This window comes from Physeter macrocephalus, chromosome 11, assembly GCF_002837175.3.
Source record: "Physeter macrocephalus isolate SW-GA chromosome 11, ASM283717v5, whole genome shotgun sequence".
Lineage (NCBI taxonomy): Eukaryota > Metazoa > Chordata > Mammalia > Artiodactyla > Physeteridae > Physeter > Physeter macrocephalus.
This window is the reverse complement of record NC_041224.1, coordinates 21,857,462-21,929,550: the sequence shown is the minus strand read 5'-3', so window position 1 is coordinate 21,929,550 and position 72,089 is coordinate 21,857,462. Positions and strand designations below refer to the sequence as shown.

At 37.3% G+C, this 72,089-nt stretch overlaps 1 protein-coding gene and 1 pseudogene across 5 annotated transcripts in view; one reads left to right on the top strand and one right to left on the bottom strand.

The window, feature by feature from the left end:
* ITGB1 (integrin subunit beta 1) overlaps positions 1-18,823 on the top strand; it is an 81,302-nt gene extending 62,479 nt beyond the window's left edge. For 4 of the 5 annotated variants that reach the window (XM_055087798.1, XM_028495660.2, XM_028495659.2 and 1 more), the window contains exons 6-17: positions 1-232; positions 2,569-2,724; positions 3,504-3,599; positions 3,909-3,998; positions 5,460-5,600; positions 5,765-5,964; positions 7,419-7,657; positions 7,882-8,104; positions 8,775-9,007; positions 11,475-11,641; positions 12,582-12,662; positions 17,605-17,707. The exon at positions 1-232 is cut by the window's left edge and continues 7 nt beyond it. In XM_055087798.1, the coding sequence (XP_054943773.1) occupies positions 1-232; positions 2,569-2,724; positions 3,504-3,599; positions 3,909-3,998; positions 5,460-5,600; positions 5,765-5,964; positions 7,419-7,657; positions 7,882-8,104; positions 8,775-9,007; positions 11,475-11,641; positions 12,582-12,656 (1,852 nt within the window). In that variant the 3' untranslated portion in view covers positions 12,657-12,662; positions 17,605-17,707. Of the gene's footprint in view, positions 233-2,568; positions 2,725-3,503; positions 3,600-3,908; positions 3,999-5,459; positions 5,601-5,764; positions 5,965-7,418; positions 7,658-7,881; positions 8,105-8,774; positions 9,008-11,474; positions 11,642-12,581; positions 12,663-17,604 lie in introns of all 5 variants that reach the window. The other variant, XM_024129627.2, reaches the window with a different exon arrangement.
* A 16,833-nt stretch (positions 18,824-35,656) lies between these two features.
* LOC102984414 (tetratricopeptide repeat protein 9C-like) lies at positions 35,657-66,920 on the bottom strand (annotated as a pseudogene).
* Between the last annotated feature and the right edge of the window lie 5,169 nt (positions 66,921-72,089).

The window sequence follows — 72,089 nt, the reverse complement described above, 5'->3', positions numbered from 1 at the left end:
CTCATTTGTGGAGAAAACCGTGATGCCTTACATTAGCACAACACCAGCTAAACTCAGGAACCCTTGCACAAGTGAACAGAACTGCACCAGCCCATTTAGCTATAAAAATGTGCTCAGCCTTACTGATAAAGGGGAGGTATTTAATGAACTGGTTGGTAAACAGCGCATATCTGGAAATTTGGATTCTCCAGAAGGTGGCTTTGATGCAATCATGCAAGTTGCAGTTTGTGGAGTGAGTGCATTCATTTTCTACAAAAGGATATTTGTGTGAATTTTGAGTGTGATTTTGCTGTCAGAAGAAATTACCTTAATTACTGTAGCATGCTTGACGAATCCCTTAAGTTCCCTCCAACTACAAATGCTTTATGAAAGCATAGTTAATCATTGTGCCCCTATTTAAACCAGGCAGTTAGTTTATTTACACAGGGTTTTAAAAGCCAGAATGCTCACCATTTGAAACAGTGGGGCAGTTTAGCTTTAGCTGGTGCTCTAGGTTTTTAGAAGAGGCCCAGGAACCCTAGCTTTCCGGCTTTGTGCCTGAGATGGAATTGGGGTTATCTGGGACGTCTCCAGGAGCATTAAAAGTGCTCAAATGGACTGTGTCTCAGACACCATTTTCCTCTGGTCAGTTTTCTGCTGCTTATCACCTTTGAGAGGTATCTTCCCCATGTCTTAGTCATTCAAAAAGAAAGAACTTTTTTTTTTTTTTTGGTATGCGGGCCTCCCTCTGTTGTGGCCTCTCCCGTTGCGGAGCACAGGCTCCGGACGCGCAGGCTCAGCGGCCATGGCTCACGGGCCCAGCCACTCCGCCGCATGTGGGATCCTCCCAGACCGGGTCGCGAACCCGGTTCCCCTGCATCGGCAGGCGGACGCACAACCACTGCGCCACCAGGGAAGCCCAAAGAAAGAACTTTTTAAGTCTTAGTTTGAAAGCTATATGAGAACAGGTATTTTGAGAAGTCATATAATTGTAATTTTAATTGCAAGATTTTCAGTAGTAGTAAGCTGATCTCCATTGGACTAGTGGTTAGAATTTTATGACCCATTTACCAGGTGATGATTTTGACGTGACCTTTTAATGATTCAGCTGAAGCTGAAACTAGAAAACATTGTGAGGTAGATAAAGTTTAAGTACCTGACTGTCTCATTCCCCCCTGCCCCTTTTTCCTTAGAGTACCCCTGTGCTCTAGAAGACCTTCCTTGATTCCAGATGCTTCTTAATGGTTATTTTCCAACCAATTTTTAATGTGTAACTTGATACCCAAGATGATAATATGGTATAGTGTTGAAGAGAACAGTCCTTAGACTGTTAGGAAATGGCTTCAAATGTTCCCATCACTGCTCATCCACTAGGCAATTTCCTTGCCATTCTAGAGGGCTGTTTCCTTCTCCTTAAGAAGGGATAATAACAGATAAACCTCATAGGGTTGTTATGAAGTTTAAATACGGTAATCCATATACAGTGCCACTAAGCACCCAGCAAACATTAACTACTAGATTATTGTTACTCTTGACTTCTCACTGGGGTAGTTGCAATTTAAGGATAGTCTCTGCTTTTAAAGGGGAAGAGAGTGATATTCCAGGTAGTGCCCAGCCTGATGCCTGTTTTCTTTCCAGCCATTCATTTGTGATCCTGTTAGCAGCTCACTGTAGAGAGTGCATTCTCTGGGCTGCCTCTGCCTGTGCCTTAGCCTTGGGATTAAAACAGGCCATAGCATCTGTGGCCGCTACTCTCGGTTTTCCTCATGCTGACTGAGAGTAACTGTTCCACTTACTTCTCTACATGAAAAAGAGACAGACATTCCACTTGGACTGCCGGCATTAATAAACTTAATTCCTGCCTTCAAGGATTTTAGAGTCTTATGAGGATATATACAGATATAATTGAGTATTTAGACAGATGTGATTGTAAAATTACCATAGAAGAGGATTTTACTGCTACTTTAAATTCTTTGCTGAATAAGGTGGAAAATAAAATAAATGAACAAATAAGCAGTACTGATGGATTAGAATGGGTGGAGTTAAAGCAGGGCAAGTTTTTGGAGAAGGTACTTTTTGTCTATAATTAAAAAAGGAAGGCCTAATGTGGTGGCTGATAAAGGAAGTATACGCTACAGAAGGTGGAGCAAGGATGGATGGGAATGAGAGAGTGATATTCGGGCCAAGATGGGAGTGGGCTGAGACATTTGCATTTACTCATTAAGCGCCTACTATGTGCCAAGCACTGTGCTGACTGCTGAAGATAAGATGATGCACAAAACCCGATGTGGTCTCTGCCTTGCACAGAGCGAGCATACTTTCTAGTGGGGAGAGAGACATGGACTTTAAAAGATACAGTTTTTAAAAAAGAGCTGAGAGAGATGGACAGCCAGGCAAGGTGGAGTTTTACAGTGGGGTGGAGGAGTTTTATTCAGTGGTCTCTGTGCCTTCATCAGCAAGGATATTGGCATTGTGAAAAGAGAAGATGCGGAATTAGGTTGAGAGTACAGTGGTAGCCTACATAAAGATGAAAAGATTTATGCTGAATTGTGGGTAGTATTTTAAAACTGAAATACTTTTCTTTTCGAGTCATTGATTGGCTGGAGGAATGTGACACGGCTGCTGGTGTTTTCCACGGATGCTGGGTTTCACTTTGCCGGAGATGGGAAACTTGGTGGCATTGTTTTACCAAATGATGGACAGTGTCACCTGGAAAATGATGTGTACACAATGAGCCATTATTATGTAAGTGCTTAGCCCCTTACATATTGAATGGATTCAGATTGAGTTTAGTGTCTAATACTAAGAGTATTGTGGGTGACTGGCTTGCGGGTTTTTCAGGGTTTGGGGTTCTGTTATTTTGGTAAGTTGGGCCCTGACCTAATGTGCAGGAAAGCTCGTGGTGCTGTTTTGAGGCTCTGTCTCTGTGCTTGCTTCCTTCCGTGTAGATGAGGGCCTGGGGGTGAAGGGAGCCGCCAACTCCGGACTCCGCGCCTCAGCCCAAAGCTCTGTCTCCTCTCACTCGCGTATGTCAAGGGGTAGCGAGCTTGATATTACGTCTAAACAAATCATTTGTATAGTCTTAACACTCCTTGTCTTATTTATACATGATTTAAGAAAGCAGGCACCCTGCCTCTACTGAAAATAAAGATTGGCAAATTATTCAAGGTCTGAAAGAAATCTAAACCTTGCTGAATCTTGGTCTTTTTCTTAAGTGATACGTAGATAATATAACCTTTAATTACTAGCAGTTCTTAACTTTCATTGTTCTGACATTTAATATACACAGATAATCTTGCTCTTTAAAGTCTTTTTATTATGGAAATTTAAAATTTACATATAAAGATAGAAGAGGATTAGAAACCCACTAGACAGCACCCACTTAAGCAGTAATTTGTGTTGTTTCAAGCAGTCTTTTGTAAGTAATCCAGTTGATATCTGCAAATCATTATTTTCAGCAACTATTGAAAACCTGGAGTAGATTGGATGTAATTACACCCTAATCTTATGATTTAATTTCTTAGGATTATCCTTCTATTGCTCACCTTGTCCAGAAACTAAGCGAAAATAACATTCAGACGATTTTTGCAGTTACTGAAGAATTTCAGCCCGTTTACAAGGTAAATATATACATGTGAGATCAAAAGAGGAACACATTTCTAGACCCTTTTTGTTTAGTCATTAGAGGCAAAATGATATGTCTGAATTGAAATGCAGGAAAATGTCACCAGCTAGACTGGATTTTACGAAAGTGGTGTATATTAATTTTAGTTACATTGTAAAGCTAGTTGTTTTTAGGTCTGACTCCTTAAGTTTATTTAGGAAATGTAGCGAGAACTGTTATTTAAAAATAAATAGTGAGTACTCAGTAGATGCTAATTAGTTGAATGAGTAGTACTTGTATTTTATGTTTTTTCTTTTAATTGCAGGAACTGAAAAATTTGATCCCTAAGTCAGCAGTAGGAACATTATCTGCAAATTCCAGCAATGTAATTCAGTTGATCATCGATGCATACAATGTGAGTGCATTTTAAATAAGATCTGTTTTGGGCAATACCCTGTGGAGAATACTTTTCTCAAAAAAAGTAAAACTCCTTTCATACACAATTTAGCAAGCCCCAGAAGACAACATAAAACTTAAATTCTGCATCTGGAGGAGAAACTCATATTCCCTTACAAATACATAATTATCTGCAAAGCAAAATGTAACAAAGGCATGTGGGGAAAATTTCTAAATTCTGTTTTAATGTTGTTAAGTAATAGGTCTCCTTGTTGGAAAGCAAGTGTGAAACAACTTATATTTAGATTTATAGGATGACCTCAGTCTTCTTTTTCCACCCCTTCTTTTTATAGATTCATCTATTTTGATGATTGTGCCAGAAAATTTTTTTTTTTTGCCAGTTCTTCTCTTGATATATATTCAGGGTATATAGTTCTCTGTTTTCAAGAGGTACACAGTCATATATGCATGTACCATAAAGTATATATGAATGTATTTACATATATTTGACTTACCATTTTAATAAGATTTGTAAGATTTTTTTTCCCCCCAGATTGGAAGGAAGTTGAAATCAAAGAGGAATTTTCTCCATTTTGAGCTTCAGTTCAGAGTACTTTAGTGATACTCATTCAGCATTGGTCAATAACTGTTGTAAGTCATCTGGAGGCCTTTGTAATATAACAGTAACCATCCTGTACTGTGTACACCACCCCAGCCTTTTGATGGGTTGAATTTTAGATATTTTCTACCTCATGCTAGGAGTTCCCAGAATGTTTTGGAAAGACCCTACTCGAAGAGAGAGAGGTTTTTACAAAGACTTTATAGATTCTGGTTGTTCCCTGTCTCTCCCATAGTTGTTTTGTTCTCTGTCTTTACAGCATATCTTAATGCTTTCCCAACTCCATCCATGCAGGAGTGTGACCAGGAGAGAGCTTGCTGCTGCAGCCTTCTCCGTCGGTCCTGAGCAGTCTGCTGTTCTAAAAACGCAGTGGCTTGAATCCTCCCACTTGGGGTTTTCTTTTTTTGGGGGGGTGAGGGCGCAGGGCTGCAACTGCGCCTGAGCAAATTTGTTCCCAGACTGTGTAGTAGATCATTTACTTTAGTCCCTAGTGAGCTGGAAGTTGGTAGGGCCAGAGGAGAGCTGTGTTGCCACTGGGGGAGGAAAGTGTTATGAGTTCTTAGGACTCCTCATAATTAATATCAGCCCTCTGTGCTGTATCATCATTAAAATTTTAACTCAGTAATTAAACCATAAATACTTTTTTCAGTCATGTACATTATTTTGAAGAATTGATCCTTATTTATTAGAGCCCGTTTCTCTGGGTTTTGTGTTTTCTGGTCACTCAAGATTTGGCTTCAGATATTTTACTTAAATGATACTGTTTCTTAACAGTTCATTTTACCCATTGGATTTATGCATTCAACTTATTTTATAGTAGCATTTGTTTGCCTTTCCTCTGTTTAATAGTCTTTCTTTTAGTCCCTGTCTTCAGAAGTCATTTTGGAAAACAGCAAATTACCAGAAGGAGTAACAATAAATTACAAGTCTTACTGCAAGAATGGGGTGAATGGAACAGGGGAAAATGGGAGAAAATGCTCTAATATTTCCATTGGGGATGAGGTATGTTATATAAACATTTTCTGAAGAAAAGAAAAAACTGCTTGTTTACAGGCAATGTAGTTTATAATTTGAGAAACAGTTAAATATAATTTGGAGTGGCTTTTTGCAATTTTTTTAGTAGATTTAAATTGCTTAGTTAACTTCTCTTCTTGTTTTCCCTTAAGGTTCAATTTGAAATCAGCGTAACTTCAAATAAATGTCCAAATAAGAATTCTGAAACCATTAAAATTAAGCCTCTGGGCTTCACTGAAGAAGTAGAGATTATTCTTCAGTTCATCTGTGAATGTGAATGCCAGAGTGAAGGCATCCCTGGCAGTCCCAAGTGCCATGATGGCAATGGGACCTTTGAGTGTGGCGCGTGCAGGTGAGCTGGGGCTGTGGAGAGTGACGGGGCGCGGGGCACTGCGGCTGCAGGTCAGGCTCTGTCTGGGCGTCCAGAGAGATTCTGTCTATTGGAGCAAATAAATGATTGTTCCAGCCACTGTTGCTCACCACAAGATCAATTTGATGATCTTGTGTGTGCTGTTTATGGAAAGCTCTTCCCTGCCTTTTTTTTTCCTTAGGCAGACTGTCCTTTACTGTAAAATAAAAGCTTTTATAGCCATCCAAGATGTATATTTAACAAATGGTTAACGTAGCATTTGGGTTTTTCTCTCATTGTAGCAGTCTGAATTCTCTAGAGCTAAATAAGCTTATATAAAATAATAGTGATCGTATCTGGGAAATGGAATTAGGAAGCAATAAAGGATGTTCACCGTGTATTACATGTACTTCTGAATCGTTGGAATAATTTTTAAAAAACCAATATACTTTGTAAAATTAAAAAGAAAACAGTATTTTCAGAACAGAATCTACTACTAACAAAACTATAGTCAGATTATTTAAAATTTTATTTTCATACTGTGATTACTTTTCAATTAAAAATTAAAATTGAATGTACTCTGAATAATCTTTCTCCTTAAAAAAATAGGAGGAGGGAAGAATATTTTGATGCAGATGTCAGCCCCAAAAGACTATGCTTTGAAGGGTTTTTAATCATGAGAAAAATAGATGGCTGTATTTTGCCATGTTATTAGCTTTCTATTCTAGATAACAATTAAAATGTTATGTTTTTTAAATTTTCCATGTCATACATACCCTGACTGAATTGTGTAGATCCATTTTTAGTAAAATATTACTTAACTGAAAGAGCATCTTGAAAATATTTTGCCTGCCTTCTTTTTGTGTATTTACCAGATACAGAACTAGTGTCTTCAGTGTCTGAACACTAGTTCAGTGTGGCTGAAAAGTCTGGATCCATAGGATAAATTTATTTTTAAACAGTGTGTTAGTTATATTTTCAAATGATAGGCTCACTATGTTTTTCTTCAACTTCCATGCACCTTTTGGGGTGTGTTTATTGTATTTTTTTAATATTAACAGTTGGACGGTTGCTTCACCTATAATAGCAAATGTAAAAAATAGCATATCATTTGAAAACATAGCACACTTTTAAAAATAAGTTTATCCTATGTTTCTAAATGTTTTGTTCACCTGTTCATTGCTAGATTGTATTTTCATCTTGATCAAAATGGTTACTTTCCTGAAGAGGGATTTTTTTTCCTAGGCCCCTGTGTAGATTCCATATGGATTTGAAACGGCTCTGTGTGTGTGCATATGTACACTTTTGTGCACATCTGTGACGTGTGGCATGACATGTAATAAAATTGTAGTTTGAAGATAATGTTCATAGTCTTACTTCCTCTCCCAGTCTTTCTCTCAGCATGATTTGTTACTTTCACTTTATTTTATGTGATTGAAATTTTGGACTCTGTTTAGGTGCAATGAGGGCCGTGTTGGGAGACATTGTGAATGTAGCACAGATGAGGTGAACAGTGAAGATATGGACGCTTACTGCAGGAAAGAAAACAGTTCAGAAATATGTAGCAACAACGGAGAATGTGTCTGTGGACAGTGTGTGTGTCGGAAGAGGGATAATACAAACGAAATTTATTCTGGCAAATTCTGCGAGTGTGATAATTTCAACTGTGATAGATCCAATGGCTTAATTTGTGGAGGTGAGAAGGGGTCTGAAAATGGTTATAAAATGTGGTCCTATCTAATACAATAAAAAATCCTGAGTGTTTGCTTAGTGAATAAATAGAAAAAGGGCAGCATTGAGGGTCACTCCATCCCACAGACAGCCTTTCTTACATGTTATTGCTTGTTTTCACTTTTCGGTCAATGCTCTGATTTTATACATTTTTACCATTGTTAGGAGAAATGATATTTTTTATTGCAGGAAATGGTGTCTGCAAGTGTCGTGTGTGTGAATGCAACCCTAACTACACTGGCAGTGCCTGTGACTGTTCTCTGGACACTACCTCCTGCACGGCTGTGAATGGGCAGATCTGCAATGGCCGGGGCGTCTGTGAGTGTGGCGCCTGTAAGTGTACAGATCCCAAGTTCCAAGGGCCGACCTGTGAGATGTGCCAGACCTGCCTTGGAGTCTGTGCTGAGCATAAGTGAGTATTTCCGAATTGCTTGAAATGGGTGATAACTCACTGTCTGGTGGCCTCTGGATCAGCACACAATACAGAGAACAGCACTAACATCAGGTTACGCTGTAAATAAACTGTCACATTGAAGCCCACTTTTTAAATCTTAAAAATTATTTCTCAGTAGCTGGTGTTTGTCACATGATTTTGAAATGTGTTGTATGAGAGTGATGGTACAATTATATTTCAATCCGAGTTTGCTATGTAAGTGAATCCATGTGGTAACCGTTGTTAAATTAGCATTACCAATTGCTTAATTAACTGTCTTTTGACCAAACTAAATAAAATTGAAAGATTTGTCCCTTGAAGAAAGAACTACTATTGTACCAGCAACACATTTCAAAAGTTATTTTGACTTTAAATTGTGTATTTAATATCGATAGGACCAGTTTTATTTTCCTACTGTTTTATTCCTTTTGAAGGATTTTACTTTGAGCTGTAATAAATCTATACTATCACTTGGGAAACTAGCATCTTTATGTTTAGTTTTCCCATCTAGAAATATGTTTCTTCATTTATTTATATCTTCTTCTATTGCTCTTGGCTTAATTTGGTTAAATTTTGAGTCTAGCACACAAAATTATTTTTAAGCAAATATTATTTTAAAAAATAAATGTAATCATTTGCATTTTAACAGAGAATGTGTTCAGTGCCGAGCCTTCAACAAAGGAGAAAAGAAAGACACGTGCGCCCAGGAATGTTCCCATTTCAACATTACCAAGGTTGAAAATCGGGACAAATTGCCCCAGCCAGGCCAGGTTGATCCCCTGTCCCATTGTAAGGAGAAGGACGTTGACGATTGCTGGTTCTACTTCACATATTCAGTGAACGGGAACAATGAGGCCACTGTTCATGTTGTAGAGACTCCAGGTAGAAATCTGATCATTTCAAAATTCTTTGCATTTTCTTTTATGTCTTTTTACTGCTTAGGGCTATTGGCAGTTTCCCTAATATCTAGGAACAACTGCCAGCTGGACTATTATATGTCCAAGTTGGGACACTTTTAATCTCTCAAAGCTTAAACTAGTATTTAATTAATAAATAAGGGAAAGAGAAAGCAGATTTTAAGTTTTCTGGATGGAGAGTCTGAGGGGTGAACGCAGTAGTCCACACAGAGCCCTCAGCACAGCGCCTGACAGCAGGTTCTTGGTAAGAGTACCGTCATTATCAGTGATATTTAAATAGCTTGATTTTAGGCTTGGACACTGGGAAAGATAATTTGTTAAAGGATATTATACAGCATGAATTTGTTCAGCTTCTCAAAAGATGAAACATTTTTAGCTTGGTTTTTCTGAGTGCTTTTAATATACTTTGGAATTTTCTACATTTGTGGTCAGATTTTTATGGGAATGTAAGTTTTAATTTCTCCTGGATAAATATTAGGAATAGATTTTGGAGGCATATATTTAACTTCAGAAGAAACAGCCAAACTTTTTTTAAAGTCTCTGTATTGTTTTTCATATGTAGTTTTCAAATATTGTCTCACAGTCTGTGCCTCCTTGTCTTTTCATTTTCTTAAGTGTTTTTTGAAGACCAGAAGCTTAAATTTTTTTTTTTTTTTTTTTTTTTGGCGGTATGCGGGCCTCCCTCTGTTGCGGCCTCTCCCGTTGCGGGGCACAGGCTCGAACCCGGTTCCCCTGCATCGGCAGGCGGACGCGCAACCACTGCGCCACCAGGGAAGCCCATAGAAGCTTAAATTTTGATGAACTACGATTTACCAAGTTTTCCTTTTATAGGTCTTGCTCTTTACTATTATGTCTTAGAACTCTTTGCCTAATTCAGGTTCATAAGGATTTTTCTCCTGTGTTTTCTTCTAAAAGTTTTATAGTTCCTGGTTTTCCATTTAGGTCCGTAACCCACTGTGAGCTGATCTTAGTATATGGAGTGAGGTCCAGTTTCTTATATGTAGATTTCCAGTCGTTCTTGCACCATTTGTTGAAAAGGTTGACCTTTCTCCACCTTGGTTGAAAATGAGATGACCTTATATATGTGGGCCTGTTTCTGACTCTTGATTGTTTTCCATTAATCCAGGCATCTGTCCTTTAGCCAATACCACACTGTCTCAGTTAGTGTTACTTCATAGCTAGTTGTGAAATCTGGTAATACAAGTTGTCCAACTTTGTTCTTTTCTGAAAGTGCTTTTGAAACACTTTCCTAGTTCTCCTAGTTCTCCTACTTCTTTGTCAATTTTAGAATAAACTTGCTTGATATCTACACGTCCTGCCAGGATTTTGATTGGGATAGCATTCAGTTTATAGATCAAATTGGGGGAGGGATTCCCTGGTGGCACAGTGGTTAAGAATCCGCCTTGGGCTTCCCTGGTGGCGCAGTGGTTGCGCGTCCGCCTGCCGATGCAGGGGAACCGGGTTCGCGCCCCGGTCTGGGAGGATCCCATATGCCGCGGAGCGGCTGGGCCCGTGAGCCATGGCCGCTGAGCCTGCGCGTCCGGGGCCTGTGCTCCGCAACGGGAGAGACCGCAGCAGAGGGAGGCCCGCATACCACAAAAAAAAAAAAAAAAAAAAAAAAGAATCCGCCTGCCAGTGCAGGGGACATGGGTTCGAGCCCTGGTCCAGGAAGATCCCACATGCCACAGAGCGACTAAGCCCGTGCGCCACAACTACTGAGCCTGCGCTCTAGAGCCCACGTGCCACAAGTACTGAGCCTGCGCACCACAACTACTGAGCCTGCGCGCCACAACTACTGAGCCTGCGTGCCTAGAGCCCATGCTCTGCAACAAGAGAAGCCAGTGCAGTGAGAAGCCCGTGCACTGCAACGAAGAGTAGCCCCCGCTTGCCACAACTAGAGAAAGCCCACGCGCAACAACGAAGACCCAGTGCGGCCAAAAATAAAAATAAATTAATTAATAAAAAAAAAAATGGGAGAATTGACATTTTAACAATGTTGAGTCTTCTAATCCATGATCATGGAATCTCTCTCCATTTATTCAGGTCTTTTTTTCATCAGTGTTTAGTAATTTTTAGCATGTAAATCTTGCACATATTTTCTTAGATTTATATATAGGTATATCATGATTTTTGGTGCTATTGTAGAAAATACTATTTTCAAAATATTAATTTCCAAATTGTAGAAATCAATTTCTATATAATACATAGAAATACATGACTTTTCTTTATTGATCATGTATGCTGGGGTCTTGTAAACCCATGTTACTTCTAGTATCTTTTTTATAGATTCTTTGGGATAGTGTACATTCACTTACCTTGGGATTTTAATTCCTGTGTGTTTTTTTTATGAGATTGCCCAGCTCTTTGTAATTTTGGCTGTACCTTCACATTCTAATCCCTTATGTGCTCATCCTTTGCTTCTTACTTTACAGAGTGCCCCACTGGTCCAGACATTATTCCAATTGTAGCAGGTGTGGTTGCTGGAATTGTTCTTATTGGCCTTGCATTGCTGCTGATTTGGAAGCTTTTAATGATCATTCATGACAGAAGGGAATTTGCCAAATTTGAAAAGGAAAAAATGAATGCCAAATGGGACACGGTAAGTTGGAAATCATCTAAAAGGAGGGTGATTCATAAAGCAAATGTAACACTTCTAAGACTTATTAGCTCTAAAGCTGATTATTAAAGTCCTTTAAATATTTTATTCCCCCCAAAATTTATTATTCAGAAAACTTGCATTTAGTGAAAAATAGAAAAAACATCTTAAGTATATCCCATTAAAACAAAACAGTTATAAGAATGTTTCTTCCGGTTACTGTGGTCAATGTTTTTATTTCCTTAATAATTTTAATCTTAAATCTGCTCTTCTGCCGTTTTTTTTCTCATGTAAAATAGAATCCTAAATAATAGCAAGCTATTCAGTAGAAAGCTTTTTCTGTTTTTCTTTTCCCCCAACAAAGAAACCTAAGTAGAAAGCAGCCAGACTCAAAAGGCTACATACTGTATGATTCCACTTATATGACAGTCTGGAAAAGGTAAAACCCTAGAGGCAGGAATGAGATCCAGTGGTTTGCAGGGGCTGGAGCTGGGGGAAGGGGCCCGAGGGATCTTGGGATGATCTTCATTGTGGGTGTGTTTATACATTTGACAATTCATGGAACTATGTACTTAAAAAGGGTATTTTTATTCTCTGCAGTTTTACAACTTAATAAACCTGGCTTTATAAAAATTTAGAAGCTGTAAGTGATGAAAGTTGATGCCAGCATTTAGTGCTTTGAAGTGTGGGGTGGGAGGCCGCGGTGGCTAAGCGTCGGCCTTCGTGTATTCATCTTGATACAAGAAAGCAGTGACAATCTTCAGTATTGTTAAATTGTAAATGAATTTTAGTCATTTGCGTTTTACTACAATTTGCTTGGGCTTTTAAAAAAATTAATTTTGGAAGTGTAAAAATAGTAAAAATTCTCTTTTATAGTGTTTAAACACTATACATGTCAGCTTTTTTCTGATGAAATCATTAGAAACTATTTCTTTTACTTTAGCAAGAAAATCCGATTTACAAGAGTCCTATTAATAATTTCAAGAATCCAAACTATGGACGTAAAGCTGGTCTCTAAGTTGCCGTTCGTATTTTCTTTCATTTTCTGTCTTTGCATGTGAAATTTATCCTTTCTACTGCACTGTGTGTCCTTTATCACTATTGCTGCCTTTTTTTTTTTTTTAAGTCTGGCTTTATTTATATGGCTATACTATGGCTTTTCTTTTTGTGTGTTAATATAGTTAGTGTTTGGAGGGGCTTTGGATTAAGCTTTATGGTATAGAAGCAGCAGCTGTGTAAAAGAGAATGTGCTTTGTGATCAGAGAGACCTGGGTTGAGTCCCAGCTCTTGCACTTAGCAAGTAGAATGGCATTGGGTCACTTCCCAGAGCTTTAACATGGAGTCAGTAGCGATGTTGTTTGGTGTGGTTCTTGGCTAATGACTATAGTGTATGGTAGCGGCCTGTCAGTTATAATCCTTACTAGAGTCCTTTGCTTTAGGTAGTATTATTATCCTTATAATAATATAACAAATTAGTATATGTAAGTTTTGGGGTGAAACAATGAAAAGTGAACATGAAAACTGAAGTTCAAAATAGGACAATAAATGTAACCTGGTATAACATTTGTATAATATATAACTACAGTGTCATCGTTATTCATTCTAGAAATATTTTGAAAATCTTTAGTTCTTGACTGTAACTTAAAATTCCTTTAAAAATCAGAACCTTTTATTTATATGTATTTCTTCTTCTTAGTTATTGAATAATTCTAATTTTCAGAGCTAACGCTGAACTTTTTTTGAAAGGTAACAAAGACTTGAAAGAGAAAAATCCTATTATAGTTTTAAATAAAAACTTAGTTGAAAATTTCATAGTGGTAATAAAGCTTGGTTAACGTATTCTCTAAGCTAGGGTAAGTTATTTTGGTGAGTGTATGCTTTACCTGGATGACAAATTTATCATTTTCTCTTTTAGCAGTAGTGGACAGGCTTCTTCCTTGTAAGTGAGTCTTCATGAAGTGCTTCTAGCATGTTTTAATATAATTATGTAAGCCCCTAAAACTCTCCCATAAAAAGATTGTGATTAGAACCAATTCTCCTGACTGGTGATCCAGAACTCTTCTTTCCTTTCCTAACTACTTTTATTCTTATTTCACATATTGGAAAACTGAGGCACAGAAGGGTTCAGTAACTTGGCTAAGTTCACAGGGCTAGTTAGTGGAAGAGCTGAGATTCAAACCCAGGCCCCTGGGCTCCAGGGTCCAGGTTCTTAACCACTACCTTGTATTAGTAGCAGTCAGTGTCTTCGGGAGACGCTGTTACCTGGTTAGGAAGAGGGAGATCACTCTTTACAGAAAATGACAGTTTTTGGTATTTCTGGTTAACTTAATGGTGTTAGTGTTACTCTAGCACTACTGTGTTGGGCAGACATTGTAACTGGGAGATCACTTTGTTACCTAGAAACCAACACTGCAGATTTGCTTATTTACTCTGCTGAGAAGTGTACTTATAAAATAATAACAAGATCTTAAAGTACAGGAATGTTTAATATTTTTAAGAGATACAGGAAGTACCGATAACATTAGAAAGCATTCCTTGTCAGATTTTTCTTTTATTTCTAAGCAGATTTTAAGACTTTTGAAATGGCAAAGTTAAATTTGATGGCAGAAAATTGTTAGGTTCATATATGGGTAGTTTGGTACGTTTTCCTGTTAGTATGAGATTTGATACATTCTTTTCTTTCTCACTTCATGCTTTACAGAAAGTCATTTTTAGAAGGAAACTGATTTGCTGGGATCCCTTTCCCTCCCTCCCTGTCAAAAACAATCAAATATTGACACTTTCTTATGGTTACTTCTTCTTTTTTTTTTCTGGTACGCGGGCCTCTCACTGTTGTGGCCTCTCCCGTTGCAGAGCACAGGCTCCGGACGCGCAGGCTCAGCGGCCATGGGCCACGGGCCCAGCCGCTCCGTGGCACGTGGGATCTTCCCAGACCGGGGCACGAACCCGTGTCCCCTGCATCGGCAGGCGGACTCTCAACCAGTGTGCCACCAGGGAAGCCCAGTTACTTCTTATATGAGAAAAGTTTCTATATCTCCTATTGAAAGGTGAAATTTTCACCTTTGCTGTATGTTAAATTGTGCTTTGAAGGAAGTTATCAATAATTAATAGTGAAACTTAATGTTTTCATTGTTAAGTCAATTTTTGGCTACAGTATTACTTCTTCAGCCAAAATAAGCATTTTGAGCAATTCAAGATGTGAAAGTTTTGTAAAAATTTCTTTATTCATTAGTGAAATCCAGGCAGATTAATGGCTACAGGTTATTTTGAGATGTTTTCTCAAGAAAAAGTAGAAATAATAGAAATTAATGAATGAGCATTAAGAAATTAAAACAATCATGGCTTGTAAAGCACTTTTCCAATATGGGACCAAGGTTGCCAGTCAGTTAATTATATCATTAACATATTTCAGATAATATGTGCTCATATATTGTAATATAATAATATATGCTATGCTCTGTTCACATAAGACTGCTCATGTAGGTACATTTGAAAAGTCAGATTATCAGCTTTGTAATTGTTAAAGCTGTTAAGCACATTCCTTGTGGGCTGCTAATCCCCACGGTTGTGCACTGCATTTTTAACGCACCACAGAAATGATGCCGTCACCACCATGTCCGCCCTTGCAGAGGGAGCACGGGATGACATGTGCTGAGAACAGAGGACGTCACTGCTGAGCGTAACCCTGCTCTCTTGATTTAAATAGGCTTTGCTTTTTGTTGGGGAGGGGTTGCACTCTGAACATGGGAACTAATCTGCATTATTTCAGCTTACCTTCATTTAAGGTGATGCCCAATGCAGATCATTTAATTTTACCTCTAACCTTGCATGTTAAAATTTTGTTTGGATGGACTTTGAAATAAGTATAAATGTGTATATGAAAAGGCAAACTTTTCTCCAAAGGTAAGTTCTGCCATATAAATCGTACTTTGGATTCATCTATAACTTAGGTGTTTTTTTCTTTCTTTCTTTTTTTTTGTTCTCCATTTTTTGTTGTTGTTGTTACTTCCCTTACAATTTTTAAGTATTAAACATTAGATTTATCTAATGCATTAGTTTAAAGAAACAATTAAATGGTAATTTATTTTCCTAGCATATTTGAAAGAATGGGCAGTCCTAGCCTCATATAATAGGAAGGTGGAAATAAAGAATGTAACTTACTTGTACTGATCACTCATTAGCAATATAGTTGCCGGCATCCAGACTCCGGTCTCCATCATGAAATGTCTGCTACAACGTCTGTATAATCATATTTTAGCTCCCGTTGGGATTAGAGCTCAGAGTTTGATATTCTATGTGACTTTTTATCATCCAGATTATATGATGTTTGTCTCTGAGGGATCCCGAGTTCCTCCACGTTTCATAAATGACTGGTCAAATTGTGTTTTGTGGGGTGGGGCTAAGGCACATTGTCACGTTTCAGTCGGTATCCGGGCTCACTGCTAAGCTGAAGTCATAGTGGTTTATTTGGTGTCTCTTAAAGACCCAGCCCTTATATGTTTCATTTTCCCTCAGTGATTTCCTGCCTGCAAGATAAATTCAGTATTTTTAGCATGGCACACAGGACCTTTCGTGATCTGGCACTGTCTTCTTTCTTGTCTCCTTTCCCTTCCCCGCTCCTCAAAACATACACATGCACCCTTAAAAACTCCTGAACTATGTATATTTCTACCTAACTGTGCCATTCTTTTCCCAGCACCTTGACTGCATGTGTCTGTGTGTCTATATACCTTTCAATGTTTTATCTAGTCAGTTTCATTTTGACAATATCCCTGATCTTCTCAGAGTCAATCCCTTTTTTCTTATACTGTTCCCTTTTTATGTACATAATTCTCTCTTGTACTATTTCAGAGCACCTTAATTTATCTTCATGTTTGTCATCCACCAAACTGTACCCTCCTAGGAGGCAGAAATTGTGGCAATGAAAACTATATCCAAATATAACCTGCAGTGAAGTGTGAATAAAATTTAAAAGCAAAAATTACTGTTTAGATGCTTTCTATATTTTTTGAAATCACCTCAAATGGTTCTATAGTAAGATATAAAACTAAACAGCATTTCAAAATCTTAATTTTTGCCTAAAATTTAAATGTTTTGTTTTCTTTAATATTTGTTTCATTTGTACTCACTGTTATTTCCTCTGAGATAGGAATATTTGGCCATATTTCTCACTTTCAAGCAGGAGAAAGAGTGCTGTAGCAGATACTTAAATGTATCACTTAGCATAAGCTAATTTTTAAAGAAAATGATAGCATGGGGATGTATGTTATTTTCCTGTTTTAAAACATCAGTGTCAGTAAAGTTTTGGATATTGAAAAATCTCTTGTGTTTATGGCTTGGAGTCATTTACTGGGCTTGATTTCAGTACTCTTTAGTAAAATACAGTATTAACAATAAAATAAAACATTTCATCAGTACGATGTGAAGAATAGCAATTATTTCATGAAGAATGGAAATTATTTTTGTCTAAGCAAATGCGGCAATGTGATGCCTTGGTGGAGGTACTGTGCCTGCAGTGACACTGTGACAGTCTTACCCCAGAACTCTCCACAACTTTTGTGGCAGAGCCTCAGAAGAATATCTCCCTCACAGAGATGAAAGCCAAGGAGTCTGTTCATTATCAAGCACCTTTGTGCAGTTGATGGCAGAAGAATTCCTTAAGTTCAAAATTAGTTTCAAGACGGGCATTCAAAACCAGTTTAAAAGAGAGAAGCCGTTAACAGCACGTCCCCCAGTGGAGGAATGGCTCAGAAGGGAAATAATGCCAGATGACAGGGGTACCTTTAGACTTGTAGGGCAAAGCTTTCATTTTCAATTTTTGTGTAAACTTTTTAACGCCTTTTAAAAAATTCAGTGTGATACATGGACAGATGAAATGACTTCTGAAAACGATCTTTACTTTTAATATTTCTTATAAATAATGTTACATGACTTCAGTAGAGTGATAACTTTTCTCTTTTTTTTAGGGTGAAAATCCTATTTATAAGAGTGCTGTGACAACTGTTGTCAATCCGAAGTATGAGGGAAAATGAGCGCTGCCAGTGCGTATCCACAACACTGAGTGCAAAGTAGTAATTCGACAGCCACAGTAAGGTAGTTTCAGGGCAGTGTTGCTGTGGTTCTCTCATGGGCAGGTTCTGAAAATGTACAATATGTATAATTTGAAAATTTTTTTATTATTTTGAAAATAATGTTATAATCAATGTCAGGGACTGACAGAAGACTTGAGACAGGATGGTTATCCTTATCATCTAAGGTTGCATTGTGACTTTTTGACCTTTTCCTCCTGGACTGTTGAAATCCAGCTCTTAGTGGATTAAGCGATATTTCTAGAGTGATTGAAAGGGCAGTAGTTAAAGTAATGAGTATGATGAGAGTTTCTGTTAATCAAGTATTAAAACTGATTTCTCACTTTGCAGGTATGTCACTTTTCAGTTATACAGAATCCAAAGTGAATGTCCTTCTAGCTAGTTTAGAATTGTTTTAAATTTATTATTTTGTTATTTTCCTTATTAGACATGACTGATGACATGATATATCTGAAAGATGAGTATGTTGGGAGTTACTCGTGTAAAATAATGAAATATTTGATCTACAAAGGCTGTGGAGTTAGGAAGGGAAAACATAGCTTTAAAACCTGTGTGCCATTTTAAGAGTTACTTAATCTTGGTAACTTTTATGCCTTCTTTTTTTAAATTCAAGCCTTGGATAAAAGTATTGGGGAATTTTCTGCAAAAAAAAGTCCTTGATTTATATAAAGGCCTTAATTTACATAGTATTTGCTGAATTGGGGACCTCTGGGTGAATTTATTTTATTCATTTTGTTTAAAGCCTGGTGCTTTCTATCACCTCTTCTAATCATTTAATGTATTTGTTTGCAGTTTTGGGTAAGACTTCTTTTTTATCAGTATTTTTTCATTGATGTTTTAGCTGTACATTTGCCTTTTTAATGACCATGTGAAATTGTACTATGGCTTATGCAACAGCCATCAGTTAAGCAATTCTTAATTTCAATTAGTGCTGTAACAGACCACTGTATATTTACTTCTCACTGTTTGAATTTCCTGTTTGGTTTCATACTCGTCACATTCTTATTTTAAGTGCCTTTTAATTTTAACAGTTCACTTTTTACAGTGCTATTTACTGAAGTTATTTATTAAATAAAAATGCCTAAAATATTTAAATTGGATGTTTGGGTTTTATATATTTTGTCAGTTTGTGTGCCTAAAATTTTTATAGCTTAAAGAGATTGACAGAAAATTCCTGGTCACTGGGTATTTTACTTAGACTAAAAGAGAGAAGGAAAGAAGGAAGGGAAGGAAGGAGGAGAGAGATGGTAAAATAAAATTTCAGACTGTCTTTGGGCTCCCTAAATAATACTGGATAAATCCCCTTCACTCCCTTCTCTTCCCTCCCTAGGAGATAGGTTTCATCCCTATATTAAGCAGAATTTAACTCTTGATGAACATCCTCTTATAGCTATTAACTAGAAGCTGGAAAATATATCATTTTATTTAAGATATAGACAGGGAATTGTTACATTTCTGATAAGTAAGTTTTAATTTTCATTTGGCTTTGGTTTATTTATGTTAGAAAGTATATGTATCCATAAAAAATACTTGTGTGAAGCTTATTGAAAGAAATATATCCCTTCCTGGAACAATACAATAAGTGTCAGAGATTTGGGGAGAGGACTGTGGTACAAGTTTCAACTTTACCAGCCTCATATTTGCAGTGCCCCTCCCATTTTAAAAAATTGGTATCTTTTTTACCTGTTCCACTTAAATGTATTTCCTAGCTTAGACTAAATCATCTTTCAGTTGAGAATTATACATCTTTATGAGAAAAATTACCTCTTTCATGAACTATCGATTTCACCTGTTTCATTTTCCATTCCCACCACCCACACTGCCGCTTGGTTCAACGCATTTCCTTATGCCCGAAGCATAACCAGGTGAATGAATTCCATATTTCTGCTCCACAAGTTTGCTTTTATAATGAGACTTTTTTATAAATAGGAACAGAGCCTATATTCAATACATGATTCTTTTTCCTGGCATGTTTTTGATGCTGAAATATGGTGAATTTTTAATTTTATATTATAATTTATAAACATTTTCTGACTATAGAAATCCTTTTATTTGGAAGCTGGAGGAATTGTATAGAATTTATTTCTCATGCTGACCATAACAGCATTGGCATTTGAATAATTTTAGGCTTAAAACTGGCAGTTTCAAAACATAGTCTAAGAGATTGCTAATTAGCTTTGAAACCACATAGAACTTTGTCACTAAAATATTTTTTATTTTCCTAGCAAATAGTACATTTTGACCTCCAGTGAAGTGCTTTCCAAAAATTGATGAGTCCTGAAAGAAAATAACAGTTGTAAATTTTTTTTTCATTCAAACTCTTTATTTTGAAAATTTATGAAATGTTAGGTATCATGCCTAAGTGTCGACAGTGGCATATTTTGCAGTGATTCTCTGACATTTTACAAAGTTTTCTTACTCTTTTGCAGAGGATAACTTTATAAATTCTTTGATAAACATGCCCAGATAAGACCTTGAGCCACAAGAACAGTTCATCATACTAGTTAAAAAGCACTGTGGTCAACTTTTGATTTTGGAATTGTCTTTTTCCCGCTCCTCTGTTGCTTATTAGAATTTGAGAGGTAACCTTATTGAATAGAGGCCATTTGCTTTGTGTTTTTGCCTGTGTCCTTGAAAACTTAAGTTATTTCTGACCTAATAAGTTCATAGGAGTTCAGAAACAGCAGGTATCTCCAGGACTCTTCTGGAGCCTATAGAGACAGTTCACTGGCTCTCTGGATAGCTCTCGTGTCCCAGGATTCTCCTGAGAATTTAGGCAGATGTGGAAGTGGCTTCTGAGTGAGGGATCCATGGGAGCAGATTTTGAGGCTAGATTAGATTAGATAGCCCATTAAGCCTCCACCACTGTGAGGGTGGTAAGTTGTCATATATATCAAAATGTACAAAATGCTAGGGTGAATCACAAGACAAATATTAGTTAAATCCACAGGTAGTAACTATCTTTTAATTTAATCTCCTTCTACAATCTCTCTAAGTCTTCACTGGATTTTAACTATGTTAAGATCTTACATGAATTTTTCAAGGGTATAGAGTTTCCACGAAAGGTATTTAGTGGTATTTCATTTAATTTTACTTGTATTCTACCTACTCTGGGTTTTTGGTCTCAGGACTAATTCTAAAATAGACTGGTATATTAAACAAGAGTTAAGGATCACTTTGTGAGAGGAAACACTATTCTGAATATTTAAATCCCATAATTTTATTCATTACAGTAATAGTTTATAGAACTGTTACAAGACGGCATTGTCTTCAATTTAATGTATAGTAGGTGATATGTTGTTGATGTTACCTATTGATAACAATGTTATGTTAATGTTGCTTACTGATCAGTTATTCCTGGGCGATAGACCAACATTCAGGTCTCCTTCAGTAGTTAAGTAACTGGCCCCTCGGCAACCATTTTAAAACATGGATTTGATTATATTGTCCCAATGCCCCCATTTCCAGCTCCACTTTCACATCCTCAATCCTACCACACGTCCTTTGTAGTTGATGTTTCTGTCTTATCCCTAGATTCGATAGCTCCAAGAATATAGGACCCTGTGTGTTTTGATTCATCATTGAATCCCTAGAACAATGTCTGTCATGAAGTAAGTAGGTGACCGTAAGTATTTGTTGAATAGGTGGGATTCATTTCCCTAAGTTACCACTGCCTACCTAGCAGCATTTGCAGTGATACACTCCGCCTTCCTGCCAGTTCTTATAAACTCTGTACAAGGTCAGTCCTTCCACGTATATCTTCAGTACCATCCCCTCTTGACTATTAAAACAAGCAGTGTGCTTCCCCTTTCCTGCATTATTGATTTTCCACTCTCTTCTAGATCATTCCCATCACTAACAAACATGTGAGTTATCATCTGTTCTCTATTCCGTTTTACATCTCAAAAGAGTTGTCTAACGCATACATGCATGGGCAGTTGATTTTTAACAAGGGTGCTAATAAGCCTATTCAATGAAGAAAAAAGTGTCTTCAACAGATGATTCTGGCTAACTGGATTTTCACATGCAAAAGAATGAAATTGGACCACCCCATCTCATACCACATACAAAAATTAGCTCAAAATGGATCGATGACCCAAGAGCTAATACCATAAGATTCTTAGAAGGAATCATGGTAAATCTTCATGACCTTGGGTTTGGCCACAGATTCTTAAACGTGATACCACAAGCATGAGCAACAAAAGAAAAGTATGAATTGGGCTTCATCAAAATTTACAACTTGTGCATTAAAGGACACTTTATTAAGAAAGTGATAAAATGTACAGAATGGGAGCAAATATTTGTAAATTAAATATCTGATAAATTAATATATATAGAAAATATAAAGAACTACAACTCAACAACAAAAAGACAAACTAAATTATAAATGGGCAAAGGACTTGAGTAGATATTTCTCCAAAGAAGATACACAAATGCCCAACAAGCACATGAAAAGATATGCTACATAATTAGCCATCAGGGAAATGCAAATGAAAACTACAGTGAAATACCACTTCACACCTACTAGGATGGCAGTAATTTAAAAAAAGCGGAAAGTAACAAGTGCTGGTGAGAATGTAGAAAATTTAGAAGTCTTGTACATTGCTTGTGGAACAGATACTTACACAACAATACTTATTGCAGCATTATTCACAATAGCCAAAAGGTAGAAACAACCCAAGTGTCCATCAACAGATAAATGGGTACCCCAAATGTGGCATATACAAACAATGGAATATTATTTAGCCATAGAAAGGAAGGAAGCTCTAATACATGCTGTGACAGGGATGAACCTTGAAAACATTATGTTAAGTGAAATAAAAAGGACATAAAAGGACAAATATTGTATGACTAATTATAGGAAATGACTAGGCAAATTCATACATACAGAATAGGTGAGAAGTTACCTGGGGCTGGAAGGGATTGGAAAGGGGGAGCTATTGCTAATGGTTACAGAGTTTCTGTTTGGGGTGATGAAAAATTTTAGAAATAGTGGTGATGGTTGCACAACATTGCAAATGTAATTTTTTTCTTTGTAACTTTTAAAAAACTTTTTTTCCTAACTTTATTGAGATATAATTGATATGACATCATGTAAGTTTAAGGAGTACAACAATGATTTTATCCATTCATATGCTGTAAAATGACCACCAGAATAAGGGTATTTAACACATACATCACCTCACATAGTTAAAATTTCATATGTAATTTGGTGAGAACTTCTAAAACCTACTCTCTTAGCATCTTTGAAATATACAATACAGTGTTGTTAACCACAGTCAACAGGCTGTACATCACTAGAACTTCATCTTACAACTGTAAAGTTTGTGCCCTTTCACCATCTTCACCCATTTACCCCACCCCCAGGCTATGGCAACCAGTCTGTTCTCTGTTGCTATGGGTTCAGTTTTCTTAGATTCCATATGAGTGAGATCATAGAGTATTTGTCTTTGACTTATTTAACTTAGTATAATGCCCTCCAGGTTGATTTATTTTGTGGCAAGATTTATTTTTTCATGGCTGAATAATATCCCATCATATATATATGCCACGTTTTCTTTATCCATTCATCTGTTGGTGGATGCTTAGGTTATTTCAATGTCTTAGCTATTGGTAAATAATGCTGCAATGAAAATAGGGGTGCACATATCTTTTCATATTAATATTTTAGTATCCTTTGGACACATAACCAGAAGTGAAATTGCTGAATCATATGATAGTTCTATTCTTAATTTTTTGAGGAAGCTCCATACTGTTTTCCATAGTAGCTGAACCAATTTACATTTCCACTAGCATTGCGCAAAGATTCCCTTTTCTGCACATCCTTTCTGACACTTATCTTTTGCCTTTTTCATAATAGTCATTCTTAACAGTGAAAGGTATTGTGACTTTTTTGAAATTTATTTTTGGCTGCGTTGGGTCTTTGTTGCTGTGCGCAGGCTTCCTCTAGTTGTGGCGAGCAGGGGCTACCCTTCGTTGTGGTGCACGGGCTTCTCATTGTGGTGGCTTCTCTTGTCGCGGAGCACAGGCTCTAGGTGCGTGGGCTTCCGTAGTTGCAGCATGCAGGCCCTAGAGCGTGCAGGCTTCAGTAGTTGTGGCTCATGGGCTCTAGAGAGCAGGCTCAGTAGTTGTGGTGCATGGGCTTAGTTGCTCCATGGCATGTGGGATCTTCCCAGACCAGGGATCGAACCTGTGTCCCCTGCACTGGCAGGCGGATTCTTAACCACTGTACCACCAGGGAAGTCCCTCGTTATGATTTTTTGTTTCTGTTTTTGTTTTTTGCTCTTCTTATCGAAGTGTAGTTGATTTATAATATTAGTTTTAGGTGTACTGCATAGTGATTCAATATTTTTATAGATTATACTTCATTTAAAGTTACTATAAAATGTTGGCTCTATTCCCTGTGCTGTACGTTACATCCTTGTAGTTTACTTATTTTATACATACTAGTTTATACCTCTTAATCCCCTTCCCCTATGTTGCCACTCCCCCAACCCCTTTCCCCAGTGGTAACCACTGGTTTGTTCACTGTATCTGTGAGTCTGTTTTGTTATATTCTTTCATTTGTTCTACTTTTTAGATTCCACATAGGGAAAACATACAGTATTTGTCTTTCTCTATCAGACTGACTTCACTAAACATAATACCCTCTTTCTGCCCAGCAACACAGATGGACGTGGACCTGTTTTGTGGCTTAGCATGTGATCTATCCTGGGAAACATTCCACGTACATTTGAAAAGAATGTACACATTCTTTTTCTATTTTTTCACTTTTTTTCCCCCTATTTTTGGAGATATCTATTCCAACGGTCTGATGTGTCATTAAAGGCCCCTGTTTCCTTATTGATTTTCTGTCTGGATGACCTGTCCATTGATGTATTTGGGGTGTTAAAGTTCCCTACTATAACTGTATTGTTGTCAGTTTCTACCTTTATGTCTGTTAATATTTGCTTTATATATTTAGGTAGTCCTATGTTAGGTGTATATATGTTTAAGAATGTTATATCCTCTTCTTGGATTGACCCCTTTATCATATAGTACCCTTGTTTGTTTTTAGTTATAAACTTTGTTTGGAAGTCCATTATGTCTGAATGTGTATTGTTTCCATTTGCATGAAATATCTTTTTCCATGCCCTCACTTTCAATCTCTGTGTGTCTTTAGCTCTGAAGTGAGTCTCTTATAGGCAGCATATGGGTGAGTCTTGTTTTTTTATCCAATCAGCCATCCTATGTCTTTTCATGGAGCATTTAGTCCATTGACATTTAAAGTGATTATATGCACTAATTGCTACTTCGTTATGTTTTCTGGTTGTTTTTATAGTTCTTTGTTCTTTTATTCTTGTCCTTTATAGTTAGATGATTTTCTTTAGTATCATGTTTGTGTTTCTTTCTCTCTAGTTTTTGTAAATGTGTTGTAGGCTTTTTTAAAAAAAATTATTTATTTTTATTTTTAGCTGCGTTGGGTCTTCATTGCTGCACGCGGTCTTTCTCTAGTTGCGGTGAGCGGGGGCTACCGTTCCTTGGGTGTGGGCTTCTCATCACGGTGGCTTCTCTTGTTGCAGAGCACAGGCTCTAGGCACGTGGGCTTCAGTAGTTCTGACACTCGGCTCAGTAGCTGTGGCACATGGGCTTAGTTGCTCTGCGGCATGTGGTATCTTCCCAGACGAGGGCTCAAACCTGTGTTCCCTGCATTGGCAGGCGGATTCTTAACCACTGTGCCACCAGGGAAGTCCGTTATAGGTTTTTTTTTTTTTTTGGCGGTATGCGGGCCTCTCACTGTTGTGGCCTCTCCCGTGGCGGAGCACAGGCTCCGGACGCGCAGGCTCAGTGGCCATGGCTCACGGGCCTAGCCGCTCCGCGGCATGTGGGATCTTCCTGGACCGGGGCACGAACCCGTGTCCCCTGCATCGGCAGGCAGACTCTCAACCACTGCGCCACCAGGGAAGCCCCTGTTGTAGGTTTTTGATTTGTGGTTAACATGGGGTTCATATATGCTGACCTATAACTATACTAGTTTTAATCCAATAATAAGTTCAAACACATTCTAAAAGATATACGTTTTTTACTCCCCTCTCCACTTTTTTAAAGAAAATTTTATTTATTTTTCTTTATTTTTGGCTGTGTTGGGTCTTCATTTCTGTGCGTGGGCTTTCTCCAGTTGTGGCAAGCAGGGGCCACTCTTCATCGCGGCGCGCGGGCCTCTCACTGCCGTGGCCTCTTGTTGTGGAGCACAAGCTCCCGATGCGCAGGCTCAGTAGTTGTGGCTCACGGGCTTAGTTGCTCCGCGGCATGTGGGATCTTCCCAGACCAGGGCTCAAACCCGTGTCCCCTGCATTGGCAGGCAGATTCTCAACCACTGTGCCACCAGAAAAGCCCCCCACTTTTTGTTTTTGACGTCATACTTTACATCTTCATGTCTACTGTTTATTGTAGTTATGTTTGTTTTATAATTTCTGTCTTTTAACCTTTATACTAGTTTATTTAAGTGATTGATCCACAGCCTTTACTATATATTTGCCTCTATCCATTGGAATTTTTCCTTTCCTATAATTTCTTGTCTTGTAGCCTTTTTTTTTTTCCACTTAAAGAAGACCCTTTAATACTTGTCAGATCAGTTTAGTATTGATGAACTCTCTTAGTTTTTGCTTGTCTGAGAAGCTCTTTATCTCCTTCAATTCTGAATGATAACCTTGATGGGTAGAGTATCCTAGGTTGTGGTTTTTCTCTTTCAGCACTTGAAATGTTTCTGCAGAAAAATGTGATAGTTTTATGTCATTCCCTTCTCTTGCTGCCTTTAAAATTATCTCTAACTTTTGCCATTTTAATTATGTCTTGGTGTGGGTCTCTTTGGGTTCACCTTGTTTGAGATTCTCTGTGCTTCCTGTATTTGGAAATCTGTTTCCTCCTTCAGGTTTGGGAAGTTTTCAGCTTATAATATCCAATACATTTTCAACCCCTTTCTCTCTTTTCCTTCTGGGACCTCTATAATGTGAATGGTAGTACACTTGAAGCTGTCTCAGAGGCCCCTTAAACTATCTTTTTTTTTTTTTTTTTCCCCAGTACACGGGCCTCTCACTGTTGTGGCTTCTCCCGTTGCAGAGCACAGGCTCTGGACGTGCAGGCTCAGCGGCCATGGCTCACGGGCCCAGCCGCTCCGTGGCATGTGGGATCTTCCCGGACCGGGGCACGAACCCGTGTCCCCTGCATCGGCAGGCGGGCTCTCAACCACTGTGCCACCAGGGAAGCCCTATCCTTATTTTTTTAATTTGTTTTTCTTTTTGCTTTTCTGATTGGGTGATTTCCATTAGTCTGTGTTCCAGATTGCTTATGCATTCTTCTGTATCCCCTAATCTGCTGTTAATTCCTACTAGTGTACTCTTCAGCTCTTACAGGTTCTTTTTTATATTTTCTAGGTCTTTGTTAAAATTCTTTGTTCATCTATTCTTTTCTCAAGTTCAGTTAGCATGCTTTTACTATTGCTTTGAACTCTTTTTCAGGTAAATTATTTATCTTTGTTTAATTAGGGTTTTTTTCAAGGGCTTTTTTTCATTCTTTCATTTGAAACATATTCCTCTGTCTTTTCATTTTAATTTTTCTGTCTCTATGAAATTAAGTGAAACCATTACCTATCCTGGTCTTGAAGGTGTGTCCTTCTGTGATGTCCCTATGTAGTCTGCATGTACCCAGCGGATTTGGTGCGAACTGGATCTAAAGTGAACATGGGCTGCGTCTTCCCTAGGGGTGTGCTGGCAGCCACCATCCTGGTGGAAGGTGGGGCTGGAGTTGGAGGGGCTAGAGCTAGAGCCAGGTGCAAGCTGGGCTTCTCTGCTCAATGGCTGTTACAGCCCTATTGGATGGGGGCCCAAGAGTCTGGAGCAGAACCCCTGATGGAGTTGGGTTTCTCCTGGTATGATGGTAATCGCCTCCTTGGTTAGGGTTGTGGCCAGGGCCTGAGGGCTTGGGACTTCACTTCTGTGCTGGTTTGACTTTTTCACCCAGGATACATGCCTTGGTTAGAGGCTGGGTTGGTGCCCACCTCTGAGCTGGCCCTAACCCCCTCCCAAGTGTGCATAGGGACTGGTGCTAGCCTCACTTCCTCCTGAGTGTATGCACCAAAGCACAGGCTGGCAGTGACTGTCTCCAACCTGTTCAGAGGCAGGGCTGGCATCTCTCCAAGTGTGCACACTCTTACTGGCAATGGCAGTCTCCACCTTAGTGGGGAGCAGCGCTGGGGAAAGAGGGGCTGGAACAGCAGCCTGGTACAGGCTGGGGGACATGCTGGAGGGGTCCTTGCAAGCTGGCCAGGGCCCCAGGCAGTCTTCAATCTGCTGCCTTTGTGCTGTGACTGAGAGTAAGTGGGTCTGTGCATGTACTCTTCAAAAGCAGAGCCTCGGTTTCTTACACCCCAGAAGTGCCACTGATTTTCAAACCAGCTAAGGGGGTTCCTCTTCCCAGAACTGTACCCCAGGGTTGGGGTGCCTAATATGTGGCTCACAACCCTCCCCAGGGAGGATCCCAGTGCTGGTGATAGCCCCCTCCTCTTCTGGGTCCCCTGCCAAGGATGCATGTCCTGACCAGATCACTTCTCACCCCCACCCCCCAGACTCTGTGTAGATCTTTCTTTACATCCTTGGTTGTAGAAGAGCTGTTCTGCCAGTCTCCAGGTCATTTTCAGCAAGAGTTGCTCCACATGTAGTTGTATTTTTGATTTGTTTATGAAGGGGAGGTAGGCCTGACGTCCTGCTCTGCCGTCTTGATCCCTATCTCACTGTGGCTTTGATTTGCATTTCCCTGATGATTAGTGATAATGACCACATTTCATGTACCTTTGGCAATTTGAATCTCTTTTTGAAAAAACGTCTATTCAGGTCTTCTGCCCATTTTTAAATGGATTAGTTTATTTTTACCTATACATTTTTTGCCATTGAGTTACATGTGTTCTTTATGTAGTCTGGATATTAACTGCTTATCAGATATGTGGTTTACAGATTTTTCTCCCATTCTGTTGGTTGCCTTTTCATATTGTTGATTGTTTCTTTCACTGTGTAGAAGCTTTACAGTTTGTTGTAGTCCCACTTATTATGTTTTTGTTTTTGTTGGTTATACTGTAGTTGTCATTAAAGTATAATCCATAAAATTATTGCCAAGACCAGTGTCAAGGAACTTTTCCCCTTTGTTTTCTCCTAGGAATTTTATGGTTTAAGGTCTTACATTTAAGTTGTTAATCCACTTCAAGTTTTTTTTTTTTTTTTTTTTTTTTTTGCGGTACGCGGGCCTCTCACTGTTGGGGCCCCTCCTGTTGCAGAGCACAGGTTCCGGACGCGCACGCTCAACGGCCATGGCTCACGGGCCCAGCCACTCCGCGGCATGTGGGATCTTCCCGGACCGGGGCACGAACCCGTGTCCCCTGCATTGGCAGACGGACTCTCAACCACTGCGCCATCAGGGAAGCCCTCAAGTTCATGTTTGAGTGGTGGAAGATAGGAGTCCAGTTTCACTCTTTTGCCTGTAAATATCCAGTATTTCCACCACCATTTATCGGAGAGACTATCTTTTCTCCATTGAGTATTCTTGGTGCTTTTGTCAAATATTACTTGACAGTATATGTGATGACTTCTTTCTGGGCTCTTGATTCTGTTCCATTGGTCTTTCTATGCCAGTACCATTCTACTTGGAATACTGTAGTATTTGTAGTATACTTTGAAATCAGGAAGTGTGATGCTTCCAGCTTTATTCTTCTTTCTCAGGTTTGCTTTCAGTCTTTTGTGGTTCCATAAGAATTTGAGATTTTTTTTTTTTCTTTTCTGTAGAAAATACTACTGGAATCTTGGTAGAGATGCACTGAATCTATAGATTGCTTTGGGTTGTTCTGGATATTTTAACAATATTAATCCAGTTCATGAACACAGTATATCTTTTCATTTATTTGTGTTGTTTTTAATTTCTTTCACCAGTGTATTACAGTTTGCAGTGTACAGATCTTTCACCTCCTTGGTTAAATTTATTCCAAATTATTTTATTGTTTTCAATGTTATTATAAATGAGTTTGTTTTATTTAATTTTTGGATAATTTGTTGTTAATGAATAGAAATGCCACTGATTTTTTTATGTTGATTTTGTATACTGTAACTTTCCTGAATTCACTTACTAGTTTGGTGGAGTCTTTAGGATTTTCTATATATAAGATCATGTCATCTCTAAGTAGACAGTTTTACTTCCTCCTTTCTGATTTGCATGCCATCTATTTTAATTTCTTACCTGATTCCTCTGGCTAGGTCTTTCAGTACTGTGTTAAATAAGAGTGGTGAGAGTGGGCATTCTTGTCTTATTCTTGATCTCAGATAAGAAAGCTTTAAACTTTTCACCACTGAGTATATGTTAGCCGTGGGTTTGTCACATATGGCTTTAGTTATGTCAAGATATATTCCTTATAAATGCAGTTTGTTGAGTATCTTTATCATGAAAGGATGTTGAATTTTGTCAGATGCTTTTTCTACATCTATTGAGATGATCATGTGGTTTTTGTCCATTTTGTTAATATGGTGTATTACATTGATTGATGTTCATGTGCTGAAACATCCTTGCATCCCAGGAATAAGTTTTAATTGGTCCTAATATATAATTCTTTTAATATGTTATTGAATTCATTTTGCTAGCATTTTGTTGAGTACTTTTACAGCAGTATTCATCGGGGATACTGGTCTTCATAGTCACATAATTAGTTAAGATGCATTACCTCTTTACTTTTTTTGAAGAATTTGAGGAGGATTTGTGTTAATTCTTCATTAAATGTTTGGTAGAATTCACAAGTGAAGCTGTCTGGTCCTGGAGTTTTCTTTGTTGGGTAGTTTTTGATTACTGCTTCAATCTCCTTATTAGTTATAGTTTTGTTTAGATTTTTTATTTTTTCAGATTCTTTGTGGACAGGTTGTATGTTTCTAGGAGTTTTTCCATTTTCTAGATTACCCAATTTGTTGCCATATAATTGTTCATAGTATTCTCTTAAATTCCTTTTTATTTCTGTGTCATCAGTTGTAGTGTCCCCTCTTCATGTTTAATTTTAGTAATTTGGGTCTTCTCTGTTTTCTTCTTAGCCTATCTAGCTAATAAAGTTTTGTCAATTTTGTTGATCTTCTCCAACAACCAATCTTCGTTTTATTGATTTTCTCTACTGTTTTACTATTCTCTGTTTATCTCTGCCCTAATCTATATTATTTCTTTCCTTCTGCTAGCTTTGGGTTAATTTGTTCTTTTACTAGTTTCTTAATATATAAAGTTAGGTTGTTGATTTTGTAATCTTCTTCAACGTAAGAATTTGCAGCTGTATTTCCCTCTTAAACACTATTTTAACTGCATTCCATAATTTTTGCAATGTTGTGTTTTCATTTGTTTCTAGATATTTTCTAATTTTCCTGTGATATCTCCTTTAAAGAGTGAAATATAATTGACATACAACATTGTATAAGTTTAAGGTATACAATGTGTTGATTTATGTATTGCAATATGATTACCACTGCAGTGTTAGCTACCACCACTGTCACACCACATAATTATCATTTCTTTTTGAAGTGAGGACAATTAAGATCTGGTCTCTTAGCAACTTAGAAGTTTATAATATAGTATTATTGAGTATAATCACTATAGTGCATTAGATCTCCAAAATTTATTCATCTACTAGTTGCAAGTTTATACCCTCAAACAACATCTCCCCAATTCCCCTACCCTCAGTCCCTGGTAAACACCATTGTACTTTCTATTTCTATGAGTTAGGCTTTTTAAATTCCAAATATAAGTGAGATCGTATGGTATTTCTCTTTCTCTGACTTGGCTTACTTGGCATAATGCCCTTACAGTTTGTCTGTGTTATCACAAATAGCAGGACTTCATTCTTTCTCATGGCTGAATAATATTTTGTTGTGTGTGTGTGTGTGTGTGTACACACACACACACATACACACCCCACATCTTCTTTATCCATTCATCTGTTGATGGAGACTTAGGTTGTTTCCATATTTTGTCTATTGTGAATAATGCTGCAGTGAACATGGTACTGTTCTATCTCTTGGATATCCTGTTTTTATTTCCTTTGGATATATACCCAGAAGTAGGATTGCCAGGTCATACAGTAATTATATTTTTAATTTTTTGAGGAACCTCCATACCGTTTTCCATAGTGTATGTACCAATTTACATTTCCACCAACAGTACACTAAGGTTGAAGGTGTCCCCTTGTATGTAGCTAGTCTGCAAAGATTGGGAGAGCTGGATGTTCTTTCAAATGCCTACATTTCAACAGAAGGCATAAAAACTAACAAGGAAACATGTGCAAAGGAAAAAAAATAATCTCCAGAAAATGGAAACAGAGATCTGTGACATATAATTCAAAATAAAAGTCTTATAGATGCTCAAATAGAAAAGTAAATGCAATGAGGTAATCAATGAATAAACAAAATGAGACAATCACACAGAGACAGAAACTATAAAAAGGAATCAAATTCTGGAGCTGAAGAATACTTTTAACTGAATTAAAAATTCATGAGATGGTTCAACAGCACACTGGGACCAGGAAGAAGAATGAATGGATCAGTGAACTGGAAGATAGGCCATTTCAAGTGACCAACTCTGGGACAAAAAGAAAAAAGAATGAAGAAAAATGAAGGGATTTATGGGGCACCATCAAGTGGACATATGCTTTGTAGGAGTCCTGAAATGAGAAGAGAGAAGGCAGAGGATCTGTCGTGGACTGACTTGTGCCCCGTACCCCTGGCCCCCGAAAATTCCTGTTTGAAGCCCTAACCCCCAATGTGACTGTATTTGAAGGTGGGGCCTTTAAGAAGGTAATTATGATTAAATGAGGTCATGAGGATAGAGCACTAATCTTTTAGAACTGATGTTCTTATAAGAAGAAGAAACAGAGTTTTCTCTCTTTGTATGAGCCCTGAGGAAAGGCCATGTGAGGACACAGTGAGAAGACAGCTCCTTGCAAGCCAGGAATAGAGGCCAGAAACCAACCCTGATGGCACCTTGATCTTGGACGTTTTGCCTCTAGAACTGTGAGAAAATGCATTTTTGTTGTTTAAGCAACCCAGTCTGTGGTATTTTGTTATGGCAGCCCTAGCAGACTAATACTGATTTTGGTACCAAGATGTGGGGTGCTGTTATTACAAATACCTAAAAATCTGCAAGTGGCTTTAGAATGAGGTGATGGGTCAAAGCTGGAAGGGTTTTGAGGTGCGCTAGAAAAAGTCTAGATTGATTTGAAGGGAACTATAAGCAAAAATGAATCAAAAGTTGAAGATTTAAAAATTCTCAACCTGTCAGTATTGCAAAAAATGAGAAAGTATGTTCTGGAGAGAACCCCAAGGGTGTGGCTGGACAGTCACTCCATAGAGATTACTCATGAATTTAATCAGCCATCTCAACTGAAGCCAGGAATAGAGGTGGGATTATACCAGCAGAAAAGGAGATGAAAGAAAGCAAGGCTTTCAGACTTCTTTGTTTCAGTATCAGCAGACCATAAAGCTATTTAGCTGCATACAACTTTATCCTTCAAGAAAAGGGAAGAATGATCCCAAAGGCAATTCAGAGATCAACAGGGCTGCCACACCTACCACAAATCCAGTGCATACAGGCCCAGTGAACAAGGCTGTTTCCTCCTCAGTTTCAGAGAGTGGAGCCACTTCCTCAGTTTCTACAAATCAGGCTGCTGCTGCAAAGAGCCACAGGCATGGGGCTACTGCTTAGGGGTGTGGAGGTAATTTTGCCTTCCCAGTGGGCCTGGAGGATAGAACATCCAGCAAAAGAGGATTATCTTTGAGCCTTAAGGTCTAGTGGAATATGCATTGCTAGGTTTTTGTCCTGGGGACACAGCACCATTTTCTGTTTCCCAGTTTCCTCCTTTTGGAATGGGAATGCCTGTCCCATCACTGTATTTTGTAAGCAGATAACCTGTCTAGTTTAACAGGTTTAAAGCTGGAGAGAAATTTTGTCTCCAGATGAATTGTTCCTAAAATCTCTCCCATACCTGTTGAGGTGATATTTAGATAAGACTTTGGACTTGGAATTGATACTGGAATGGGTTAAAACTTTAGGGCTGTTGGGATGTGGTGTATGTATTTTTCATGTGAGAAGAACATGAACTTTTGGGGGTCAGAAGGCAGAATGTTATGAACCAAACTGTACCACCCCATTCATATTTCAAGCCCTAATCTCTTGATGTCACTGTGTTTGGAGATGGGGCCTTTAAGGAGATAATTAAGGTTAAATGAGGTCATAAGGTGGTGTCCTTATACAAAGAGGAAAAAACTCCAGTGAGCTCTGCTGTACACAGAGGAAAGACCATGTGAGGACACAGTACGAAAGCAGCTGTCTACAAGCCAAGAAGAGAGGGCTCACTAGAAACCAACCTTGACAACACCTTAATCTTGGACTTAGTGCCTCTAGAACTGTGAGAAAATAAATTTGTTTAAGACACCTACTCTGTGATATTTTGTTATGGCAGAAATAGCAGACTGATAAGCCTATCTGGAGAAATTATGGCTGAAAACATCACCAATTTGAGGAAAGAAATGGACATAGAAATGCAAGAAATTTAACAAGTTCCAAATAGGATAAAACCAAAGAGAGTCACATTGAGACATAATCAAACTCAGAGACAAAGAGTGGATCTTGAAAGCAGCATGAGAAAAGTGACTTGTAAAAGGGAGCTGCTGTAAGATGATCAGATTTCTCAGCAGAAACCTTAGTGGTCAGAAGGGAGTGCGATGAGATTTTCAAAGCATTGAATGAAAAAACACCAAGAATATTATATTGCAAAGCTGTTGTTCAAATAGGAAGGAGAAAACAAAGCTTTCCTAGATAGATAAAAGCTGAAGGATTTCCTCACCACTGGACTTTCCCTGTAAGAAATGCTAAAGGAAGTGCTTTGAGTTGAAATGAAAGGATGCCGGACAACAGCATGGGACCATATGAAAATATAAAGCTCTCTGGTAAAGGTGAGTGTATAGACAAATAGAGGATACTGTGTTATTATTGTAGTGTTGGTACATAAATCACTTTTAATTATGGTATAGAGTTCAAAAGATGAATGTATTATAGCAAATCTATGTTATGGGCACACTATAAAATTAGGTAACTTGTGACATCAATAACTGGAAAAGTGGAGACATGAAACAGTTTTTATATGCGGTTGAATTTAAGTTGTTCATTTAAAATAGATTATTTTAACTTTAAGATTTAAAAATTTTTATTTTATATTGAAGTATAGTTGATTAACAATGTTGTGTTAATTTCAGGTGTACAGCAAAGTGATTGTTATATATATACATGCATTTATTCTTTTTCAGATTCTTTTCCCATTTAGGTTATTACAGAATACTGGGCAGAGTTCCCTGTGCTATACAGTAGGTCCTTGTTGGGTTATCTATTTGAAATATAGCAGTGTGTACATGTCAATCCCAAATTCCCAATCTGTCCCTCCCCCCCACCCTTCTACTCCCTGGTAGCCATAAATTTGTCCTCTAGGTCTGTGAGTCTGTTTCTGTTTTGTAAATAAGTTCATTTGTATCTTTCTTTTTCTCTTTTAAGATTCCGCATGTAAGTGCTATTGTCTTTCTCTGTCTGACTTACTTCACTTAGTATGATAATCTCCATGTCCATCCCTGTTGCTGCAAATGGCATTATTTCATTCTTTTTAATGTCTGAGTAATATGTACCACATCTTCTTTATCCATTCAGCTGTCGATGGACATTCAGGTTGCTTCCATTTCCTGGCTATTGTAAACAGTGCTGCAGTGAACACTGGGGAGCATCTATCCTTTTGAACTATGTTTTTCTCCAGATATATGCCCAGGAGTGGGATCACTGGATCCTATGGTAGCTCTATTTTTAGTTTTATAAAGAACCTCCATACAGTTCTCCATAGTGGCTGTATCAATTTACATTCCCACCAGCAGTGCAGGAGGGTTCCCTTTTCTCCACACCCTCTTCAGCATTTATTGTTTGTAGATTTTTTGATGATGGCCATTCTGACTGGTGTGATGTGATATCTCATTGTAGTTTTGATTCGCATGTCTCTAATAATTAGTGGTGTTGAGCATCTTTTCATCTGCCTCTTGACCACCTGTAAGTCTTCTTTGGAGAAATGTCTATTTAGGTCTTCTGCCCATTATTTGATTGGGTTGTTTGTTTTTTTGACACTGCTGTTTGTAAATTTTGGAGACTAATCTCTTGATGGTAGCATCTTTTGCAAACATTTTGTACCATTCTGTGGGTTGTTTTTTCATTTAATTTATGGTTTGCTTTGCTGTGCAAAAGCTTTTGAGTTTAATTAGGTCCCATCTGTTTATTTTTGTTTTTAGTTCCATTACTCTAGTAGACAGATCAAAAAAGATGGCTGCAATTTATGTCAAAAAGTGTTCTGCCTTTTTCCTCTGAGAGTTTTATAGTACCTGGTCTTACATTTAAGTCTTTAATCCATTTTGAGTTTATTTTTGTGTATCATGTTAAGAATGTTCTAATTTCATTCCTTTAGGTGTAGCTGTCCTGTTTTCCCAGAAGCATTTATTGAAGAGACTGTCTTTTCTCCATTCTATAGTCTTGCTTCCTTTGTCATAGATTAATTGACCATAGGTGTGTGGGTTTATTTCTGGGCCTTCTATCCTGTTCCATGGATCTACATTTGTTTTTGTGCCAGTACCATACTATTTTGATGACTGTAGCTTTGTAGTATAGTCTGAAGTCAGGGAGCCTGGTTCTTCCAGCACCGTTTTTCTTTCTCACTATTGCTTTGGCTATGCAGGGTCTTTTGTGTGTCTCCAGAGTTTTAGATTTTTTTGTTCTAGTTCTGTGAAAAATGCCACTGGTAATTTGATAGCGATTGCATTGAATCTGTAGATTGCTTCAGGCAGTATAGTCATTTTGACAGTATTGATTCCTCCAATCCAAGAACATGGTATATCTTTCCATCTCTTTGTGCCATCTTCGATTTCTTTCATCAGTGTCTTATAGTTTTCGGAGTACAAGTCTTTTGTTTCCTTAGGTAGGTTATTTATAGATATTTTATTCTTTTTGATGAAATGGTAAATGGGATTGTTTCTTTAACTTCTCGTTTTGATCTTTCATTGTTAGTGCAACAGATTTCTGCTTATTAATTTTTTATCCTGAAACTTTACTGAATTTATTGATGAGCTCTAGTAGTTTTCTGGTAGCATCTTTAGGATTTTCTGTTTATAGTTTCATGGCATCTGCAAACAGTGATAGTTTTACTTCTTTTCCAATTTGGATTCCTTTTATTTTTCTTCTCTGATTGCCTTGACTGGGACTTCCAAACCTGTGTTCAGTAAAAGTGGTGAGAGAGGACACCTTGTCTTGTTCCTGATCTTAGAGGAAATGCTTTCAGCTTTTTCACTGCTGAGTATGATGTTAGCTGTAGGTTTGTCATACATGGTCTTAATTATGTTGAGGTATGTTCCCTCTATGCCCACTTGCTGGAGAGTTTTTATCATAAATCGGTGTTGAACTTTTTCAAAAGCTTTCTCTGCATATATTGAGATGGTCATGTGGCTTTTATTCTTTGATTTGTTGATGTGGTGTATCATACCAATTGATTTGTGGATATTGAAAAATCCTTGAATCCCTGGGATAATTCCCACTTGATCATGGTGTATGATCCTTTTAATGTATTGTTGGATTCAGATTGCTAGTATTTTGTTGAGGATTTTTGCGTCTGTGTTCATCAGTGATAACTGGCCTGTAACTTTCTTTTTTTATGGTATCTTTAACTTGTTTTGGTATCAGGGTGATGGTGGCCTCATAAAATGAGTTTGGGAGTATTCCTTCCTCTGTGATTTTTTTGGATAGTTTCAGAAGGATAGGTGTAACTCTTCTCTAAATGTTTGATAGAATTTGACTGTGAAGCCATCTGATCCTGGACTTTTGTTTGTTAAAATCAGTTTCAATTTCAGTACTTGCGATTGGTCTGTTCATATTTTTTATTTCTTCTGGTTCAGCCTTGGGAGATGGTACCTTTCTAAGAACTTGTCCATTTCTTCCAGGTTGTCCATTTGATTGGCTTATACTTGCTTATAATAGTCTCTTATGATCCTTTGTATTTCTGTGGTGTCCACTGTAACTTCTTTTTCAATTCTAATTTTATTGATTGGGGCCCTCTCCTATTTTTTCTTGACGAATCTTTCTAAAGGTTTATCAATTTCATATATCTTTTCAAAGAACCAGCTTTTAGTTTCATTGATATTTTCTTTTTTTCTTTTTTTTTTTTTTTTTTGCTGTACGCAGGCCTCTCACTGTTGTGGCCTCTCCCGTTGCGGAGCACAGGCTCCGGACGTGCAGGCTCAGTGGCCATGGCTCACAGGCCCAGCCGCTCTGCGGCATGTGGGATCTTCCCGGACCGGGGCACGAACCCGTGTCCCCTGCATCGGCAGGCGGATTCTCAACCACTGCGCCACCAGGGAAGCCCTCATTGATATTTTCTATTCTTCATTTCTGTTTCATTTATTTCTGCTCTGATCTTTATGATTTTTTTTCTTCTACTAACTTTGGATTTTGTTTGTTCTTCTTTCACTAGTTGCTTTAGGTGTGACATTAGGTTTCTTGTGAGCTTTCTTGTTTCTGGAGGTAAGATTATATTGCTATAAACATAGGTTTTGGATTTGTCATGCTTTCATTTTGATTGTCTCTAGATATTTTTTGGTTTCCTGTTTGATTTCTTCAGTGAGCCATTGGTTGTTTAGTAGCACATTGTTTAGCCTCCATGTGTCTGTGTTTTTTATAGTTTTTTTCTTTTTCTTGTAGTTGATTTCTAATCTCATGGCATTGTGATATAAAAAGATGCTTGATATGATTTAAGTTTTCTTAAATTTACTGGGGCTCGATTTGTGGCCCAGCATGTGATCACTCCTGGAGAATGTTCTATGTGCACATGAGAAGAATGTGTATTCTGCTGCTTTTGGATGGAATGCTCTATAAATATCAGTTAAGTCCATCTGGTCTAATGTGTCATCTAGGCCTGTGTTTCCTTTTTGATTTTCTTTCTGGATGACCTGTCTATTGATGAAAGTGGGGTGTTAAAGTCCCCCACTGTTACTGTGTTACTGTCAATTTCTCCCTTTATGGATGTTAGTATTGGGTTGGCTAAAAAGTTCATTCAGGTTTTTCCATAAGATATTACAGAAAAATGTGAATGAACTTTTTTTTTTGCCCAACTCAATATTTGCCATATATATTGAGGTGCTCCTATGTTTGGTGCATATATATTTATAATTGTTATATCTTTTTGGATTGATGCCTTGATCATTATGTAGTGTCCTTCTTTGTCTCTTATAAGTCTTTACTTTAAAGCCTATTTTGTCTAATAGGAGTATTGCTACTCCAGCTTTCTTTTGATTTCTATTTGCGTGGAATACCGTTTTCCATCCCCTCACTTTCAGTCTGTATGTGTCCCTAGATCAGAAGCGGGTCTCTTGTAGACATCATATATATGGGTCTCGTTTTTGTATCCATTCAGCTAGTTTATGTCTTTTGCTCAGAGCATTTAATTCATTTACATTTAAGGTATTTATCAGTGTGTATGTTCTTATTGCCATTTTGTTAATTGTTTTGGATTTGTTCTTGTAGGTCTTTCTTCCCTTCCTCTTTCGTTCTCTTGTGATTTGATGACTAATTTTAGTGTTATGTTTGGATAACTTTTTCTTTTGTGTGTGTGTTTATCTATTGTAGATATTTGGTTTGCAGTTACCATGAGGTTTGGATATAGCCATCTATATATAATCAAGATTGTTGTAAGTCGCTGGTCTTTTAATTTTAGATGCATTTTCAATATCCTGCATTTGTGCTCTCCTCTTCTCACAATTGCTGGTTTTGATATCATATTTGTGTGCAGATGATTTCCTACCTTTACTATATATTTGCCTTTAGCTGTGAGCTTTTCCAGTCGTAACTTTCTTGTTTCTAGTTGTGGCCTTTTCTGCTTAGAGAATTTCCTTTATCATTTGTTGCAAAGCTGGTCTGGTGGTGCTGAATTCTCTTAGCTTTTGCTTGTCTGTAAAGCTTTTTGATTTTTCCTTTGAATCGAATGAGAAACTTGCTGGGTGGACTATTCCTGGTTGTAGGTTCTTCCCTTTCATCACTTTAAATATATTGTGCTGCTCCCTTTTGCCCTGTGGAGTTTCTGCTGAGAAATCAGCTGATAACCTTATGGGAGTTCCTTGTATGTTATTTGTTGATTTTTCCCTTGTTGCTTTTAATATTTTTTCTTTGTCTTTAATTTTTGTCAACTTGATTACTATGTGTCTTGGCGTGTTCCTCCTTGGGACTCTGCACTTCCTGGACTTGGGTGACTGCTTCCTTTCCTATATTAGGGAGGTTTTCAGCTATTATCTCTTCAAATATTTTCTCAGGTCCTTTCTCTCTTCCCTTCCTGGGACCCCCTAGAATACAAATGTTGGTGTTTTAATGTTGTCCCAGAGGTCTCTAATACTGTCTCCATTTCTTTTCTTCTTTTTTCTTTATTCTGTTCTGCAGCAGTAATTTCCACCATTATGTCTTCCAGCTCACTTATCAGTTTTTCTGCCTCAGTTATTCTGCTATCGATTCCTTCTAGTGTATTTTTCATTTAAGTTATTGTATTGTTAATCTGTTTGTTCCTTAGTTCTGCTAGGTCTTTGTTTAACATTTCTTGTATCCTCTCAATCTGTGCCTCCATTCTTTTTCTGAGATCTTGGATCATCTTCACTATCATTACTCTGAATTATTTTTCCAGTAGATTGGCTATATCCAGTTCACTTAGTTGTTCTTCTGGGGTTTTGTTACTTCACCTGGGACATATTCCTCTGCCATGTCATTTTGTGTAACTTTGATTGAGGGTTCTCTTCTGCAGGCTCCAGAATTGTAGTTCTTTTTCCTTCTGCTGTCTGCCCTCTGGTGGTTGAGGCTGTTTAAGAGGCTTGTGCAGGCTTCCCAGTGGGAAGGACTGATTCCTGCCCACTGGTGGGTGGAGCTGGATCTTGTTCCTTGGTTGTTTGGCCTAAGGTGTCCCAGCACTGGAGCCTACAGGCTGTTGGCTGGAGCTAGGTCTTTGGGAGAAAATGGTGGCCTCCAGGAGTGCTAATGCCAGTGGGTACTCCCAAGAACTACCGCTGCCAGCGTCTTGTCCCTGCAGTGGGCCACAGCCACCCCCGGCTCTGCTGGAGACCCTCCAATACTAGTAGGTGGGTTTGGCCCAGTCTCTTATGAAGTCACTGTTTTTTTCCCTGGGTCATGGTGTGCAGGAGACCTTGAGTGTGCCCTCCAAAAGTAGAGTTTTTGTTTCCCCCAGTCCTGTGGAATTCCTGTGATCAAACCTCACCGGTCTTCAAAGCCAGATCCTCTGGAGTCTCCTCCTGTTGCCAGACCTCAAGGCTGGGAAGCCTGCTGTGGGCCTCAGGACTTTCATTCCGGTGGGAGAACTTCTGTGGTATAATTATTTTTCACTTTATGCGTGCCCTCCCGGCAAGTATGGGAGTTGATTTTATCACCCTCCTACTGTCTCATTGTGGTTTCTTCTTTCTTTGTGAATGTAGGTTATCTTTTTTGTTAAGTTCCAGCATTTTTTTTGTAAGTGGTTATTTAGAAGTTAGTTGTGATTTTGGTGTTTTTGTAAGAAGGGGTGAGCTTATGTCTTTCTATGCTGCCATTTTGACACTTTCTCCTGACCATTACTATTTCAGACTTTAAGATGTTTGATGTAATCCCTGATACCATAAAGAAAATAGCTATAGAGTGGCCAAGATGGCAGAATAGAAGTACCCTAAGCTCACCCCCACTCAGGAGCACACCAAAATCCAACTTTCTGCAGAACGATCATTGTTAAAAAAGACTGAAACCTACCAGAAAGATCCCCTACAATTAAAGACATAAAGACATAAAGAAAACAAGACACATAGGAGGGGCTGATTCGTGATATAATCAAATCCCATGTCCCCCAGGTGGGTGACCCACCAACTGGAGCATAATTGTATTAGAGAGATTCTCCCACAGGAGTGAGAGTTCTGAGTCCCACATCAGGCCCCCTAGCTTGGGGGGTCTGGCACTGGGAAAGGGAGCCTCCAGAGCATTTGGATATGAAGGCCAGCAGGGCTTGAGTGCAGAAGCTACACAGGATTGGGGAAAACAGACTTCACTCTTAAAAGAGTACACATAAAACCTCATGCGCACTGGGACCAAGGGCAAAAGCAGTTGTTTGATAGGAGCCTGGGCCAGACATACCTGATGGTCTTAGAGGGTCTCCTGGGGAGTCGGGGTGCAGCTGTGGCCCACCCTGGGGACTTAGACACTGGTGGCAGGTATATCAGCGTTCATCTGCATGAGTTCTCCTGTAAACAATGCCACCCATCAGACAGGCTGCCTAAAGACTTCATGAGCACACAGCCACGTCTAGACACACCGCTAGACATCGCCTTGCCCCCCAGAGGACCAAGACTCATCTCCATCCACCAGGGTGCAGGCACCAGTCCTTCCCACCAGGAATCCTGCAGAAGTCTCTAGACTAGCCTCACCCAACAGTGAGCAGAAACCAGAAGCAAGAAAACTATATAGTCCAGCAGCCTTCAGACTGAGTCCACAAATGCATGCCAGGGACCACCCTGGGACCAGCTAGCCCCCTGCCCTTGGGTGAAGAGAGGAGAGTGCACTTCTGGGACGCATAGGTTTTCTCCTATAGAGGGCCATTTCTCCAAGGTCAAACATAACCAACGTACCACATAAAAATACAAGTAACTGTTTAGACAAAATGAGGTGACAAAGGAATATGTTTCAGAGAAAGGAACAAGATAAAACTGCAGAAGAACAACTAAGTGATGTAGAGATAGATAGGCAATCTACACAAGAAACAATTTGGAGTAATGATCATAAAGATGATCAAAGAACTCGTGAGGAGAATGGATGCACAGAGTGAGAAATTAGAAGTTTTAAAAAAATAATTAGAAAATATAACAATCAAACAGAATTAAAGAATACAATAACTGAAATGAAAAATACACTACATGGTATCAATAACAGACTAAATGAGGCAGAGGACCAGATCAATGAGCTGGAAGACAAAGTAGTGGAAATCACTGCTGCTGAAAAAAGAAAAAAGAATGAAGAGAAATGAGGACAGTTTAAGAGACCTCTGGGACAACATAAAGCACGCTAATATTTGCATGATCAGGGTCCCAAAAGGAGAAGAGAAAGGCTTGAGAAAATATTTGAAGAAACAATAGATGAAAACTTCTCTAATCTGCGGGAAGGAAACTGTCACCCAAGTCCAGGAATTGTGGAGAGTTTCATACAGGATTAACCCACAGAGGAACACAGCAGACACAGCGTAATCAATTAAAATGACTAAAAGAATACTAAGAGTAACAACATACAAGGGAACTCCCATAAGGCTATCAGCTGATTTTTCAGCAGAAACCTTGCAGGCCAGAAGGGAGTGGCAATGATATACTTAAAGTAATGAAAGAGAAAAACCTACAACCAAGAACACTCTACTCTGTAAGGCTCCTGTTCAGATTTGATGGAGAAATCAAAGCTTTACAGAGAAGCAAAAGCTAAAAGAGTTCACCACCAAACAAGCTTTACAAAAAATGCCAAAGGAAATTCTCCAGGCAGAAAAGGCCACAGCTAGAAACAAGAAAATTATGAAATGGAAAAGCTCACTAGTAAGGCAAACATACAGTAAAGGTAGTAAATCATCCACACACAAAGCTAGTGGAGTTAAAAGACAAAAGTAGTACAATTATTTGTATGCAAACTAAGTAGTTAAGGCCTACACACTGAAAAGATAGACTTAAAATATAATATCAAAAAGTAATTTTGAGGGGAGAAGAGTACAAATGCAGAGTATCTAAAATGTATTTGAAATTAAGAGGTCAGCAACTTAAAACAAGCATGTATCAATATAGACTGCTATAGAAAAACCTCATGGTAACTGCAAAACAAAAATCTATGATATAGACACAAAAAAGAAAAAGGGATCTAAACATAACACTAAAGATAGTCATCAAATCACAAGAGGAGAACACAAGAAGAAAGGGGAAAAAAAGCTACAAAAACAAATCCAAAACAACAAAATTGCAGTAAGAAGATACGTATGGATAGTTACGTTAAATGTAAAGGGTCTAAATGTTCCAAAACCAAAGACACAGGCTGGCTGAATGGATACAAAAACAATACCCAAATATTTGCTGCCTACAAGAGACTCACTTCAAACCTAGATACACAGATGGAGAGCGAGGGGATGGAAAAAGGTATACCATGCAAATGGAAATCAAAAGAAAACCAGAGTAGCAATACTCAGATAAAATAGACTTTAAAATAAAGACTGTTACAAGAGACAAAGAAGGACACTACATTATGATCAATGGATCAATCCAAGAAGATACAATTGTAAGTATATACATATGCACCCACCATAGGAGCACCTCAACATATAAGACGAATGTTAAAGACATAAAAGGAGAAATTGACAGTAACACAATAATAGTGAGGGACTGTAACACCCCACTTACATCAATGACAGATCATCCCAACAAAATCAATAAACACAGGCCTTAAGTGACACTTTAGACCAGATGGGCTTAATATTTATAGAGCATTCCATCCAAAAGCAGAAGAATACATTCTTTTCAAGTGCACATGGAACATTCTCCAGGATAGATCACATGCTCGGCCTCAAAGCAAACCTCGGTAAATTTAAGAAAACTTAAATCATCAGCATCTTTTCTGACCCCAACACTATGAGGCTAGAAATCAACTACAAGAAAAAAAAAAAAAACTGGGGAATTACCTGGTGGTCCAGTGGTTAGGACTCTTGAGTTTTCACTGCCAAGAGCATGGTTTCGGTTCCTGGTTGGGGAACTAAGATCCCACAAGCCATGTGGCACAGCAAACAGAAAAAAAAAAAAAAAAACTGCAAAAAACCCCACAAAACACGTGGAGGCTTAACAATATGTTAATAAACAACGAATGGGTCACTGAAGAAATCAAAGAGAAAGTTAAAGAAAATACCCAGAAACAAATGAAAATGAAAACACAACTATCCAAAACTTATGAGATGCACGGAAAGCAGTTCTACAGAGGGAAGTTCATAGCAGTACAAACTTACCTCTGGACACAAGAAAAAAAATTGCAAAACAACCTAATCTTACACCTAAAGCAACTAGAAAAAAAAGAACAAACAAAACCCAAAGTTGGTAGAAGGAACGAAATCAGAAAGAAAGATCAAACCAGAAATAAATGAAACAGATTTAAAAAACAGTAGAAAAGATCAATGAAACTAAAAGCTGGTTCTTTGAAAAGATAACCCAAATTGATAAACCTTTAGCCAGGGTCATCAAGGAAAAAAAGGGAAAGGGCCAAAATCAATGAAATCAGAAATGAAAAAGAAGTTACAGTGGACACCACAGAAATTCCAAGGATCATAACAGACTACTACAAGCAACTATACGCCAATAAAAATGGAGAACCTAGAAGAAATGGACAAATTCTTGAACCAAGAAGAAATAGAAAATGTGAATTACCAGAATTGAAATTGACAGTAATTTGAAAACTGTCAACAAGCAAAAGTCCAGGACCAGACAGCTTCATAGGTAAATTCTACCAAACATTTAGAGAAGAGAGGTAACGCCTATCCTTCTTAAACTATTCCAAAAAATTTGCAGAGGAACACTTCCGAACTCATTCTGTGAGGCCATTATCCTGATACCAAAACCAGACAAAGCTGTCACAAAAAATAAAATTACAGGCCAATATCACTGATGAACATAGATGCAGAAATCATCAACAAAATATTAGCAAACTGATTCTAACAATACATTGGATTATATACCATCATCAAGGGGGATTTATCCCAGGGATGCAAGGATTTTTCAATACCTGCAAATCAATCAGAGTGATACACTACATTAACAAATTGAAGAATAAAAACCATATGATCATCTCAATAGATGCAGGAAAAGCTTTTGATAAAATTCAACATCCACTTATAATAAAACTCTGCAGAAAGTGGGCATAGGGGGAAACATACCTCAACATAATAAAGGCCGTATATGACAAACCCACAGCTAACATACTCAACAGTGAAAAGCTGAAAGCATTTCCTCTAAGATCAGGAACAAAACACGGATGCCTGCTCTTGCCACTTTTATTCAACATAGTTTTGGAAGCCTTAGCCACAGCAATCAGAGAGGAAGAAGAAAAAAGGAATCCAAATTGGAAAAGAAGTAAAACTAACTGCAGATGACATGATGCTATCAGAAAACTAGTAGAGCTCATCAATGAATTCAGTAAACTTGCTGGATACAAAATTAATATACAGAAATATGTTTCATTTCTATACACTAACAACAAAGTATCAGAGAAATTAAAGAAACAATCTCATTTGCCATCGCATCAAAAAGAATAAATTTTTAGGAATAAACCTCCCTAAGGAGGCAAAAAGACCTGTACTCCAAAAACTACAACACACTGATGCAAGAAATCGAAGATGACACAAACAGATGAAAAGATATACTGTGTTCTTGGATTGGAAGAATCAATATTGTCAAAATGACTATACTACCAAAGGCAATCTAAAACTTCAGTGCAATTCCTATGAAATTAGCAATGGCATTTTTCACAGAACTAGAACAAAGTATTTTTTAATTTGTGTGGAAACACCAAAGAAAGACCCTGAATAGCCACAACAATCTAGAGAACCAAGAACGGAGCTGGAGGAATCCTGCTCCCTGAGTTCAGACTATACTAACAAAGCTACAGTAATCAAAAGAGTATGGTACTGGCACAAAGAGACATATAGATCAATGGAACAGGATAGAAAGCCCAGAAATAAATATATGCACTTATGGTCAATTAATCTATGACAAAGGATGCAAGAATATACAATAGAGAAAAGACAGTCTCTTCAATAAGTGGTGCTGGGAAAATGACATTTACATGTAAAAGAATGAAATTAGAACATTCTCTAACACCATATAGAAAAATAAACTCATAATGGATTAAAGACCTAAATGTAAGACTGGATACTGTAAAATTCCTAGAGGAAAACATAGAACACGCTTTGACACAAATTGCAGCAATAACTTTTTTGGATCCATCTCCTAGAGTAGTGGAAATAAAAGCAAAAATAAATAGATGGGATTAATTAAACTTAAAAAGTTTTGCACAGCAAAGGAATCCATAAAGAAAATGAAAAGACAACCTATGGACTGGGAGAAAATATTTGCAAATGATCCTACTGATAAGGGATTATTTTCAAAAATACAGAAATGTCTCATACAGCTTATAAAAAAACAAAAAACCCAATCAAAAAATGGGCAGAAGAACTACATAGATATCTCTCCAGAGAAGACATTCAGATAGCCAACAGGCACATGAAAAAATTTTCAACATAAGTAATTATTAAGAGAAATGCAAATGAAAACTACAATGAGGTATCACCTCACTGTGGTCAGAGTGGCCATCATTAAAAAGTCTACAAAGAATAAATGCTGGAGAGGACGTGGAGAAAAGGGAATCCTCCTACACTGTTAGTGTGAATGTAAATTGGTGCAGCCACTAGAAAAACAGTATAGACGTTCCTTAAGAAACTAAAAATAGAGTTACCATATGATCCAGTAATTCCACACCTGTGCATATATTCGGAGAAAACTCTAATTCGAAAAGATAAACACACCCATATACACAGTGGAATACTACTCAGTCATAAAAAAGAATGAAATAATGCCATTTGCATCAACATGGATGGAACTAGACATTATCATACTAAGTGAAGTAAGTCAGACAAAGACAAATATATGATATCCCTTATACCTGGATTGTAAAAAAATTATACAAATGAACTTATTTACAAAAGAGAAATAGACCCATAGACACAGAAAACAAATTTACAGTTACCAAAGGGGTTTGGAGGAGTTTGGGATTAACATATACACACTACTACATATAAAATCGGTAAACAACAAAGACTTACTGTATAGCACCTACTGTATTCAATATCTTATAATAAGCTATAGTGGAAAATAATATATATGTAAAACTGAATCACTCTGCTGTACAAATGAAACTAAGACAATATTGTAAATTAACTATACTTCAATTTAAAAAATACCTATAGAAGATACACACAAGACATTAAAGGAATCAAAGCACGTACATACCAAAAAAAAAAAAATCAATGAAACATCAATTAAGGCAGCAAGAGAAGGAAAGAGGGACAAAAATGCTCTAAGTCATATAGAAAAGAATTAACAAAATGGAAACAGTAAGCGCTGCTCTATCAGTAATTACTTTAAATGTAAAGAGTTTAAATGTACCAATCAAAAGATATAGATTAGCTGAATGGAGAAAAGAACAAAATTCAACTATATGCCATGTACGAGAGACTCACTTTTGATCTTAGGACATACATATGCTGCAAGTAAAAGGATGGAAAAAGATACTCCATGTAAATGCAACTAAAAAAGAACAAGAGTGGCCGTACTTATGTCAGACAAAATAGACTTTAAGACCAAAACAAGAAAAACATTACATAAAGATAAGGTCAGAAAGATACAGCAACTATAAGTATACAGGTACCTAACAAAGTAATCATTTCATGATGTGTACATATGTAAAACATGTTGTGCACCTTAAATATATTAAAGTTCTATCAATTATACCTCAATGTGACAGAATAGAAAACCAATAGAAAAAAAATGAAACTAAAAGTTGGTTTTTTGAATAGGTCAATAAAATTGACAAACCCTTAGCTACATTAACTAAGATAAAAAATGGAAGACAAATAAAATTAGATATTACAACAGAAAGCACATTATTTTAGAATTAAATGACTCAATTATCAGAGGGCCCAGTAAAGCAGATTATTTGGGTGTGGGCTCTGGATTGGTTACTTTGTATTTGAATAGCACTCTCAGGTGAGTTGTTTATCAACTCTAGGAATTGGTTAGCTCTGGGAGGGCCCCAGATGTCAAAGCATCAAAAATACAGAAAATAAAAAAGCATGATTAATATACTTCTTTAATAATATCATATTAGTAAGGTACACTTGTCCTAATTAATGAACCAATATTGACATGTTATTAATAACCACAGTTCATCCTAGATATTATGGACTGAATGTTTGTGTCCTCCAAACCCTATGTGACTGTATTCAGGGATTGGGCATTTATGGAAATAACTAAGGTTAAATGAGGTCATACAGATAGGACCCTGATCTGATAAGATTAGTGTCCACATGAGGAGAGACCTGAGCTCTCTCACTGTTTGTCCACATGCCCTAAGGAAAGGCCATGTGAGAAGGCATCCAGAAAGAGAGCTCTCACCAGAAAAGGGCCAGAGAGAAATGTGTTTATGGGAAAACGGTCAGAAAGATACATTTTTTTGAAGATGGAGGAGAGGGGCCATAAGCCAAGGAAATGTGAGCAGCATATAGAAGCCCAAAAAGGCAAGGAAATGGATTCTCTGGTAGAGCCTCCAGAAAGGAACACAGGACTGCTGACACCTGGTTTTTGGTCTAGTGCAACCTGTGTTGGACTTCTAGTCTACAGCACTGCAAGGTAATAAATTTTTGTTGTTTAAGTGCTAACTCTGTGGTAATTTGTTACAGCAATAACAGAACACAAATACCGTGGGTAAGGCCAAATAGAGGCTTCTGAAACTGCTACAGACCCATCTAAGATAGTAAGTTTTAAAAACCTATTGTATCTCAGGGGTAACAGCAGAAATTAATGTAAACCTTAATAACTCAAAGGATGCAGGCATGGTGGTCTTCATCATATGTTTAATTTGCCAGTTTGCCCCTACTTGACTCAACTAGTAGGTACACTGGTAGTTGCTATGACAGATGTGATATATTTGCTAGAGCAGATTTTCATGGCCTCTGGTACATGGCCACTATATGTGCTCTTTTTTCATTTTTACCAGAAAAGAAGATCAGAAATAATTTGCATCCACTTGGGATGGACAACAGTATACATCTACATGGCAGTGTTTACTCTCTCACTCTCATAAACATCTGAAGAGATGTGATCCAGTTGGACATGCTGATAAATATCACATCAGTTCACTGTGTCTTCAGATCTAAGTTCATTATTTCAGATAGTTAAGAGATCACAGTACATTGGATGCCTTCATAGCCATATGTACTCCAAGGGGTGGTAGATAAACCCTATAAATATTCAGTGGCAAACCAAATCAGTAAAGTTATTAGGGGCATGCTAAGATATCCCCTCTAAAGTGAAAGACAAATTATTACATTTCACAAATCTCACAATGAAGAATAAAAGAAAGTGCCTGGTAATCATATTTGGGTTCTGGAGGATGCATATTTGAAACTTGGAAATACTCACCTGACCCATATACCAGGCGATGCTGCCAGCTTTGAATGGGACTCAGGAAAGAGCTCTGGTGCAGTTGCAGTCTAGGGTTAAGCAGACAAGATGCTTGAATCCTATGAACTGATAGGCTCTATTATATGAAGCGGTTGGAAAGATGAATATGGAGTTTATGGCAAGCTCAAATAGCAGAATAATCTATATCCTTAGGGCAAGGCTGACATAAAAAAATGGACCTTGATAGAGAACTGTCTGTGGGACATCAAGTTTCTATGAAACTATAACTGTTAATCATAATCTGGGTTTTGTCAGATGATTCACATTAAAATGACAGGTGGGTCCAATAGCAATCTATTCTAGATAGCTGCTGTGCATCCAAGATAGGGCATGAGTAAAGCCAGAGGGCTCAAGTTAAGCTGAATAAGCTGATGACTCAGACCTCCATGTCATCTACCATCAGCACCTCCTCAGATCACACCCATAGATACATCAGTCAGAAGGTGGGAGAGTCCCTTATGTCTAGCTGATGGAAGAGGAAAAAAGCCAAACAAGATTCATGGAAGGATCACCTTGTATATGGATGCAAGTTAAAAATGGATTGTTGCTATATTCTAACTCCATACTCAGGTGGTGCTGAAAGACAGGTAATCCTCCAAGGAGAAATCCTCCCAAAGGTCAGAGCTCAAGTTGTATGTGCTCATCCACTTAGTATGTAAAGAGAAGTAGCCTGAGGTAAGAATACTTGCTCATTGGTAGTAGTGAATGACTTCTCTGGTTGGTCAGAAGCCTAGAAAGAGAAAAAATAGAGTGGGGAAAAAGAAGTTTAAAAAGAATCAGATAGATAAACTCACAGGTCCCACAGTGTGTAGTATCACATTTAATGCTCATCAAAGAACATCCACTAAGAAAGAGGCTCTTTAAAAAATACAGACTGAGTGAATCTGCCAGTTGGATTTACCTAGACTCAATCATCAGGCACTCTAGTGCTTCTGAATACCATGAATAATTATTAATTTGAGAAGAATCAGAAATCAAAATGTGAAATAATGAACCATACTACTACTAGAGAAATGTATCTTCTTTAAGTAGGCAGAAATTTCTAATATTGGAAACAAAAATAAAAAAATTATAAATTGGTCTTCACTAAAATTAAGAACTTCTGTTGATTGAAATATTAATAGAGTGAAAAATCAAGCAAGATACTGGGAAATAAAATTTGGAATAAATACATGTGATAAAAGATTTGTATTCAGAATATGTTAAGAATTCCTACAATCAATAAGTAAAAAACAGAATAACCCACTTTGAAAAACTGGCAAAAGACCTGAACAGCCATGTCACTAAAGAGATCCAAGTGAGGAATAAACATAGAAAATGATGCTCAATGTAATTATGCAACAGGGATATGTATATTAACAACATGACTGCAATTACATGCTACTTCAAACACACCAGAATGGCTGAAATGGAAAAAACATGGTAATATCGACTATTCCCAAGAATGTCCAGCAAATGCAATTTTCATTTGTGGCTTGTGGGAATGTAAAAAAATGTTTGGCATTATCTAGTAAATTTAATCACATGCATAACTTAATGGCCCTTCAATTTCACTTCTAGGTGTTTACCCTAGATAAATGAGTACATAAGCCTACCAGATGTCATGTACAAATTGTTTCATAGCACCTCTATTTTTGATAGTCAACAACTTGAAGCAAACCAAGTGTTCATTATATGTTTATACAATGCAATACAAAACAGTGATTCAAGGAAAAAAGAATGAACTACTGATACATGCAACAACTTGGATAAATCTCACAAATTAATGTTGACTAAGAGAATACAGACACAAGAGTACATACTGTATGATTCTATTCATGTGAAGTTCAAGATAGACAAAATAATCAGTGGTGATTGAAATCAGAATGGTGATTAGTTTTGGGTGAGAGTGGGTGATGACTGGGAAGAGCAAAAGGAAAATTTCTGTGGTGATGGAAATGTTCTATATCTTGACTTCGATTTTGGTGGTAGATATATGGTTATATACAAATGTGAAAATTCATTGAACTGTACACTTTGGATTATGCACTTTACCTACTTTACTATGTTATACCTCAATGAAAACAAAAATATTAATTAGTACAATCTGCCATATTACAGAATTGAGGAACAATATCATTTGATAACCTTAATAGATGCAGATAAGTATTAAATAAAATTCAAAACATAGGTTAAAAAAAACAACTCAGAAACTAATAACAGAAGGGGAGGAGGTCTTTATCTGATAAAGGGAATCTGCAAAAAAGAATAACTCAGAAAACATTATACTTAATTACAAAATATTGAAAGCATTTCCTCTGAGATCAACGACAAAATAAAAATGTCTCCTGTGAAGCAGGTCTCAAGACAGAATTAGAATTGTGCTAGATTTATTGGAGAAAATGCTTGTGAAAGATAAGGGAGAGATGGAGCAGATGTTGGCCAGGAGAGCCTTGAAATTGTGATGGAGGTCTAACACACAAGAATGAAGGAAGGAAGATTAGATAGAAGAGTGTCCGACTATGGTGCATGTTCTAGAAAGAGTCATTCAGGCCAATGAGGAAACCAGATTAAAAATTGTTCATTAGCAGAGTCATGTGTAAGGCAGAAATAAACTGACTCTAGAAAATATAAGTAAAATTATAATAAATAGAAAATACAGTATAATATATAAGAAATAATAGAGAAATAAGCCCTAATGTAATAGCTGTTACAAAAATGGTAATTGGAGTAAAAAAGCTGCATCAAAATAGGTCATTTATAAGGGACACATTTAAAAGGACAGGCAGAGTTTGGCACACACACAAGAAAAGATGGAATGCAAGAATATTGAGAAGATCTAGTAATTAAATCCAACACTCTAATCAGCTAGTGGAGAAAATTCTAAACAAAACAAAAAGATGACGTACAGACTGGGAGAAAATATTTGCAAACAATGCAACCAACAAGGGCTTAATTTCCAAGATATACAAAGAGCTCATACATCTCAATACTAATAAAACAAGCAACCCAATCAGAAAATGGGCAGAAGTCCTAAATAGACATTTCTCCAACGAAGACATACAGATGGGCAACAGGCACATGAAAAGATGCTCAACATCACTAATTATTAGAGAAATGCAAGTTAAAACTACATGAGGTATCACATCACACCAGTCAGAATGGCTGTCATCAAAAAGTCTACAAATAATAAATGCTGGAGTGGTTGTGGAAAAAACAGAACCCTCCTACACTGTTGGTGGGAATATAAGTTGGTGCAGCCACTATGGAAAACAGTACGGAGGTTCCTTGAAAATCTAAAAATAGAGTTAACATATGATCCAGCAGTCCCACTCCTGGGCATATATCTGGAAAAGAGGAAAACTCTAATTCAAAAAGATGTGTGTTTGTGTGTGTATAACTGAATCACTTTGTTGTACACCTGAAACTAACACAATATCATAAATCAACTATACTTCAATAAAAATTAAACTCTCAGATAGTTTTAAAAAGCATTCAGAGAGTGACATCATCAAGATGGCAGAATAGGAGAACATCCATTGGTAACACCACAAAGCAACAATAATTTGGCAGCTATCCTATCCATGGACAATAGTGCCTTTGTGGGATCCAGGTAGAGATCCACATCTATGCTGTGGGTAGCAGGCCCTCCAACCTTGGTCTGACTATGGACCCTTTTATCAGCCTGTTATCTGGCTCCAGCCACTTTCACCTGAGGTCCAGGAGTGATCCTGCCAGCCCAGAGACCTGCTGGGAGTCATGCCTGCCTATACCTGCAGCAGCAGCCATATGATCTGGCTCCAAGCACACTTAACTGCAATACCAGAACAAATCCCATCATCTAGGAACCCAACAAGAGAAGGTCTTTACCTGCTAAAACCACACTGTAAAGACTGAAAGTGGTGTTTGTGCCTTAAAGTGCGTAGACACCAATGCAAGATTATAAGGATCGTGAAAATCAGGCAAACATAACACCACCAAAGGAAACTGATGCAGCTCCAGTAACTGACCCCAACAAAATGGAGATCTACTAATTGCCTGACAAAGAATTCAAACTAATCATCTTAAAGGAGCTCAATGATATGCAAAAAAACACTATAGACAACTAAATGAGATCAGGGAAATGCATGAACAAAATGAGGAGTTTAATAAACTAACAGAAACCATAAAAAAAGAACAGATGAAAAATCCTGAGGCTGAAGAATAAAATGACAGAACTAAAGAATTCTGGAGAGCTTCAAAAGCCTAATTGACCATGCAAAAGAAATAATTAGCAAACTTGAAGACAGACCATTTGAAATTAGAGCAGGGAAAGCACATGAAAAAAGAATGAAGAAAGCAAATGGGACTTATGGGACATAATTAATTAAACAAATGAATATACACATTATGGGAATTCCAGAAGGACAAGAGAGAGAGAAAGGAGCAGAGGGTTTATTCAAAGAAATAAAGCTGAAAACTTCCCAAATCTTAGAAGGCATAATGACACCCAGATTCATGAAGCTTAAAGGACCCCAAGCAAGCTCAACCCAAAGAAGACTACCATGAGACACATTATAATTAAATTGTCAATAGTCAAATACAAAGGAAGAATTTTGAAAGCAGCAAGAGAAAAATGACTTGCCACATAAAGCCTCCCCTCCCCCCATAAGGCTATCAACAGTTTTCTTAGCAGAAACCTTGCAGGACATGAGTGTGATAATATATTCAAAGAGATGAAAGAAAACAAAAAACCTGCCAACCAAGAACACTATACATGAAAAAATTGTCCTTCAGAAATGAGGACAGATGAAGACATTCCCAGACAAATAAAAGGTGAAGGAGTTTATCACCATTAGATCTGCCTTATAAGAAATGCTAAGGGGAATTTTTCAGGCTGAAAGGAAAGGACACTAAGTTACAACGGGAAAATATATAAAGTATAAAACTCCCTGGTAAAGATAACTATATAGTCAAATTCAGAATACTCTAATACTGTAATGGTGGTATATATAACAATTTTAACTCAGGTATAAATGTAAAAAACAAAAGTATTACATGTAACTATAGCTGCAATAATTTGTTAATGGATACACAGTATCAAGAGAGTTAAGTGTGATGTCAATAGCATAAAAGAGGGAGAGAAGTAAAAGTGTAGCATTTTTGTATGCAATTGAAGTTGTCATTATCAGTTTAAAATAGACTTATGACTTTAAGATGTTTGTGAGCCTCATGGTAACTACAAAGAAAAAAACCTCAGTAGATACACAACAGATAGAGAAATCAAAGCATATCACTTCAAAAAATCAATAAATCATGAAGACAGCAAGAAAGAAAAAAAGGAACTAGAAAACAGTTAACAAAATGGCTATAACTCCTAACCTATCAATAATTACTTTAAATTCGAATGGATTAAATTCTCCAATCAAAAGACAAGAGTGCCTGAATGGATTTTAAAAAGCAGGATCCAACAGTATGCTGAGTACTTAAAGCTCAATTTAGCTTTAAGGACACACATTGGCTGAAAGTGAATATATGGAAAAAGATATTCCATGTGAATAGTAATCAAAGACAGTAGAGGTCCTATACTTTTATCAGACACACTAAACTTTCAGTCAAAGTCTGTCACAAGAGACAAAGAAGATCACCATTATGAAGGAGTCCATTTGTCAAGAGGATATAAAAATTATAACATATATACCAAACACTGGAGCACTTAAATATATAAAGCAAATATTCTGACAGATCTGAAGCGAGGTAGAGACAGCAGTATAATAATAGTAGTAAGGGATTTCAATACTTTACTTTCAACAATGGATAGATCATCCAGATGGAAAAATCAACAAGGAAACAGCAGACTTGAATAACACTGCAGACAAGTGGATCTAAAAGACTTATACAGACCAATCTATCCAACAGTTACAGAACACACATTCTAAGAGTACACAGAACATTTTCCAGCATAGATCATATGCTAGACTGCAAAACAAGTGTTAACAATTTAAGAAGATTGAAATCATATCAGGTATCTTTTCTGATAACAGTGGTATGAACCTAGATACCAAAAATAAAAAATTGCAGAAGTCACAAATGTGTGGAAATTAAACAACAAGATCCTGAACAACTAATGGGTCAAAGAAGAAATCAAAGGGATATCAAAAAAATAACGAGACAAAATTGGAAACACAGCATACCAAAACTTATGCAATGCAGCAAAAGCATAAACTAAGGAAAGTTTATAGCAGTAAATGCCTACATTAAGAAAAAAGAAGTATCTTAAATATCTTAAATAAACAACCTAATTTTACATGTCAAAGAACAAAGTAAGCCCAAAGTTAGCAGAAAGGAGATTCAAAAGATCAGAGCAACAAGAAATGAAACAGAACAAGAATACAAATGAGAATAGAAAAGATCAGTGAAACTAAGAGTTGGTTTTTGAAAAGATAAGCAAAGTTGACAAACCTTTAGGTCGACTAACCAAGAAAGAGAGAAGACTCAACATACTCAAGTAATTAAAATTAGAAATAAGATGAGACATTACAACTGATACCACAGAAATAAAAAGGAATCATAGGAGACTACTGTCAGCAATCATATGTTAACAAATTGGAACCTGAAGAAATGGGTAAATTCCTAGAAACAAACTACTAAGACTAAGAATATGAACAGACCAATAATAAATAAGGGTATAGAAACAGTAATGAAAAGAGAAAACAAAGCTGGAGGCATCACACGTCTTGATTTCAAACTATATTGCAAAGCTATAGTAATCAAAACAGTATCTTACTGGCATTAAAAACTGACTCATAGACCAATGGAAATAAATAGAGAGTTCAGAGATAAACCCATATATATATATGTCAATTAATCTTTCACAAAGATGTCAAGAACACACAATGGGGAAAATGATAGTCTCCTTAATAAATGGTGTAGGAAAATATGGATAGCTGTCTGTGAAGGAATGAAATTGGACCCTTGTCTTACACCACAAAAAAATAATTAACTCAAAATGTACTAAAGACTTACATGTAAGACCTGAAACCATAAAATTCCTAAGTGAAAACACTGAGAAAATTCTTCTTGACATTGGTCTTGGCGATGCTTTTTTGGATATAACACAGAAACCAAAGTAAACAAAAGCAAAAATAAACAAGTGGGAATACGTCAAAGTAAAAAGTTTCTGCAACAGCAGAGAAAACATTATGGAAAACAACAGAATGAAAAGGCAGTATATGGAATGGGAGAAAATATTTACAAGCCATATATCTAATAAAGGGTTAATATCCAAAATATATAAGAAACTCACACACCTCAACAGCAAGATGTAAAAACGGGCAAAGGATATTATTTAGACATCATCCAAAGGAGACATACAAATATCCAACAGGTATTTGATTAGATGCTCAACATCACTAATCATCAGTGAAATGTAAATCAAAACAACAATGAGATATCATAACTGTCAGGATGGCTATTATCAATAACACAAGCACTTTTTGTGCTGACAGGGATGTGGAGAAAAGGGAAACCTTGTACACTTTTGATGGGAATGTAAATTGATATAGCCTTTATGGAAATCAGTGTAGGGGTTCCTCAGAAAAGTTAAAAATAGAACTACCATATGATCTAGAATCCCATTTTTGAGTTTATATACATATAAAGGAATTGGAATCAGGATCTCAAAGAGTTACCTGCACTCGTCCAATGTTCACTGCAGCATTGTTCACTACAGCCGAAATATGGAAAGAATCTAAGTGTCTGTTGACAGATGAATGGATAAAGAAAATGTGTGTGTGTGTGTGTGCGTGTGTGTTTGTGTGTGTATGTGTATGTATATAACTTGAGCTCATACTATCTGAGAGTAGAATGGTTATTGCCTGGGGCTGGAAGGTGGGGAAAATGGAGAGATGTTGACCAAAGGGTAAAAACTTTCAGTTATAAGATGAATAAAATCTGGAAATCTAATGTACAGCATGTTGACTATAGTTAATAAGACTGTATTATATACTTGAAATTTGCTGAGACTAGAGCTTGTGTTCATATAACACACATACAAAGTGGTTAGTATGTGAGGTTATGGATATGTTAATAGCTTGTTTGTGGTAATAATTTCACAATGCATACATATATCAAATCATCACATTGTATACCTTATACATATATTGTACAATTTTTATTTGTCACTTATACCTCAATAATGCTGGAAAAAAATTAAAGACATTCTTGACTTAAAATGTCCATCTAGCAGACACCTAATCAGTGGAAAAAATTTAGACTTATTTCCTTTAATACTGGCAACAAACCAAAGATAATCTCTCTGCTCACTAGTGTTCCATAAAATGTAGAGCCTGTCAGACAATATGAGAGAAAATGTTTGCAAGAGACATGACATACTCACTTCTATATAGGCAAACTATTAGAACCAGTAAGAAAGTTCAAAAAGATTGTCAGATAAAAACTCTGCTAGTAAAATTCAATACATTTTAATACCAGCAATAACTCACTGGAAAAATATAAAATAAGGTAGCAACAAAAATTAAGCATTAAGACTTTAACCTAACAAGGGTTAGGTTATGTATGTCTACCAAGGAATACATAAGACCTTAATAGAGAAATTGTTAAAGTTGCTTTAAAAATACTAAAAGAAGAAAAAAATGGATGGAAATATACCTCATATTCAAGGTGCAATGACTAATATGGTAAAGCTGCCACTTCTCTCCAGATTAACCTAAGAATTTAATGCAATTCCCATACAGATTTTATGTAGAAGAATAAAGGTCTATGAATAGCTAGAGCAATTTTTTAAAATGGAGCTATGTAGGTGTCTTATCCTACCAGATAAATGGTACAATACAAATCGATTTAAAAAATAGTGTGATAGTAGTGTAAGAACAAATAGACTAGTGTAAGAAGCAAATCAGAGACCCGAAGAACATCCCATCTCTGTGGGAACTTGGCATACAATAGATGTGGCTTCATAAATCAATCAGGAAAAGAATGGTTCTTTTGGTAGATGGAATTGGAAAAAAATGACTCATGCTATGGAGAAAAATAATATTGGATCCCTGTAGTATATTACATACCAAAATGATTTCTCATGGATTAAAGATCTAAACATGAAAGACAAAAGTATAAAATTAATAGAAATCAATGTAAAAGATATCTTTGTAATAACTTTTCTAAGTCCCCTAAATCCAAATCACAATAAAACAATGTATTTCACTGTATTAAAAATAAAGATTTCTGATCAACTAGACAATAGAGACATAGTTAATGGCATAGGTGGCAGAAAATATTGGCAACATTTAAAACCAATAAGCAATAAATATCTAGACTATGTAAGGAACCCCCGCACATCAACACAAATAGATAATAAATCAAACCCTTCCTTAGAACAAAATACCTAAATTGCTAAAAATGTATATGGATAAAAAATATATATGAAAAGAAACGGTTGCTTAAAGATGATGATCATGATTAGAAAAATACAATTTGGAATAATGAAATACCACTTTATGCTCACCTGATTAAGACAAATTAGAAAGACTGGTAACATCAAGTGTTAGTGAGTGGTTGACTGACAGGAACCTTCAGGCACTGCCACTGAAAGTGCAAACTAGTACTGCCACTTTGGAACAGCTGAGTAGAACTTCAGGAAAACAAATTTTACTCTGGCCCCTGCAATCTCACTCTTGCGGGTGTTCACCCTGCAAACATGAAAAAGGCATGTGGTTACAAATAATTGGATCCCATCACCAGGGAACTGGATGACTAGAGCATTAGAGTGTGATGCATCAGTGAGAAGCAATGGCTCAGATATACTTGCAACTACACAATAGTGCTTAAAACGTATGGCTGTTGAAAAGAAAAAAGAGATCTACAGTAGCACACTATGCAAATTTAAAATACTTTCATAAATTATATATATTTTTCAAACATCAAATTTATCTAAGGACACAAATACATTAGAGCAAATGCCTGTAGCTGAGTAGTAGAGGAGTGGGAAAAGGATAGGGATGAATGTGACCATGTGAAAATAAGAGAGGGACCTTGAATCAACTAGTGATGATAATATGCCACAGAATTAGTAGTATGATTACCTCTATCTCCCTTCAGTTAAAAAAAAAAAAAAAAGCAAAGTTAGAAGTGTTACACATTCACAGTCCATTTAAGGAAAAGTCACGCAGTATTGAATTGTATCTTTCTATTTGAATACAGAAAAATAATGACCATTCAAGCTTACTGTTTTATGTAAAATTTTAATATTAAAATCAACAAAATGTAGGTAGAAAATTCAGTGATATCTCTGAGTTTACATTAGTTTATTGATGCTATTATTTAAAAATTTTTAAATATAATTTTCAAGAAAATAATTGCTGAAGTTAAGTGACCCAGATATGAAATTTTGTTATACTCTTACCTTTAGGTGACTTTGCTCTCTGTATCCTTTGGAAAACAAATTTATAAACTCTTCTAAAAGCTTTAAAGTCTTTGCTCCTCGGGCTTCCCTGGTGGCGCAGTGGTTGAGAGTCCGCATGCAGGGGACACGGGTTCGTGCCCTGGTCCGGGAAGATCCCACATGCCGCGGAGCGGCTGGACCCGTGAGCCATGGCCGCTGAGCCTATGCGTCCAGAGCCTGTGCTCCGCAACGGGAGAGGCCACAATAGTGAGAGGCCCGCGTACCGCAAAAAAAAAAAAAAAAAAAAAAAAAAGCAGTAAAGTCTTTGCTCCTCTAGAATATTTTCAAAGCTTATTCTTGTTAGATTTTCTTCATTTTTCTCTAAACAAATTAAATAGCAAATTACCTTGAAAAATTATAATTAGAAAACAATGTAAACATTTTTTATTGGGTAAAATATTCATAACATAAAATCTGTCATTTTACCTATTTTTAAGTGTACAGTTCAGTGGCATTGAGTACATTCACAATGATGTGCAACCATCACTATCATTCATCTCCAGAACTTTTTTTTAATCTTTCCAATCAGAAACTTTGTCCATTAAATAATAACTCCCCATTCACCCTTTCCCTAGCCCCTGGCAACCATTCTAACTTTTGTCTCTATGAATTTGAGTACTCGATATCTCATATATGTGGAATCATGCAGTATTTGCCCATTTGAGACTGGCTTATTTCACTTACATAAGTCTTCAAGGTTCATCCATGTTGCAGCATGTGTCAGAATTTCCTTTTTTCAGGCTGAATAATATTACATTGTATGTACATGTATCATTTTCTTTATGCATTCATCCATTGTTGGAGACTAGGACTGCTTCTATCTTTTGGCTATTGTGAAATAATGCTGCTATAAACAGGAGTATACAAATATCTGTTTCAGTCTCTGCCTTCAATTCTTTTGGGTATATGTTTCATTATTTTCAGGAACTGCCATACATTTTCTACAGTAAACGTACTGTTTTACCTACTTGCTATTTTCTGTGATTTAAAAAAATTAGCCATTCTAATGGCTAATTAGAATGACATCTAATTAGGTGGCTAATTAGGTGACATCTCATTGTGGTTTTGTTTTGCATTTTCTTTTTTTTTTCATTTTTAAATATCAGTTTTATTTTTTCCTCATTGATGGAGAACATAGCTTACTGTAACATCAAGTCTTAGGGGAAAAAAAGAAAATCAGAAAGCAAAACCAACCCCAAACAAACGTAACACACAACTATGACATAATTTGGCAACAGTCTAGGCTTAGAAATTTAAGAAGCTTGGAAGAGGAATAAAATATTCACCTTTTGTTGGTTCCGTCCTTGGACTTAAAAGATTATTTGGTATGAAAACTTTTTGTTTGTAAGTTGATGGTTGTATTATTTAAGGGTACAGGGAGACTCAAAAGAGGAGCCTAGCTCATTGAGAGAGAGGCATTACTGATAAAGGGAGAAGAGCTTGTGTACACTTGGCAAGACTAAGGGGTTTTTGTCTGATATCTGTCTGTGTATGATGGCTAATGACACATGCTTATTACCTTCACTCATAAAGGTAGAAGCAGTGCTATTAGGGTCTTATCTACTCTGTACAACTCATACATTGTGGACATTAGCAGAATGACAAAGGAACTCTCGGTTGATGAAGCCTCCTACTGAGCCATGACTGCACCAGATCTGCACCTGCACCCATGCCCAAAAAATCTTCCAGAAAGTTCGCTGGTGCTTAAAAGGCCCTAAGGGAAGAGAACCTTTCCTCGCTGTTTCCCTCCTCTTTAAGGAAGTGAGCTCCTGCAAAACACAAGGGGGCGGGTAACAAGTAAAGAACAGATCTATGTTTTTATCCTGTTCTTTTATGGTATTGTTTCTAGAAGACTTGGTAAACTGTTTTTCCTATGTTTTTTTAGAGAAATGAGCATACTACAGATATGCACCTATTAAAAATTAAAATGTTTACGAGTGTTTTTTTGGCATGAGAGCTTTTAAAAGATTACAAAATATATACTTAAATGCTTGACTCCAGAAGTTTTAAGACAGAAGGGTTTAATAAAAAAATAAATAAGTATACTATATTAATGATCTGAGTGTGAACAATAGCAAGGACTAGAAATTACCAAGAGAAACAAGAGGAACTAGATACTTTTGTGGGGGAAAAAGAATCTGAATGTACGTGGAACATTAAGACAAAGGAATTATTTTAATCAAGATGGTTAATTTCAAATCTTTCATTCTGAGCTGTGTGGGCCCAATTTATAATTGTCTAGTTTCACAGTATATATATTTGCCAGTTTGTGGCCTGTGTAAGTTTGGCTTTGGGCATCTGAGGAAACGAAGGAAGAAACTCCTTTCTGCCTTCCTCATTACTTCATCCTCCGCTAGCCTTCTCCTTTGTATATGACTACATCTACCAACATCTATCATTAAAATCTATGCCAAAGATATGATTAATTCCACCCATAACTGATGAATGTTTTCTGGTTGTATTTCTCAAGGCAAATATCCCTAATAATACCACATATTACAAGCCGTATAAATACATAGATGGAGAAACAAAAACAGACACAGACCATGCAAACAATAAAGAGTTTGTGCAGAACTAGAAACAAAATAGAAGTTCACCTCGGTCAGACGTATGGGGTTAATTTCTCTTGCTGAGGCTCAGGCTTCCCCTTGATGGGTCTTTCATTGTTCACCTAAGTTCCAGTGGAGGGGTATCTTTCTTCTTTGTTAACCAAACATGCCCAGGTAGAGCTGCTTCTCTTTCCGATGGTAGCTGCTGAGTTCCGACTGCGTTAGCTGCAGGTACCGCCGGACACTGGCGTCTTTTGGTTGCCTACTGACAGTGGCCAGGAGGTAATGCCGAGCCTGGTCATAGTCCTTTAGGTGGAAAAAGGCCACTCCTGCCCGATACAAGGCCTTGGCATTATCAGGCTGTCACTCCAGGACTTTCTGACTGTATTCTTTCACCCGTTCGTAGTTTACTGGCTCCATCTGAAGAAGACAGGTTTAAAATTTATTTATGGGGACTTCCCTGGTGGTCCAGTGGTTGGGACTTTGCGTGTCCACTGCAGGGGGTGCGGGTTCAATCCCTGGTTGGGGAACTGGGATGTTGCATGCAGCTAGGTTGTTGTAGAAGTCTGTCTGGGTGGTGCGCAGTATGTTTTCTTGTTCAGGTGTGAGGGCCGAGCCCTGGGGTCCCAGATTAGGTATCAGGAAGGGCAGACTTGGATCCAGACCCCACAGCTGCAGCAGAGCCCGATGGTACCCACTCACAGCATCTTGGTACTTCCCTTCCTGGTAACATTGGTTTCCTTTCTCCTTGTACAGCTGGGCCTCCTGCAGGCGCTTCTCCATAACTTTGTCACCCAGTGCTCTTGAGGAATTGGGAAGTGAAAGCAACCGAAGCTCTGGGGATAGAAGCGAAATAACCTATTTTGGTAGCTGACTTAAAAAGCAGGAAATTCTCCTTCTCCAGGAGGCCTCTCAGGGAATGAGGTTTCCTTGATTCTACTACAGCCCCTTCCTTTCTTCTCTGCAGTTATTTTTCAATCTCTAGAAGTGCAGAGGATTGATCAGGGAGAGGACGTGGGAAGAGTAAAGCCAGAGATTAATTGATTTCCTAAAGCAGCGATTCTGGGGTGAGGAGACTGCACGAAAAAGCGAAGGCCGTACTATAAAATTGTGGCCGGCGTGCAAACGCCGGAGGAATTTGCTTCCTGCTTTCCTTCGGACACACCTCCCTGACCTGGAAGTGGAAGGGAGTAGGCGGGGACAACTGCTGAAAGAGGTCTAGAGGGCTTGCCTCCATCCCAGCTCTTTGTTCACACTTATTCAACCAGCGTTTGTTGACCTCCAGGCCGGGAGTTGGGGAACCGAGGTGAATGCGGTCCATGCACCCCAAACACAGGCCAAGGGTGACGCGGCTGCAGCGCCGCTCATGCAAGCCTCGCATGCCCTGTGGCCAGCCCCTTGCCCCCAGCAAGTGCCTGAACCCGAAGTCTCCCCACTGGGCTTCGATTTACTGGCAGGGAGTATGGAGAGGGCAGGGTCAGGCCTCACGACAGCTTGGTGTCTAAAGGGTGGCCTGCATTTTCTTAATAATTAGTGATGTTGAGCATCTTTTCACATACTTGTTTATTTCCTTTGGAGAAGTGTCTATTCAAGTCATTTGCCCATTTTTTAAAATAAATTTATTTTTGATTTATTTATTTTTGGCTGCATTGGGTCTTCGTTGCTGCACGTGGGCTTTCTCTAGTTGCGGTGAGCAGGGGCTTCTCTTTGTTGCAGCGCGTGGGCTTCTCATTGTGGTGGCTTCTCTTGTTGCGGAGCATGGGCTCTAGATGCATGGGCTTTCAGTAGTCGCAGCATGTGGGCTCAGTAGTTGTGGCTCACGGGCTCTAGGGTATATGGGCTTCAGCAGTTGTAGTCCATGGGCTCAGTAGTTGTGGTTCACAGGCTCCAGGGCACATGGGCTTCAATAGTTGTAGCACACGGGCTTAGTTGCCCCGCGGCATGTGGGATCTTCCCGGACCAGGGATCGAACCCATGTCCCCTGCATTGGCAGGCAGATTCTTAACCACTGTGCCACCAGGGAAGTCCCCATTTGCCCATTTTTAAATCAGGCTTTTGTTTTTGTTACTGAGTTGTAGGAGATATTTCTATATTCTGGATCTTAATGCCATATCAGATATATGATTTGCAAATATTTTCTCCCATCCTGTGGATTGCCTTTTCATTGTTGATAGTATCCTTTGACGTAGAAAAGTTTTAAATTTTGTTGAAGTCCAGTTTATCTATTTTTTCTTTTGTTGTCTGTGCTTTTTGCATCATTTTCAAGAAATTGTCAAATCTAATGTCATGAAGCTTTCCCCATTTTAAGAGTTTTGTAGTTTTAGCCCTCATGTTTATGTCTTTGATCTACTTAGAATTTTAAAATATGTGTTAAGGTAAGGATCCAACTTTTCTTTGTATGTAGATATCCAGTTTTCCCAGCACCACTTGTTGAAGAGACTGTTTTCCCCACTGAATGGTCTTGGCACCCCTGTCAAAATTCATTCGACCATATATGCAAGGGTTTATCTATGGGCTCGCTATTGTATTTGATAGGCCTATATGCCTGTCTGCATGCCAGTACCACACTGTTTTCTTTATGTAGTTTTGTGGAAAATTTTGATATCAGAAACTGTAAAACCTCCAAATTTTTTCTCCTTTTTCAAGATTGTCTTGGCTATTTGGGTTCCCTTGTGGGTCCATATAAATTTTAGTATGGATTTTTCCATTTCTGCAAAAATGTAACTCAAATTTTGATAAGGATTGTATTGAATCTGGAGACCACTTGGGATAATACTGACATCCTAACAGTATTATCTTCCAGTCCACGAACATGGGAAGTCTTTTCATTTATTTGTGTCTTTAGTTTCTTTCAGCAATGCTTTGTAGTTTCAGTGTACAAATCTTTTGCCTTCTTGGCTAAGTTTATTGCTAAGTATTTTATTCTTTTTGATACCATCATTAACAAAATTATTTTCTTCCTTTTCAGATTGGCCATCGTTACTGTAGAAACACAACTGATTTTTGTGTGTTGATTTTGCATCCTTCAACTCTGCTAAATTTATTAGTTTTAACAGTTATTCTGCCTGTGGAATCTTTAGGGTTTTCTACACATAAGGTGATCATGTTGTCTAAAAATATAATTTAACTTTTTCCTTTCCAGTTTGGATTCCTTTTATTAATTTTTCTTTCCTAATTAATCTGGCCAGGACTTCCAGTACTATATTAAATAGAAATGGCAAGAGTCAGAATATTATCTTGTTCCTGATCTTAGAGGAAAAGCTTTCAGTCTTTCATCATTGAATATGTTAACTGTGGACTTTTCATATATGGCTTTATCATGTTGAGTTAGTTTCCTTCTATTCCTAGTTTTTAGGGTGTTTTTAATCATGAAAAGGTATTGAATTATGTCAAATACTTTTTCTGCATCAATTGAGATGATCATGTGTTTTTTTTCTTTCATTCTGTTAATGTGGTACACTTCATTCAATAATTTTAATATGTTGAACCACACTTGCATTCCATTAATAAATACCACTTGGTCATGGTTTGTAAACCTTTAACTGTTGAATTCAGTTTTCTAGCATTTTTTTGAGTATTTTTACATTAATATATACAAGTGATACTGGTCTATATTTTTCTTCCCTTGTGATGTCTTTGTCTTTGGAATCAGAGTAATGCAGACTCTTAGAATGAGTGAGGACGTGTTCACTCTTTCAATTTTTTAAGAGTTTGAATTAAGATTGATGTTAATTTTTCTTTAAATATTTGGTACAATTACCCATGACACCACCTGTTCTGGGGCTTTTCTTTGTTGGGAGGTTTTTGATTACTGCTTCAGTTTCCTTGGTATTATAACTATGTTCAGATTGCCTATTTATTTACAATCACTGTTACTAGGCTTTTTCTTTCTTTTTTATTTTTAAAATTTTTTTATTTTTTTTAAAAATTGAAGTACAATTGACTTACAATATTGTATTAGTTTCAAATTTCAATATAGTGATTTGAAGTTTTTATACACTACAAATGATCACCACAATAATCTAGTTACCATCTGTCACCATATAAAATTATTATATTATTGGCTATATTGCCTATGTGATACATTACATCCCTGTGACTTATTTATGACTGGAAGTTTGTATGTATGTCTTAATCTCCCTCACCTATTTAACTCAACCCCCTCCCCCCCTCCCCTATGTCAACCACCAGTTTTTTCTCTGTATCTATGAGTCTGGTTCTGTTTTGTTATGTTTGTTCATTTATTTTGTTTCTTAGATTTCACATATAAATGAAATGGTGTATAGTATTTGTCTTTCTCTTTCTGACATTTCGCTTAGCATAATACCCTCTAGGTCCATTCCTGTTGTTGCAAATGGCAAGATTGCTTTTGATTTTATGGCTGAGTAATATTCAATTATGTGTGTGCATACACACACACATACACAAACACACATATACACATCTTTATCCATTCACAAGTGAGACTCTTGTAGGAAGCATATATATGCATTTTGTATTTTATCCATTCAGCCACTCTGTGTCATTTTTAAAATTTTTAGCTGCATTGGGTCTTCACTGTTGTGTGTGGGCTTCTCATTGCGGTGGCTTCTCTTGTTGTGGAGCACGGGCTCTAGGCGTGCGGGCTTCAGTAGTCGTGGCATGCGGGCTCAGCAGTTGTGGCTCGCGGGCTCTAGAGCTCAGGCTCAGTAGTTTTGGCACATGGGCTTAGTTGCTCCACAGCATGTGGGATCTTCCCAGACCAGGGATTGAACCCATGTTCCCTGCATTGGCAGGCAGATTGTTAACCACTGCACCACCAGGGAAGTCCCTACTCTGTGTCTTTTCATTGAAGTATTTAGTCCATTTATACTTAATTATTGATGCAAATGTACTTTTGTTTTCTGGTTGTTTTTGTAGTTCATTTTTGTTCCTTTCTTCTTCTTTTGCTCTCTTCTTTTGTGATCTGACTAGTTTCCAGAGCTCCTAAAATGTTATTTTAGTCAGCCTTTAGTTTTTTCCAAGCTTCCTAGTCCACCATCTTGTTGATGTAACTCCTCAAAGACAATGTAAATCTTGTAAATTTTTAACAAGTGTTAATTATCAATTAGTACCATTTTTCCCCTTCAATCACCTTAGCAACGGAAGGTACCTCTGGGAATTCCCAACTTCATTTCTTATTTCTAAGTAAGACTGTAATGAAATAGGTTAAAAAAACATCTTGCCAATCTAAACATAAACTTAGGCCCTTTGAAATTTTTCTTTCTCCATCCCAGACCTACTTGAAACCAGGTTTCTCTATATTGGTGATGTAATCTCTAAACGTAAGTAATTGCAAACATGAGTTTATAATCTACCTCTTCAGCCAACTCATGACTTGAAATTGTCATCTTGCCCTATTCAGTCTTATTCTTCCCTTTTTCCCCTATATCTAAGCCCTTCAATTTCCATTTTGGACAACTTCTTAAGTCAGACCTGTGTGGTGCATCCTTCCTTTGCCACTCAGCCATTAAATCCAATTTTGTTTTCAGACTTCTATTTGAACAGCCTAGTTTATTTTGTTTCTTACATACCTCATATCTTCATCACACTTTCATTGCTACTATCCTATTTGATTCTTACAGTCGTTGGTCATTAAGCTTTATCCAAGGCCTTTAATGTCAATCACTTTATCCTTACCTTTGAGGCATATATGATGTGTTCTACACACTGTGGAAAAAGGAAACATAATCTTGTGGTAGTATTATGGTTAAATTATGAAAGCAAACATATATTATCAAAACAGAACCCTTAAAAGACAAGAGAAATCCCCTGAAAGAAAAAACAATGAAACAGACCTCTCCAGTCTACCAGATCCCAAGTTCAAAAAGGAGGTAATAAAAATACTGAAGGAGTTAAGAAAGGCTATCAATAGAAATGCAGATCATTGTAACAAGGTACTAGAAACTATAAAGATGAGCCAATTAAAATTAGAAAACTCATTTGCTGAGATGAAAGCTGAGCAAAAGGCAATAAATAGCAAACTAGATAATGCAGAAGAATGAATAAGTGATCTGGCAGAGAGGATAATGGAAATCACCCAGTCAGAAAGCAGACAGAAAGACAAATGAAAAAAAAATGAAAGCAACATATGAGACCTATGGGATAATATAGAGCAAGACAATCCACACATAATAGGGATCCCAGAAAGAGAAGAAAGAGAAAAGGGGATTGAAAATGTATTTGAAGAAACTATGGCTGACAATTTCTGAAACCTAAAGAAGGAAACATATCCAAGTACAGGAAGCACAAAGAGCCTCAAAGAAGATAAACCCAAACAGACCTACACCAAGACATATTATAATTAAAATGACAAAAGTTAAAGAGAGGATTCTAAAGGCAGCATGAGAAAAACAAAGTTAGTTACAAGTGACCCCCATAAAGTTATCAGCTGATTTCTCTAAAGAGAGAGATTATCATACTAAGTGAGGTAAGACAGAGAAAGACAAATAGATGGTATCACTTATATGTGCAATCTTAAAAAATGATACAAATGAACTTATTTGCAAAACAAAAACAGACTCACAGACATAGAAAACAAATTTATGGTTGGTTACCAAAGGGGAAAGTTCAGGGCAGGGAGGGGGGGATAAATTAGGAGTTTGGGATTAGCAGATACAAACTACTATATATAAACAACAAGGTCCTACTGAATAGCACAGGGAACTATATTCAATATTTTGCAATAAACTATAATGGAAAAAAATATGAAAATATAAAAGTATATATATATTTACATATATATAAAAGTCTATACATACATATAACTGAATCACTTTGCTGTACACCAGAAACTAAAACATTATAAATTAACAATATTCAATTTTAAAATGTGTTATACATAGATATGTGTACTATACATACTTATGTATTCACAAATTCTGTATATAATTCACCTTACTATATACATGTTCATTTAACATTTGTTTCCCTCATTAGATTCAGAGTTGATGAAATGATGCTTGATTGGTTTACCCTCCCTTGTAAACCTAACAATTAACACTGTGCCTGGATATAATAAACACTGAATTTTAACTGAATTAATAAATGAATGGAAAAAACAAACAAACATAACCTGTTCTTCTGTCCAAATCTTAAATTTAGGATTTCCTGTTCATATTCTCATTTCATTATACAAATACTCTCTGGATGATTATTGAAAAATGTTTTAAAAATAATTCTAGACTTACATACAAGTTGCAAAAATAGTATGAAGACTTTGCGACATACCCATTACCATGGGGTTTATTCTAGGCTTTCAAACTTACTTACCTATACTTTCTCTCTCCAGCACTGAGAAACCTGGCTCTTACATTCCATCATTCCTGTATTTATTTGTTCAGCCCCAGTATACATGTATATTCAGAATTGGTAGCCTGTACTCCTGCAAGAAACAAATTTATTGACTAGAGTTTAGTGTTTACATACATTATTTTTGTCTTGAATTTCAGTTACCAGTATAATTTGATTTTCTTCAATCAATATTGTACTTAAAGGATTATTCTTAATTAAGAAAAGCTTATAAAGCATTTTCAATGGTTCTGATGATAATAATTAGGTCATCTTTGGTGCCAGGCACTGACCCAGGACTCTACTTTTAATATTGTCTCATTTAACTGCCTTTAAAATGTTTTTCAGTTTTAATCAAGCTCCACCAACAGGAATAACTTATATGAAGGTAGAATTTGACTCGATGTTAAGAACAATTTCTGACACTGAGAGACTTCCTACAATCAAGAAAGTGAGACGATTGTAGCTAGATACACTAAGTAGAGGCCAAACAACCATCTTTCAAATATCAAGTTGTAAAAGTAATTCTCCATGGAGAAAAATTATATGTTGTATATGATTTGTTACAAGTTGTGCTCTAAAATCTAGGGTGTTTAAAGAAATATATTCTACAAAATGTAAAGAAAATAGGATAAAATGTTATCCTCCCCCTACATCTCACATTCAGGTCTCACATTTATCAAAATAAATTACTGTGGGCTTCCCTGGTGGTGCAGTCGTTGAGAGTCCGCCTACCGATGCAGGGTACATGGGTTTGTGCCCCGGTCTGGGAAGATCCCACATGCCGCGGAGCGGCTAGGCCCGTGAGCCATGGCCGCTGAGCCTGCGCGTCCGGAGCCTGTGCTCCGCAACGGGAGAGGCCACAACAGTGAGAGGCCCACGTACTGCACAAAAAAAAAATAAATAAAAAATTACTGTGATGAAATATATATATACATATATATATGAATAGTCTTAAAATTTGTATATCTGTATATAAAATTTGTCAATCTGTGTATCACTGAGGTGACAAAGAAACCACTTTCAATCTGTCTCTGGGATCTATAATGACTGTATATTACATACTGAGTTCCTATAGGTGAAAGATTCTGTTTTTTTTCTTTTTTAACATCTTTATTGGAATATAATTGCTTTACACGGTTGTGTAGATGCTGCTGTATAACAAAGTGAATCAGCTACACGTATACATATATCCCCATATCCCCTCCCTCTTGTGTCTCCCTACCACCCTCCCTATCCCACCCCTCTAGGTGGTCACAAAGCACCGAGCTGATCTCCCTGTGCAATGCAGATGCTTCCCACTAGCTATCTATTTTACATTTGGTAGTGTATATATGTCAGTGCTACTCTCTCAATTTGGCCCAGCTTACCCTTCCCCCTCCCCGTGTCAAGTCCTTTCTCTACGTCTGCATCTTTATTCCTGTCCTGCCCCTAAGTTCATCAGAACCTTTTTTTTTTTTTTTCGGACTCTAGGTCCTTGTTTCTTTTTAAGGCTAATATTCCATCATATATATGTGCCACATCTTCTTTAGGCATTCATCTGTTGATGGACACTTAGCTTGCTTCCATGTCCTGGCTATTGTAAATAGTGCTGCAATGAACATTGTGGTACATGACCCTTTTTGAATTATGGTTTTCTCAGGGTATATGCCTAGTAGAGGG